A 58,396-nucleotide genomic window follows, 5' to 3' on the forward strand; every position below is an offset into this window, starting at 1 on the left:
TACAACACATGTATACATAATCACACCTTTCTGGATCAGTACAACCTACTCTAAAGTGTAAAATACAGCTCTTATTTCAGGGGGTATTGCTAGGAACAAATGAGCTGCTGTGCATGGAGTCAAGAGGCTGTGTTTTATAATGTATTTTTTTCTTGCTTGCAAGTATAGGAAAAGTTTAATATTACTGGCCTCTGAAGGCATGTTTGCTGTTCTGATATTGGAATACAGATCTAAAGCACTAATGTGCATCCTCTTATATAAGACGAGTTACTGCAATTCTTTATTAAGAAAGTAGGTCTTTATCAGAATTGGGAAGTGTGTTGCCCAGTGTTCAGACATCTACTCTTAGCCATATGGATTCCTGTAATTATTTCTTGTAGTTTGCAGGATCCACCTGGGACTCTCTTCTAAACTTCAGATCCCGAGTCATGTATCATTCAGATTAAAACACTGTGCAAAAGCATATAGCCCTCAGGTGTTTTAGTGCAAGATGTTTAGCAAACATCAGCTGCGAGCAGACAATCTCTTTTTGGAATGCGGGTTTCTAGAAGTTTAGCCAGGGGTAAAAAATATTAGGTTGAGGGGAGCTTAAGTGAAAAGTTATTGAAAGCTGTTTGCCTAGAAGCATTATTCATGGTTTTCTGGTGCCTGGAACTTACTGTCAAAGGGGTTTACATAAGCCCTATTCAGCTGTCTTACGTGATTACAATTCCAAAAGGGCAGAAAGCAGGAATGTGCTTCCTGATTCTGCTCCTTCCATCTCATCATATTTGGCAGTGGGGAGCTGTTGTAAGGTAAGTTTGTGCAAGTTACAGACATAAATGTATGCAGAGTTCACATACAGCAGTTACCCAAACTACATGAAAGGTGTGTAGACGGAGCCAGGAACTGAAATCGTGCTCCATTTCCATGTGTAACTGTGAGCTGGATAATGCTACAAAGCAGGTGACCAAGAACTACCACAAACAGTTTACAATAGATTTGAAGAGCACTTTAAATTAAATGCTGCCATCAAACTTTTTAAAGGTATAATAGGCTTCTGGGTCTAGGAGAGGCACATACTGAGAATAATTGTTTCTGTATATTACATCACCAATGAGGATTACTGGTATTTATTTTTTTTCCATTTAGGGTAGACACACCACACCTATGAAAAGTACAATTTTGGTATAGTGTATTAAACTACCCTGAGTTAATCTCAAAAAACTTAATTCAATAGGTATAGAATAAACTTGTACCAAAAAACTCTTACAGCAGTAAGAAAAATCCATTTTACAGTGTGAGAAGAATCTCATAAGGAGAACTGTCTCCCCACCACCTGAAGAGCATGGCCAGAAAAGAGCACTGAGGGATTGTGTCTTGGCCCCATGGTCCTTGTACTTTGGTGTGCTGCAGGACACAATTATGTTGCCAGTGCTGTTTAATAGCTATGCTAGGAGCAGTCATTCACAGCTTGGAGCAAAATGTCATATGTTGATGATACCCAGCTCTAGATTTCTTCATTATCATGAGTCAGGAAAGGCAGAGCCTACTCTGGAATGCTGTCCAGAGGCATTTGTGGAATGGATGGGTAATAATCCAAGCTTAGACCCAGGGTAGTTCCAGGAGATGGATTGGCCACCTGCCTGTCCAGGATGGGGTTACTCTCCTTTTGTCAGAACAGGTGCATAGGTTGGGGGTGCTCCTGGATCCATCTTTGCTGCTGAGGTTTAGTGGCTAGGAATGCCTTTTACCTGCTATGGTTAGTGTTCCAATCACAGCCCTTCTTGGACAGGGATAACCTGGCTACGATGATTTATACATTGATAACCTTGACTTTTACTATTGCAATATGCTCTTATGTGCCCAGCCCAGAAGCTCCAACTGGTACAAAATACTGGCTAGACTGTTAAAAGTTAAGCTACTTAAATGGCGCTTAAATGTTTTCACTGGCTGCCCGTTACTAGGACAAGGTCAAGGTTCCTATGTTTTTGCAATATCCTTAACCCTGATAGTCTAGCCTGATCACTGAGATCTTTGGGGGAGTCTCTTTTGGTGGCTCAGATGAACAGCTCACAACTACTACAAACTGCATTCAACTGAGATCCTTGCTGAACTCTGGTTCTAATCTTTTTTGCTTCATCAGTCGTTTTACGACTGTGTTGGCTTTATGATAATTGTTCTTGTTTTCCTGACTCCTTTTCTGTGAACTATTTTTATGCACATCGCCGAGCAGTACAAATAATCACTTCTATTTCTTTACAAGTAAATACGAAGAAGAGACCATACAGAGCAGATTGGTTACTGGAGCTGGTTGCTGTAGAAGGAAAAGAATGGCCATTATTCAGTCACAAGACATTTGAGAGCTAACACAGTTTAAAGAGCTTCTCCCTCATCCAATCACACTATTTGCAACCCTCTTCCCACCAAAAGACAGGATCTGCTAAGAGTACAATCAGCTACAGTAATTGTCGGGATAGCTTTTATATGTTCCCCAACCTCAAGAGCTATATGCAAGTTTATTTTGGAAAATAAACAAATAATAATCACAAATAAGGTAAACATTTTCTGCTATAATCAGAGCTGTAGGTGTGGTACAACACAACTGCATTCAGCATCCTTGGAGTGCCAGAGGGAGTGCTAGCTTGGTGTGGCTGTAGTCTTAGGGCTACACAATTATGCTTTAATGGATGGATTATACCTGCTGAAGACTGCAAATCAGAGAAACTAGACATTTATTGTGATTAGGGATATGGCTTCAACAAGCTGCTCAGCTCTTACCTCCCTCTCCATGAACAATTTGCATAAAGTAGTAAAAGTGAATTACACAGTGGAATAATTTATTCTCGTCTCACAATCTAGACTTTGTTTTTACAAAACACCCACATCTTTGACTTCGGAGGTTAATATATACCACTGTTGAACATTTAAAAAACCTCAAGCCCTGCAGTTCTTTAAAAACAAAACTCTAAACTTCTAAAAAGAGTTATTTTGGCAGGCTACTTACCCATCAGTGTTCGAAACTCCCATTGTTCTCGGCACATTAGTGGCAGGGAAATTCATTAGCATGAGCAGTTTCTGAGCTCTGGGCGCCTAAGATTTCAGATTAAAACTGCAGAGAGGAAGGAAAGGAGGACCTTTTTCTGCCTCCACACTTCCAGCTACTCTCTGAAGACTCTAAGGGGATTGGGCAAGGAAAGGACTAGACCATGTGGGAAATGAATATAATATCTTAGCTGCAGTTCATTTGGTTTTCAGTTTTGTATTCTTGTTATAAAAAGCGTGCCTAGACATTCCGTTGTTGCAACCATAACCTAGCTATAAGGTGCCATTTATCTCCTAGCTTTCATATCTTAATTCCTAACACTGCTACTCATGAACTTTCAGTTGATAATGTTCATTTCCAAAGGCCAGAAAACAGCCAGGAATAATAATCTGTCAATAAATTTGTCTTGGATGGAAAGGTTATCATCTGGACACTGATTTTTTTCAGCAATTGAGAAAAACCTAAATGTAACTGAGATCAATTGTTGATGGTTTTAAACAAGACTCTAAAATTTATGTCTCTTGTGAATTACAACAGAGCAGGGGTAGCCAACACAGTGCCCTTCAGAATTAATGAATAGACTTTATTTGCGTAGCCGATTATATACAGGGCTGTATTTTAGCCCCGGCCTTATTCAACTTATATATAAATGACATGGTCAAATACCTAACATCCCCGGAGTTTCATGCCCCCAAATTGGCCGAAAAATCAATTTCAGCACTCCTCTATGCGGACGACGCGGTTCTCTTAGCACGAACTAAAGTAGGCCTCAAAAGGCTACTAAGAGAATTTTCAGCCTACTACAGGAGAGATCAACTGGTGGTTAATCACCAAAAAACCAAAGTCATGGTCTTCGCTAGGAGACACAGACATCACAGATGGGAGATGGACAATCAGCCAATAGAACAGGTCAAAATTTTCAAATACCTCGGAGTAGTTTTCCAGTCAACAGGGGTCTGGGAGGCCCATCATAAATATGCTAGGGAAAAGCATCTCAAAGCGCCAAAATACTGTCTCGCTTTTACTTCATGAAGGGGGGCAGACATATCCCAGCAGCTCTGGAGGTCTTTCAAGCAAAACCCTTGGCACAATTACTCTACGGGGCCCAAATCTGGATGGGAAATCATTGCCGCACACTTGAAATGGTCCAGTCTAAATTTCTAAGACAGATTCTAGCCGTTCCACCATGTGCACCAAATGCGGCCCTACGGCTGGAGACTGGCCTCCTCTCCGTCGAAACCCGGATCTGGTTAAGAACATTCAACTATTGGCTTCGCTTAAATTTAAACCCATCCGGACTACTACCTATAGTAGCACGAGATGTTCATAGAAGTCGGTGGTCCAAAGTAGTGCATCAAAAACTACTTACATGTGGCCTCCAAGCACAGCATCTTCTGAAAATGGGTCTCCCAAGGCAAAAACCTTTATTGACCAGCGCATGAAGGATATTGAGCAGCAGAATAATCTGGCCTATATTAAGAAATTTAGTGCTTGGCACGCTTATCTGCTCCCCTCCCACTTTGATTTTCGGGCACCTTATTTGTCTACCTTAACCATTCCAAAACTCAGGCAGGCCTTTACACTGGCCAGACTAAATATGTTACCCTCAGCTGTTCTTGAAGGTAGATATCAAAAAATTTCATTCGAGAACCGGCTCTGCCCCTGTGGAGCTGGCTACATAGAGTGCCCTTCGGATGTTGCTGGACTACAACTCCCATCATCCCTGTCCACTGGCCAAGTTGGCTGAGGCTAATGGGAGTCCTTACAATATCTGGAAGGCACCACAATGGCTACCCCTGCAATAGAGTACCACAATACTAATTCTGAAATAATGGAAAAACACCTTATATAGAATATTGTTATAGGCCTGCAAGAATACATGGTGACCTAAGGAATGATACGACCTGAGGAATGATACTTTTGTTTAAAAACTGAAATGTCTTTTGTTAAAGGTAAATAAGTAGATATTTGGTGCTTCTGTGAGGGGTAGGATTGTAAAAATGAAAAAAATCCCAGCTGTATATGAACTGTATATGACTGATTTGCAAGTAAGTAAAGAAAAAAACACAAAAGAAAAAAGAAAAACGCCTTATAAACTAAGATGTGCTACAGAACAAAGTTTTGTTTCTATAAATTGTGTTCTAATACTTCCACTGACTGGATGTCTATGTTTTTAAACATGGACAACTGGTTAAACAAACAAACAAACAAAACTCCTGAAAAACACAAAGTACTTTTTCTTAGAAAAAAATGTTGTATATTGTCATGATATGCTTGCTGTTAAAAAAACCCTCTACTGCACTACAAGTGCTATATTTAACTGTCAAGAAAAAGATTAAAATTCTTAACCGTAAAAGGAAACAAATTACTTCTGCAAGTTTCTGAACAGACAGACGTAGCAATGGAGTAAAAATGAACATTTATTACAACTCAACTGGTGTGATACTAAGACAGTGTCCACACAGCTTATGTCACAGTCACAACAAAGCTTCCAACCAAGCACATACAAAGCAACATTGTAAACCTTAAACATGGTTTGAATACACATTAAAAAAATTGCTTTCGACTTTTTAAAATGTCAAGTAATTCGATCACTTCAACATCACACAGAGGGCCACTCTAATGTTTCTTGAAACTCATTCCAGATTTTCTGTGAGGGTTCCTGGATATCTTATGCAAACATGATATTTTCATAACTTCTCCTTTGTGATTATGGCAAGAAGCCATGATCTTTCAAATGCCTGGCACAGCTTATAAAGTATTTGGATGCTTTGGAACACAGTAATCACAGCAAATAGACCCACAGGAGGGGAACTTGATAGTCATATTATTGGAAAGGCGTGCAGTAACACACACAAACACACTGTGCAGGAAGTCACACTGCTTTCAACAGCAGGTGTTCTGTACTGGGGTTCTGCACTATGTGAAGTGTAGGACATGCAGGAAAATGCAAGACAGAGTAAAACAGAGTTAGACTTTGTGAAGTTTGTGTTGCCTGATCCTATGCATGTTTATATGGTAGTAAATCCTGCTTTGTTCAATAGGACTTAATGTTTTATTCTGTTTTTAATCTGTTGGGAGCTGCCCAGAGTGGTTGGGGAAACCCAGCCGGACAGGCGAGGTATAAATAATAAATTATTATTATTATTGTTTTATTATTATTATTACTTACTGCCAAATAAAGTGTGCATAGCTTTGCAGCCTTTTGAAAAACTAGCTGAGGTAAGGTATGCCAATGACTTAAAGAGTTTGTGTGTAATGTTTGCTTCTAGTGTGCTCAGATTTGAACACACTAGAAGTGTTCAAAGATAGGTTTAGGGAGTAAACCTATCCTTGCAAAGTAGAATGAAAAATGAAAAACAATGATTAACACAGAGATTGTCAGATTATCAAAATAGCTACTTGAGCTCTGGTTTAAGTATAGTTGATATACTTGGAGAAAGGTAGACAGATGTGTTGTAGCGTTCTCTTCTTACATTTTTCCCTTTGAGATTATGTCAACTATCTCAATGACTTCTGGTTTAATACTGCTTTACACTTTTGAAAGGATTACATGAGCAATCAAGAAAGCATTTAAGCTAATAAAAAAATAAGTTTTTTAACAAAGAAAATTCCATGTAGCCTCAGCTAGTGTTCCCTTTGTACATTAACTCAGTTTTCTGGCTGAATTTCACACTATACAATTTCATTCTGATACAAGTTCTGTTTACAACCGTGTTGCTAGAAAGAAAGCAACAAACATCTCACAACAGATCTTGGACTTGCAGATCTCAACAGAATTCTTTGGTATTATGAACAGCTGCAAAACAGTTGTTTCTCCCCAATCTAACAACCTAAACTGAGTATAACAAATGGTGACTTTATAGTAAAAGTCTTTGGTTACACAAAACCAAATTAACACATTTCGACTGGCTGCCATATGGAATTGTTTCTTTTTAGTGTATGACATAATGTACAGTACTTGATACATTATGTATGGCATTTTACAAAATATATTTACTAAAATTGCCATTTATGACTCATCAATGCTTGTAAATTACTGTGGCTTAAATCACTGTAATATCCCTTTTCTCCCAGAAAAATGTTTTTAAATCTTTCATTCCCTTGTTTTTAAATTTTACAGTAAATGGATTTTTTCTTGTAGGTCTAAAAGATGTAGCTCAGCAGAACAGTAATACTGACAAATAGCATCATAACACCATTAGCTAACAATAAATGAAGGCAGTGAACATTTAGTTATGCGGAAACATCACACAAGACATCAGCAAAGAAGGAAGTTTATGTCAGTCCAATTTCTTCGAGTACACTACGAGGGGTTTCCGCTTCCTGTGGAGGGAAAATTAGAGAATGAACAGATTTTGTGCTCCTGCCAAACCATATGTGCTATGTTAATAGGGAATTGATGAAATTCAGGATATGCACCAAGCAGTCGCTAGTTATGCAGAACAGTCTCAATGTTTAAGCATTTTATAATAGTATTCATCGCACACACCCATCCCTTTTCTTTTGTCGTCAAACAGAGGAAGCAAATTATTTTCTGTTTTCAAAGCAGAGATAGGGGATATTGCTATTAAAATTCCCACCCCAGCAGGCATGGCCAGTGGTCAGGAATAACGGGAACTGTAATCCAACAACAAGTGGAGGACCACAGATTCCCCATCCTATGCTATGATACCACTAAAACTTTTTAGAATCAACATATCTAGTTTCAATAAGTTAGATTTCTATACTTTATATGTGAAGTTTGTATGGTACTTCTTGAAGTGATTTGATAGCAACTGTAATGTTAGCTGAACATCAGATGTTTCTAAGACTACCTTAAGAAAAGCACACCATGTTGTTTTTCCTGTTAAAAGCATAACTTGCAATTTTTGTATAAACACAGAGAGTTTACACTTACTTTAGCATCCTAAACAAGGCACAGCACCAAAAAGAGAGAGTCAGAGTTAGGCAACAATTTTCAGAAAAGGTAGCATTGAAAATGTGAAAGAATATAGTTAAAGATGCATTTTGAATTTCTGGATGTTCAACTAAAGGAACAGAAATGGGCCACGAAACTTACCAGATTAAAGACAAACACATTAAAAAGAATTTCTACTTCATGATTTTAAAACTGGAAATTTTGAAAAAGCTATTGTCAGGGGACTGAAACCACAAGACACTTACCTTTATTATTCATTTACACATCATAGAAATAAACGATGCTTCTAAATATTCGTGGATATAAGGATAAAAGAGATGGACTATCACAAGTGGGGCGGGATGTTCCTAGAACCTCTAGATTAGCATAGATGGTACATACAATCACCAGTATGATCACTTGCCACCATTCTGCATTGATAGAAAGACATGCTAGTGTATAGAACTGAAGGGCAGGATATGAGATAGCACTGCAGTTAAGTTTTAGCCTAATCTGCTCTGTGTAAAGAAGGTGTTTCCTGACAAATAGATCTATTGGCAGTGAAAGGCACCATTCTTCCCATTTGTGAGGCAGACTACAGCTCCTTGCCACACAAGAACTACTTGGGAATGGGCACGTTCCATCAGCAGCTGCAGATCAAGACGACAGTATTTTCTTCTCCCTTTCACTGATTTGTGAGGTAGGTTAGAGCCACTGTATGCCATGTGAAGCATAGGCTGGACTTCCATGCTAGTTGGAGCTATCCACATAAATGTTCATATTCTCCTATCAGGACAGGACCTAAAGGAAGTAGTGCTTATGGACTCTAAACTCTGGGCAATATGCAAATACTATCAGACTATTGTTGTGTGTATTTTCATATACTGGGTAAAAAATTAAAAGTTAATTTGCACCTTAATGAACAATGTTTTATGAGTAAATGAAGCAAGCACACCCTCAACTAGTTAACATCCCAGATGCAATCTGGGAGCATTTAAACTACATAGTAGCTGTGAATATCAATCAAACAAATGTTAACAGCTGTTTGAAAATGTGTAACTGAGTAATGCTTGAGAATCAATTTAAATAATGCAAATGCATTGAAGTTTGAATCATTTATCAAACATGTTTTCACATATTTTATGCCTGTCGATTAGAATTACCAAAGGCCAACTGCACAAACATGAAATATATCATAGCAAAGAGATGGAGGAAAAAAGAAGCCATTCACGTCAGGAGTGCATGCAATACTTTATTATAGACATGCCATGAAAACTAATTCACAGAAATTTACAAGCATGCAGCTGTATAAAGCTATAACATAACACAGCACCTCATTAGCACTCCATGCACAGCACTTTAAAGATTCAGGCATGAGGAGAATGCAAGCAGCATTTACCATATACATTCACAGAAGCAATACAACAAAAAAGGAAAGTTTTGTAATGGGAAAACATCCTAAGATTTGATACTAATACATCCCAGACTGTTGTAAATTCAGAATGTTAAACCCCCTTGTGAACTATAACTGACATTTTTGTTCAAGTAAAACACGTATATCTGGAATTTTCTATTACTTATAGTTCATTTGGCTAATCCTGCCCCTTTCCTATTTTTGCAATCACTATTTTATAGCAGCCTCCTGAGCAATGTAAACAGAATTAGTCTACCACTGCTCACACTTGGAATGTTCACATTTCTGAATAGAAATTGCAGAGTGGCTCAGAATATCTGTGGATGTTTCTGTATGATTACCTGCAGGCACAGATTCTGCCTGTTGCAGCAATGTTTGGGTCAGCTCCATTAGTGCACTGAAGTATAGTCATATAAACAATTTTTTCTATGGCCTACGAAGTTTTTCTCATTATCTATTAAACGAACATTTAACGGGTCCAACAATAATTCACTATCAATGGATTTCTTGTAATATACGCACAAATACCAATTCATACTTAGTTTGAAAAATACAGTCACCATGGTGTTTGCGTATTTAAACTGCAATGTTGGGCTCAACGTATTCCAGCTTGAATACTACATGCTATGACAAGTGCTACTGGTAAGATTTAACATGGAAGTTATGGCATGCTGACAAGACACATGAAAAGAAAAAGCACAGACATCACAAATGGTAGGAAAAGAAAATATACAACAGCAAAACAAATGTGATAAACTAATTTGTTCAAGATGACTGGATTCGTCCAGCTGAGGATAAGTATTCAGCCATGAGTAAATCGGCTCTATCACGTCTCTGTATGCATGGTGAATGAAGTCATTTAGTATACTGGGACATTAAAGTATTCATGACGTGGCTACAAAAGAAATGTGCACATTCTTTATAAATAGTACAAAAGTTTGCATGCATACAATAATGCAAATGTTTTTTATTTAACACTACTTTTAATGCTATTACACTATTTCTACACCAATCTTCTCAATCACATGCATTATTAAACAACATGCTATTCAGGGTTTGAAAAGCACACCACTGTAGTATGTTTAACAAACTATATGCAATTAGACATCAATGAATCATTTGTTTAAAAAATGTTGCTGTGTGTGTGTGTGTGCACGCATGCTTCCATATTTCACAACAAGCTTGTGGTGACTCGTCTGTACCACGCATGGCTATAGTCAAACATTATTTGTTTGCATATGATTACATTTAAGTAGAAAAGGCAGAACTTTGCCTGCGTACTGCTGAATAGAATTGTCATTTTTCCTTTTTATTGGAGGCACAGAAAGAGGTGTGGAAATTAAAGTACGCAAATTGTTCAGTTTTGATAATGCCTCTAACTACATCAAATTCTATCCCCGCTCCACCCGATGTGTTTTTCAGCATGGCAATTTGCAAGCAAGGGATTGTTAGAATATCCCCCCCATCAGCAAAAAAATAAAGTGTAGTCTTGCAAATTATCTATAAGCACAATGACCACATTCTGTCTAATCCATTTTTAAAACCACTTGTATTAACATTCCAAGCCAGCTAACCGTTAATCCAACTACTCAGATGGAGACTTGGCTTTTGGGATTTCCTGCCAACCAAGGCCAATTTAACAGGATCTTAAATTCTCTCACACAGAGCTTCTGTACAATCAGACTATTCATATAACTGTTTCAGGACCAGTTCTAAGAAGACTAATCCAAAGACCCTTCTGAGAATTCTCATTTAAATAGGAATGCCCAAATTCTCATGCACAATAACCAGGCATAAGAATAGCCTGCGGACATTCCCATAGCACTGTGTTTATGTATGAAAAATATGGGCTTTCCAGAAAATGTTAAACTGGAAAGTCTCCCCCCCCCAAAAAAAATTCTTCTGCTCTAATATCAACTGGGATCCATGTTAGCCTTGTATTTAGTTAACATTTAATATCTTAATGAGAAGAAAATGAACTTTCTCAACTAATGTGAAGTGTTCCTGTTCAGATAAGATTTCCAGCCACTCCATTCCAGTTTCCTTCCAGTTTTCAATCTCCGTCCCCCTGCAACACTGTCTGCATTCTATGCTTACTAAACATGTTCTGTTCTCATTAGATCATTTTTGCACACAACTCATGATGCTGCATAAGATTGCAAAGAAACAATAGTTAACTTCTCAGGCAACAAAGCAAGAGCTATATCAGCTTTAACCTTGACTAGCATTCCCTCCTACAGTGTCTTTGAACAAGTTCTTAAAAATACAAAAATAATTAGTCAATAACCTAGAATCAGTGTTCCCGTAAATTTAATATGTTGTTTCCAAATCTTTTCCCACTCTTCAAAGTATATATTATGACCGAAGTCCCTAGCCCAGTGTATCATTGCCGGCTTAACTTCTTCGTCTATTAAATTCCAATCTAGTAACATACTGTACATTTTGGATAGGGTTTTGTAATTATTGTTTAGTATCTCAGTCTGAAATCTGGAGGCTTTATCCATATATCCTTTATCTTTAATGTCTTTTCTAAACATGTCATTTAACTGAAAGTAATGCAGCCAGTCATAGACTTGTTCTTTAACCTGCTCGTACGGCTTCATTGTCCACTTTCCTTCTTCTTTTCTTAGCAATTGTTCGTAGGTGGCCCAATTGGCCCTCATATTTATCTTTTTGACACCCATAACTTCTAGTGGCGACAGCCAGTGCGGTGTTTTGGGCTCTAGCATGTCTCTGTACCTCTCCCATACCTCAATCAGTGGACCCTTAAAGATATGATTTCCAAAGTCTTTATGTACTTTCCTGCGCCCATGCCATAGGTAGGCATGCCAACCAAACCGGTTGTCATGGAAACAACATATTAAATTTACGGCTTGCGTGATACTGAAGGAGAACCTAATGAAAATGTTCTACCGCTGGTACCTAACTCCCGTAAAATTAGCCAAAATGTATGGTTCCTGTAAAAAGTGCTGGAAGTGTAAGAAAGGGGAGGGGTCTTTCTACCATATGTGGTGGGAATGCCAAAAGGTTAAAGGATTCTGGGAGAGCGTCTATAACGAAATGAAGAAAATTTTAAGATACACCTTTGTTAAAAAACCCGAGGCCTTCTTGCTGGGTATGTTAGGAAGGGAGATAAAAAGGAAAGACCATAAGCTGTTCCAGTACGCAACAACGGCGGCAAGAGTATTATTAGCCCAAAGCTGGAAATCAGAGGGTATACCAACAATTGAGGAATGGAGAGCGAAGCTGTTAGAATATGTGGAGATGGACAAAATGACAGGGAAAATCAGATACTTAAGGGATCAGAGGTTTATTAAGGACTGGGAAAGCTTTACGAACTACCTGGAAAATTTAAGTGAGGGACAAATAACATTGGTGGGCTTTAAGGGAGCTCTGTAAAAAAAGCAAAGGGTATTGTCTAAAGAGGAATGGAAGAATCAGATAGATCAACGACATTACAAAATAACAAACGCGAAATTGTATAAAAAAGATTAGTACGGATGATTTGTGGAAAGGTTGAAGGAAGTCACATTCTAGATTGGTGAAAATGAGCATTTAACTTTGTGTATTATGTTCTTGTATTTTTCTTTTATTATGGAAATCAATAAAAAGCATGTTGGAAACTAGAATCAGTGTTCCCATCCGCATCAGATTTTGCTCCTTCTGTTTCACTTTGCCCCATGTGAGCATGCATTGTGTAGCATTGAAAACCACTGCCAGTCAGTGTAGACAGCTTCCTAATTGTCTGATTCAAAATAAGGCAACTTCCTATGTTCTTGTTTCTTCACCTGTGGCGTGGGATCTAGCAACAACTGCTATCTACACTAGGGGTCCACACCAGCTATCAAGCAGATCAGCAACAACTCTAGGACATCCAATTCATTATTGGCTGTGGCCAGGTGCATTTCTGTTCAGCTTAATCTTATGTGCCAGCTACATCCATTCCTGGAGTCTGCAGATCTGGTCAGGTGATGTAATACCTTAGTTACACCATGCCTGGATTGCTGCAATGTGCTGTAAATGGGGCTACCTTTGAAAACTGTCTCAAAACTATCAGTTGTCAAGAATGTGGCAGATTACTGGGGGCCATATGACTTTCCTATTAAACACAGGAAAATGCAGACAATTGGTCTTTCTAACTTAGTATTGTCTACACTCACTGGCAGCAGCTCCTCAGGGTTTCAAACAGGGGTCATTCTAAACACTACATGGAGATGCCAGGAATTGAACCTGGATCTCCTGCATATAAAGCAGATGCCCTATCACAAAGCTATGGTCCATTCACAACTACTGTTCAGGTTTCCAATTCATTTCCAGGCTCAATTCAAAGTGCTAGTGATAACCTTTAAAAGTCATTCAGTTTAGGACAGGGTTTTCTGAAGGACTCCCTTCTGTAAATGCCTGCACATGACTGAGTCTTCAACGGATCACTCTTGTGTGTCCCAACAACTTTGAAAGGATGCCTGGGAACAGAGACAAGGTCTTCTCAGTGCCCATGCGCAAGCTCTAGAATTCCCTCCCAAGGAAGGGTCATCCTGCCTCCTCTTTAATGGCCTTCTGCAGAGTTGTTAAAAACTTTTAAAAGAAGGCTTCTGAGTCATTGATATTTCTATGCTCATTTACTGACCTAATTTGCTAAAAGGTATATTGAGAAAACTGCTATTAACAGCTGCTGGGAATTAAACAAAGAAGGGGAGAACCATGTATGTCACACTGAGCACCTTCGGGGAAAAGGCAAGATATAAATGCAATAGAAATAAAATAAAATAAAATAAAATAAAATAAAATAAAACAGAAGTTTTTTAATGGGTCTTTGATTATTATTTAAATATAGATCATTTATTCACCCTGATTTGTACTGTCCCAAGCTTACTGGGGTAAGGCAGGATTAATAAGTGTGATAAGTTTTAACTTGTTTTACATGTAATTCCATTACTCTATTGAAAGAAATTCAGCTTTTTTAAAAAAACTGGAAGATGTAATTAACTTTTTTCTTTAAAAATGATACCAGGCTTTTAAACTACAGTGGTACCTCTGGATGCAAATGGGATCCGTTCCGGAGCCCCATTCGCATCCTGAAGCGAATGTAACACGCGTCTGCGGGTCACGCTTCTGCGCATGATGTCATTTTGAACGTCTGCACATGTGCGAGCGGCGAAACCCAGAAGTAACGCGTTCTGTTACTTCTGGGTTGCCACGGAGCGCAACCCGAAAACGCTCAACCTGAAGCGTATTCATCCCGAGGTATGACAGTACTTCTGCTACTCTGTATATAATTAAGCTCTGGAAAGTTTTCAGTTTATCCATTTGAATGTTCACTGGGATTTCTTTAAAATACACTTACCTTTTTGTGTAACATATTCCTCTAAAATACTCAACAAAAATGTTGCAATGCACTATAGATGTAAATTAGGCTTGTCCTATGAAATTGACTAGTAAAGCATAAATAAATAGTTCTGCAGCAAGGCCTATGGTAATTTCATGGCCCTTCCAGGTAATGTTTCAATGCATAATTAGGTCCTACCTAGCAAAAAACTTTGTGAACCTTCCAACTTCTATTAACACCTAAAGATTAACAACACCAGAACAAAACCACACACCACACACTTCAAACCGATGCTGTTAGTATGAAAGGAAAATAAGACAAGAGCACCCAAAGCATATTTCAATACTTTCATGCAAGTGTTGCACAAGGTTAAGTTCATCACTGGCCACTTTTCTGTTCTTCTTTTTACTTATCAGGCAAGAGTTCCATTACACGTGCAAAACTCTGCAAAGCACCCATGTAAACCATGCCACCAAAACGGTAAATTTGGTAGTTACCAATCGTATGGATGGGATCAAAACGCTAAGGCTTTAGACTGCTCTTAATCATAAGATATCCTCAGACAAACCTCCCCAGTCTTCATTCTGGCTCTACAAACAAAATCAAGCACAATTGAAAATTTGGCAAGTCTGAAGTTTAAACATTTTTTTAAAAAAATGTAGCAGAACTATCTGAAAAAATATCCACTATTACACACACTTGTACATATGAGGACCGCTAAGGTTCTCAGGTAAATGGCTTCTTTGCATTGCTTAAAAAGTCAGTGTTATCAAGGACAAAGCTAATGAAAATGTGACAAAGACAACAACTCCAATGAACTCCACATAAAAAACATGAGAACTCAACACAACAAGATGTTTCTTTTTCAACAGCTAATCAAGCTTCAGGTTGGGGAAGTTATTCTGAACACAATGAGAGCATTTGTTAAGAGTCAAGCTATATTTGACAGTAGAAGATACTTCCTACTTGTCAGCTCCATTCCCATATAAAATGGGGGTGGGACTCAGGTCTTGCAGCAAGAACACTGCACCCTTAACATCCTCCTGTGCCTTATTTCCTCTCAGTTCATTTTGCCAACCATTTTTTCCCATTCCTGATCCACTTCTGGTACTGGAGCTAGAAATAGGGAAGTGTTTGAAGCAACTGAATACAGGGAGGTGAGGTACTGTACATGAGAAAGTCAGTTAGCCGGTCAGTCTCACATGGACGCCATTTATTGTTAAGGACCCTCAACTTTATATGACAGTGGGGTAGACACATAAATTATAGTTCCCACTGTGTCTGATTTGGTCCCCAAATAGATCACATTAATTCAGATCTCCTCCTTACTAATAGCTTTGAAAACTCTTAGCAAGATGTAACTGAACTATTGGATTCATTTTTAATGGGTTTTTAAAAGACAGTATCTCAGAGAATGCTAGCCTCTTTGAAGTTTTCTTCTGAAGAGTACAACATAAAACCTAAAAAGCTGAAGTTAAGCCTTTCTTAAAGTTAGCATATAATTTTCAATAGTGGAGTTATGCCATTCCCAAACTATTTAGTACTATGTAATATACATTAATTCCCTCATGCTACAAAGGACTACGATGTAAGACATCGATGAAGAAACAATAGAGAACAAGGCAGAGTTCTCATTCAATATTCCTGCCTCTACCAAATACTTTAAAGACTACTTCTGTGCTGAGGTCAAAGTACCAAACATTCAAATAGGGCGATGACAGTTATCTAATTCAAAGCACAATCTCTTTAAGGGAGATTAAACAGCTTTACCACACAGAAAGGTGCTTGCTTCATAACTTATGCAAGCAGTTCAGAAACACACATCTCTCAGAGGCAAAGCATAGGTACTGATTCTTTCAGTGCTAAGTATTACAAAAACCCAATAACTACATTAGGTGTGCAATGTGTTTGTTATTTCCCTATGTCACTCCAATATTACAAGAAGTCAAAAACCACGTAGAAGGGACAGAATGATTATGTGCATATAGGCACACAGTACACAATTCATTTTTTAACCATGGCATCCCCTCACTTCTCCATGTGATCTTCGTCCTCCCATGTAAAGTTTAAAGCCTTGCATTCCTCTGACAGCTCTAGACAGAGCTACAGGATTGCTGCCATACCTATAAGTCAGGCCAAGTATGTAACATGGAGAACACTTTAGATGTAAACACTGTCCCAAGTCCTCTCCATATTTTCAGCAAGCTAACTGAAAGTTTGAAATCATATGGAAATACTCTGAACAAAAAAAAGTTATCACTGCAAGAATCTTGACTGCCTTGTATTTAGGAGCTGAACTAATGTTTGGCAGCTGGCACAGATCTGAGTCACTACCAATACCTGGGCCATAACAGGGAATGTGGGGCTTAGCACATCTATTGCTCACTGCTTTTTGCCATAATAAATGTGTCTGCAAATCTTGGGGAGGCAAACATATGGAGTGTGGTTGAGGGAAAGCATCTTGCAATTGAAGAGTGAAGCATTTATTCCCATTTTTCCCCACTCCATATCACACTGCCTCCTATGGCTTTTTAGCTCTGATTATCTTTGTTCTCAAGTTCCCACTTTGTTCCGGAATAGGCATCTCTAGGTCTTAAAATCTTTTCTTCTTGTGCCACGTCCAGGGCGATTTAAATGGGTTGCATGGAGCTCAGTTCTGCAATCACTTAAGTATTTATTTCACCAGAACTTAAGCTTAAGTAGTAGATGCATTCTTGTGAGATCTTTTTTGTTATCTGCAAGTGAACATGCTCACTGTCCACTCACAGAACATGAAATGAAGAACTTTGAAGCAATGATGCACTAATTTATCAAATCACAGTTCTAGTGAACAGAGTACTTAATTTCCAAAAATAATGGAAATGTACTACTAATGTAACCCTCCCCGTGAACTATGTGCTTGATAATAAAGTAATTCTAAAATACACAATTAAATAAGAGCATTTGCAATCTGTCCTGGAAGGACTGATTGTCCTTCTTTTGTCCTTGTGCTTCAGCTTGTCAAACTGATTTTTAAAAATCCTTCAGTGTTAGGGTATGAAGGAAGTATTATGGTATTAGCTACAAAGGCAGGATAAATGACTCTTCCTTGTCTAGCTTTTGTACAGAGTCCCAAGTGAAAAGCTACTTATTATGTTTACATTTGTTTTATCAAACAGATTGTTACATACATATAAGGCAGCACTGATTCCAACCAAAGCGAAGGAACGGAATGACACACACACCACCCATTACAAATAGGTTAACTTCCAAAAAGACACTAACCAATGTAAAGGAAACACAAAATTCCACAAAATTTTAAAATGTTTAGTTTTTTGTAACTTTATGTAAACACAAAGTCTAACACAGGCACTGCAGTAACAAATTCTGAAAAGATAAAGTAAATAACACACTGTTGAAAAGATAAACTATCAATTATACAAACCCTGAAAGTCTATGTGAATTAAATGATGATGGGAAAGAGTAAAACTGATAAGGGGAAAATATTATTTTATTTCCTTTTAACATTTAGATGTCACACATTCAACAACTTCCGCTGGGCAGCTGTACCTCCCTTGCAATTTCTTAAACAAGATTTGTTCTGGCAAAACTATGATTTTAAAGGGGATTTGTATGGAAGAGAAATCTATGGATTTTGTTCTGCAATTTAATATTGGACTTTTTTTCTTGAAGAGATTCCAAAAGGAACTGCATTTTATATTGTTTTTACTATGGTTCATTAGCCACCTCAGACACTTTTAATCGAAAGGTAGGTTAGAATTACTCTGTAAAACAGAAGTGCAAAATTTTGTTCACAACAGCTAGTGTGCCACTGCACTCTGCCAAGCAAAACAAATAGCCAATCTTGCTCCCAAACTTGGGAGCTATAGAGCTAGCTGCAAATTACTCTAGCAGCTGTGTAATGATCCCGTCCTTTCTCAAAGCTGGGGGGTGTTTTACCACTATGACAGATACCCTGGGGGCCATAGTTCACCAAGCTTCTCACCATACTTTCCTGCTGGGAAAACCTCCTTGGTTGCTTCAAGCCCAATAGCAACTTGACTTGGAGTAGTCAAACCAGTGAATTACCCACAATCCTGTCCTGCAGGGAAGCATAGTGAGTCACTGGAGCACATGGCTAAGAAAAGTCTGAGCAACCACTATTTTTGGCTTGCCTAGCGAGGACAAGCCAAAATTCTGTTAATAAACAAATCCACCATAAAATTATGTGAACAGAGTATGCCAATATTTTGTACTAGTACTATGGAGCCAGATAAATTCTGGACTGTAATGCCAACCAGATAATAGACATGACATTTGCCACATGGTTTGTCTTTGTATCATTACCTTTTCTTTAACATATAGCCAGCACTTTGAAGAATCCCTAGAGGAGACCATGGCATGCAGTAGTTCACAAAGTGGATAGACTCAACAAAAATACATTACCAAGAGGAGGAGGAGGAGGAGGTTCACACACCCCTGACTCGCCTTTTTTCTTTCTCTTTTACCCTGGCCACAGAGGCATTGCTATGTCTGACTTGCAGCCCCAGAGTGCTCGGAGAGCTGCCCTGCCAGACCCTTCAGTGAGCCAGTGTGGTGTAGTGGTTAAGAGTGGTGGACTCGTAATCTGGTGAACCGGGTTCGATTCCCCGCTCCGCCACATGCAGCTGCTGGGTGACCTTGGGCTAGTTACACTTCTTTGAAGTCTCTCAGCCCCACTCACCTCACAGTGTGTTTGTTGTGGGGGAGGAAGGGAAATGAGAATGTTAGCCGCTTTGAGACTCCTTCTGGTAGTGATAAAGCAGGATATCAAATCCAAACTCTTCTTCTTATGGGGTCCACTTTTCTGCTTGCCTTTCTTCCTGGCAGCGGCCCTCAACTCTCTCCCCAGAACCCCATGAGGTATGTATAGCTATGTGTGTACAAGCGGCTGTCACCTGTCTAATCTTTCTGTTCTCATTTCCTCTGTTTTATAATACTTAAAAATCTGTTAGGGGAGGGAAATCCTCCTCCCTTCAACTTCCACTCCAACCTCTGTAAAATCATATTTATGAAACAAACCTGTTAAAAGTGCGGTGTTGTAGCTGTAAAAAAAATAAAATTAAAAAATCTTCCCCCACCCCTTTAATTCATATTCCTTCCTCCCTAATCTCCAATATCACATTTTCTTCCTGTGGATAGGTTAACAGAGAAAAATAATCTCAGCTGTGTTTGAGGTTGCAAGCCTAACCATGTACGGTATATTCAGGAGTAAATTCTACTTAATTCAGCAGGGCTTACCCCCAGGTAAGGATTAAGTTTGGAGGTTTAGTGACCAAAGCCCACCCATCTACTCATTGCCTTTTTCTGCCTTCCTATGCCATCTGTCTTACCATCCGTATTTGCACAAGCTTGACTTGCTGCATCCAACACCTCGGCTCATAGGCACTTCAGCAATGCAGACTGTTGCCCCTATGGCCAACTTTGCAGACATGCACTGCACACATGCACTTTAAATAAGCATGAGCAGGTTACACCTCATGGAAGGAATAAAGAATCAAACATTTTAAGAAAATGGAAAAATATATACTGAAAGACCCTGTATGCAATCACAACAGTCTTGATGGCTGTTGTATTAATCACAGTATTCTGTTTGCCACCTGCTCCTTCTGCAACTTTTTCTAAAGCTTCCTATATAATATGAACAAGCCAGAGTATTTGTGGGAATTCAGAATCACTACACTGTCAACATCCGTACGAAAACTTCTACTCAGTTGAGCCTTCTCCTTAGTACTGTATACCAGTATTTTAAAGGCAGTGAATTTTTAATGAAGAATGCTTTTAAACAAGTAGTCCCAGTGTATATATTCTGAAGTGGCAAAACCCAAGAAGTTAATATATATTTGGATGGGATGGCCACTTAATTACCAGGATAAATTTATGGTTTATTATTTTAAAAGTCTCACTAATGAGTGGATACAGGAGGACTGAAAGATGGGACTTCAACAAAACACATATCAAAGCAAAGCAAATACACATCTCAAAACACCACCCATGTTTGCAATACAAAGCCACAAATGTTCACATTTGCATAACTGTACAAGCACGCAGGCTAAATCCATGTTCCTTTATGTAGAAACAGACTTGCTGTATTTATAACATGTCTCTGAACCATCATTCAAAACATCTGTAGTGCCAGTTCCATGCTATCACCATTTAGGAATTTTATGTAGCCTAACAAAAAATGAGTTCTTCCAACTACTGTGTTGAAACCCTAATTCTAAATCAGTGCACTAAAGGCAACAGAGTTCGCTAACATTTATGCAGCTGCTATCTGTATACCAATGAGGCTAGGTAAAGGGAAATGGGGTGGGAACAACAAGGCCAGAAGCAGGACCCTTACTATTGAATTAATTCTTATGTATTTCAAAGATTTATGGCTTTGACATATTTCATATTTTGATATATGCTATGCTTTGTTATATTGATTATTCTGATGCTGTGTTAATTGAATTGTTTTCTGTTAGTCTCTTCGGGCTTCTCTCAGGAAGTAAAAACAGAATGTAATACAGGAAATGCATTTTGTAAGCAGCTGAGGTGCAAAGTTTCAACCCAAAAGTCTACTTTATTTGCTACCGTTCTAAGACTAGTGTTATAACTATTTTCTAAATGCACAGTGTACATCTACTTAAGTTAGCTATGGCACTGTTACTTGTTTTTAAAACAGTTAATGTTAACTATACCTTAGCGTCTCAAAGAAGAGAGTCTAGCTTCTGGATTTCAGCAATGAAAGAGGCATACATGCATCAGGTATGACAAAAATTAGTTATAATCATTCAGTTAATTAAATAAAAAGAAACGGATATAAATTAATTGAATAAAAACAACAGAAATGCCTAGACAAGAAGACAAACATATGGAGACAGTAGCTGCATGTCTAGCAACACATACAACACCAAACACATTATGAAAGGAAACCTTAAAAAAAATAAAGCAGTATTACTATTCTTTATAGGTTATATACTGAATATAGTGATGCTAGCTAACAGAATAAGAAGTGGGTAAAGCAATATTGTACAGAAGACTATTAAGGAGAAGCTACATGCTAGACATGCTGAAAAGCTTTTTCAACAACTTCTGGAGAAATAAGATGCTTTTCTTAGAAAAGAGTAAAGCATGCTGGTGGAGCTTTGGCAAAAAAACAAATTTCTTACCTCTTGTAATAGATCTGCTTGTTCAATGGCTTTAAGAACATTTTTCTTTGAGGTCTCCTGTACTTCCCCTCCCAAAAGAAATTCATCCAAAATAAAATAAGCCTTCTCAAAATTGAAGATGATATCAAGTTCACATACCTAGAAAACATAGGAAAAAACATGTTGAGCTTTAATCCCTTCTTTAAGGTGCCAAGATCTTGTGGTTTTTAAAGAAACACACATTGTCATGATCTTCTGTGTGATCACCAAAGGCCAAGTCACGGATTTGGTAAGGAACAAACTTTTGAGAAAATATTAATATTGATTTAAATAGTAACATTAAAATATAAGGAACAGGCATTTAAATAAGTGTATCATTTGAGCTCATCAACTAGGCCTCATATATATACCACAGAGTTCTCTGAATTATGTAATAGCATTTGTAACAGCAGCAGCACACTACTGAATATCTTCAAAGAAGATTCAGTGAAGTTGCTGATGGAAGAAATACTAGTTTCTTGCTTGTTACATACAGTATTGGTATTTGACATGCAATCTGACAAATTCTTTACTTTCAGACTTCATTAACAGTTCCCATTAAGGAAACAGACCTATATAATGTAATGCAATAGATAAATTTTTTATTCTCATTCACAGTAATAATGCATACATGCTCTTAATATAAAATCAAAATACAAAATTTATTATTCTTTTACAGCACTTTTCAGAGTGCAGAATAATATTAAAATTCCCCAAAAGAACTGTGAGGGTGAAAACTAATGTAACATAAGCAAACTTCCACAGTGAAGCTTCCTCTTCTTTTCCTTATCCCTGCAACATGCCCACCCCGCTCCCAGGGCAAAGCTATTGTTAATCTAGATCTGGCAAACCTCATGAGTAAATTTTGACGGCTGCAGGGAGAGGAGAGGAAGAGAAAGCCCTCTTCAGAAATCTGTTCCACTCATGTACAGACAGCACTAGTTGTTATTTCTTATGTGTATTAAAACATTTTTTTTATTTTCTTCAGGAAAAATAAGTCATCTTAATTTGTGTATTACATAAATAAAAAACTTCATTACAGAAATTTATAATATAGGATGAGACCCAATGGAGCTTGAGTGAGCATCTACTTAGGCAGTGAGGCTTCTGCTTTCTCCCCCCCCCCCCATATACCCCCCAAATCTGTTCTGGAGGTTGCAAAGAAATTCTGGAGCAGATTTTGGGAATATGTGGCAGCAGGGAGAACATGGGGAGAAGAGAAACCCAAGCCCCATTACACAAGTGGATTTCCACTGCCCAAACAGGCAGACATCCTTGGATGTCACCTACAGAGACCAGAAAAACCAATTAATAACTTACACTTCCAAAGTATTTATCAAGCAATTCCACATAACGGTGAATTATTTCCAGGGTTATTAGCTCGTTATCCTGATCTTCAATGGCACAGCAAAAGTAGAGACTTGCATATCTGAAAGAAACATGTTACTCTAATTATGAAACTGCCAGATTGTTTTAAGAATTATACATACCCATTACATATTTCACAGAAATTAACTGTGCCAACTTCCTCAGAGTAATGCATTAACTTTCAAAATTAACCTGAATTCACTAACTTTACAAACTGGCTTGAAAATAGCTTTATTATGGCTTTTTCCAAGTACCTCATTGTAGTTGCCAGTTTGTGGACATTTTCATATTTGAGTGTGTTATCAACAGTTATTCAATCAATAGCTATAGGAAAGAATAATCATAATAGCAGTTATTGTTTTTATGAAAACAAACTTTCAAGATGGCTGTGGAAGCACTACCCCCAGCAATCTTTTCCATCTCAAGGGCCACATGCCAGTAGTGAGTGGGGTGTAGAATGAGATACTTAACCTTGTACAGTAAGCTATATTCTGCCAAATAAAAGCCAGAGGTTCCTAAATACACACACACCTTTTATCCTCCACCCAGGCAAGGAAGGTGCATTAATACATTTCAAGAACACATTACAGCCAGGCAAATCACTTTAGGCGGATCCAGAGTGAAGGGTGTGGCCTGAATGGAGATAGAGGCCTGTAAGGGTGTTGGAAGTGCTACAGCAGTTTGTAATTTAAGGGTAACCTTTGTTATCCATAAGTCACCCAGCCAGTAAGGGTAGAGGAGTTGCTTAGCAACCAGTAAAGGTAAAATGGTGTTTCCTGAAGCAGCATGTGCCTATTTATACATTGCTTTTGTTCATTTTCCTCAGCACAGTGTTATCAGGATTTCTTTTATTTCTGCCTACATTGGCATTATTTAAGTGATTTTGCTAAGAGAGGGGCTCCTAAGGTTCCCCACCCTACTCTAGAACACAATTATCATCCTAGGTACTTTTATGTGGGCCTCTTTCATGGAAGGTTTGAAGAGTGACAACACAAGATCAAGCCTTTTCAATGATGGCTTTCCACTTGTTGAATGCTCTCTCCAGGGGGGCATGCCTGAAACAACCTTTTATCTGCCAGGCAAAGACTTTTCTCTTTGTCCCTTAATTTGAAGTGTGGCATTGTGGCTTGTTTCAGTGAGATGCAATCAGTAAGTCCTCATTTGTATTATCAGTTTAACAATATTTTTAATTTTTGATTGCATTTTCTCAGCTGTAGAAAATCGGCAAATAAAATGAATAAATAAAGTTTTAAGTAGTTTTGCAGGGCATGACACTTCCAACTGTGAGAGATTTATGAATGCACTGAAGCACAGGTAGTACTTGATCTGTTTACCTATTGAAACAAAGATTGAAATAATTTCACTGTGGTATCAAGAACAATTTTCCTTCACGGCATTAAGCAGACAGTACATTTCATAGCTCTTAAATTTACAGTTGAACAGGCGAGAAGAATAAGATAGTGTAATTGTGCAACCTTTCTATATTTGAGCAAAATCAAGTCCTAGCTTATATAAAATAAAATGATGTAACATTTTTACATTCAAGTACATTAAATAGCCTTTAAAACATAATTTTCAAATATGTATGCCTCATTTAATGAAAAATCTGAGTGCATAACTATTTTATTAAGTGTAAAATTATCTCATTTTTACAACACAGAAAAAGTACTGCAGACATGAATCATTCCTACAATGCTATTGAATTATATTTGAGGAAAGTTGAATATGTTTTTCACACATAAGAGACGAAATCCTTATTTCTACTATTCAATATATCTTTTGTTGGATAGAACTTGTAAGTGTAAGGATGGAAAACCACCTTTTGTAGACAATCTTCAGGTCCCTCCACTCCAGAAAACTGCACATTTTCGGTTTACGGGCCAAGACTGTTTGAACAAGTTCTCTTGTGATTTTCTTCTTTTCTTTGTCAGATAATGGGACATACCATTTCTGAAGTCTCAGCTTCCCTTGACGACTAAAAAGCAACATAAACTGCATCTGTTGAGTTAAATAAAACACAGTTTCATGTCAATCCTTCAGTCCTGTTGCATAGTGTGTGCTATACATTTGAGAAAGCGTTTGAACATTAAGATCACCAGCATTTTTCTTTCCAATTAAGCTCTAAAAGCAGGCTGTGGGAAAGGACATCAAGGAATCTCAAAAGATAGACAGTGGCTCATATTTTTAAATAATTATTTTGAAAAATCTGGATAAGATAAACACAGTAGTGAGTTTTATCAAGTTATCTAAATTGTATACAACTGTATACAAGTGAAGTTTAAATGCAAAACATATTTACAGCAATTAATCATAATTTACTAACATCTTCCCATTGAAGACAAATGTAGCATAATGCCCTAGGTTAAAATTGCTGCTGTTTTTATAAACATTTCTAGAACTCATTGCACAGCAATAGAAATTCTCAACTCTGAAAAGCTATAAATTTCATATTAAACAGATCTCTAGTAGCAAGATCCTTGTTATCTGGGTCAGTATTCTTCAACTCTGGGTTCCCAAACATTGTTGGATTTCAACTCCCACCATCCCCAGCCATTTTAGGGCTTAGGCAATGGTCAGGGATGATGGAAGTTTTAGTCCTATAACTTCTGGGGACCAAAGACTATTGATCTAGTTATGCTGTTGCAGGTGCACAATATACTTTATTAAAAACCAGCCCATTCTTCTACACTGACTCTTCTACTGTACACAAAAGATATGACATAAAATAACAATGCTGAAAATATAATGCTGTTGGTCAGACTAGCCTTAGCCTTCTTCCAATATCTATGTCTACTTCTTTCTGCAAGCAAGCTATACAGAAATTGTAAACAAATTTTGCACTCAACTTGAAAGACATCATCCTGCAAACATTTATGCAAGCATTACACATAATCCACCATACAGATTGTGGAAGGTTTACTTATGTGAGCAAATTTAGGTAACAGATAAATGAGTATTGTTTTGTGGTTCATTATGGCCAGGCTTCCATTTTTTTTAAAAAAAAAAAAGCGAAGAAAAGAACATATAATGCAACAACCTGGGAGAAGCAGCTAAAAACAAGCAAAATATACTAAAGAACCAACTTATAAACTTTAAAATGCCTTGATAACTGTGCCTGAACGATATGTGGTGAGGAGGCAGGTCAAAGAGGAAGTGATGGCATCCACACTAAATGGTATTAAAAAAGCAGGAACGTTGATGCTTCAAACATGAGATGTGATTCACATATTGCAAGCCATACTTGAAGATAGGTCTTTGGTTTCAGAAGGTGGAAAATACTGAAGAAAATTATGTAGCATCACACTATATTTTGAGTTCAACAAAGTGCATCTGGGATGAACAGCTCTTATCACCAACTATACATATTGTTCCAGTTACAGATAGGTAGCCGTGTTGGTCTGCCATAGTCAAAACAAAAAAAATTCCTTCCAGTAGCACCTTAAAGACCAATTAAGTTAGTTCTTTGTATGAGCTTTCGTGTGCATGCACACTTCTTCAGATACACTGAACAGGCTCATCACAGCTATCTGCCAATCACCCATTCCCACCACCCTTCTGAGTAATACCCCTCCCCACCTTCTCACTATATAGAAGGGTCTGGAAACTTCTGTTTCAGTGTATCTGAAGAAGTGTGCATGCACACGAAAGCTCATACCAAGAACTAACTTAGTTGGTCTTTAAGGTGCTACTGGAAGGAATTTTTTTTGTTTATACGTATTGTGGTCAAGTAAATTTGTACTAAAGAATATCCACACACACCAAATATGCATGCAGTTCTTTCTTAAGATCAAGTGAATTTCGGAGTTGAAATCTTTTTGAAGGAACTACCTAGACCTTTTTGGCCACACACAAATATAAAACTTGCCCCTCTTACAAGTAGCTACAGCCATGACAGGTCCATTCCTACTTAGGGTATTATCTTCAAAATGGAGTTAGAACATGAAAATACCAAGTTCATGAGGTGTGTAGCTGTGAGCCAAAGATTTTGACTAAGCCTTGCTTGCAGAAGTTGTTTTTCTGTAAGCTCTCCTCACTATGTAGAAGACCTCAGTGAAAGTTACAAGAGAGTTACTTTGAACTTTAAAGGCATTTGTCTCTTTAAAAATACAAGTTAAAAAGCAATTTGTATTCTTGAGCCAGAGCAGTCTGGACAGTTAAATATGGAAATTTAGTACCACACAAACCACACATTTCTCAATCTGAATATAGTGATGTATCTCTCACTTTATCACATGAGATACAGGAAGAGGAGCAAAGAATAAACAAAAGGAAGTCCTCCCAGAGAACTTCAGAGCAATATAGATTTGTTCTATTTTACAAATCCCAGAACATTAGGCATAATCTAATCCGATCTATGAAGTGTCCTTAAATGGGTTATTTGTATGGAGAATCAAAACTGCAATAATACCATGGGGCAAAAAGCTTACCTTATTTATAATACATTTCTAGTGGCTAATCTCCTTAGTGGAAAGCAGCTCACCTGCAATCCCCAATATTTGTCCAGAAGGCTAAAGCACTCATGCTCAAAAAATGATCTCTGTCCCTCCTTCTCCCAGGGTCTCTCAGCATACATATGCAAGACCACACTAAGGACAAGCACCATTCTGCTTTTAGGCTTTAAGCGCTTCAAATTCGCATGTAAGCATGTGCAGGGAAGGGATGGAGGGGAGAGGGGAGCCACCTTTGTTCATCCAGGCTGCGTGTGGATTACATCCCCCTCCTCAAAAATGAGAGAGAAGCGCATGTTAGGAGCTGGTTACCCCACTCATACATCCACTTCCTTCCAGCATCCCATCTATGAGGAATCGCGCACGGGTCCAACTACAACCACGGCCACCAGAAGCAAAATCCACAATAAAATGCTACAAGAAGTGAATAGTCTTTTTTCTTTAGGGGGTGTTGTTGTGTTTGTGTTTGTCGAAGGCAAGCAGCCTGCCAAGCCAGCGTGGCATCAGGGGCCACGAGAACGACCGAGGGCAGCGCCAAGGGGCCAGGCAGGAGACTCTTGATCTCAGCGAGGTCGTGGGTTCGAGCCCCGCGTTGGGCAAACGAGTCGTGCATTGCAAGGGGTCGGACTAGATGACCCTCGCGTTCCCTTCCGACTCCTACCATCTCCTTCAGAATAGGGCCTAACACTGACGGGTCACGAACAGCTCGACCGACGCATCTACCCCGCCAAGACCTCGAGGAAAAATACTCTTTTTTGTCAGCACGTAGAGCCCGCGCGGCTTGTATACAAATGCACGCGCTGTGTATTCCTGTACCTGGGCGCACATTTTTATATATGCACACGACGACGGCGGAGAACAAGAGGCAGCGGGAGAGTCTTTACAGCCGGTATTTTCAGCCTCCCCCCGCCTCCCACCCGTTGGCGTATTAAAAAAAAAAAGGGGGCTCCGTGAGGAGACGCCTCTGACCGTTATAAGGAGGCACAGGTGCGCGCGCCCGCGCGAGGCCAGGCTCGCCGCATCACTTACCGTTAGTCAGGAGCGTTCGAAGCGCGCGCCCCGGTGTCTCTGCGCGAGTGTGTGCGTGTGCGCGTGTGGAGGGTGTCTGCTCAGCGCTCTCTCAAACTACGCAGGGAGCAACCGCCGCCACGCTCCCCACCAGAGCGAGGGAAGGGAGGGGCTCCTGACGGCGAGCAGGCCGTGCCAACTGTGGCGGGGCCAGGAGGCGGGGCCAGGAGCTCTTCGCAGGGGGCGGGCGGGCAGCCCCACTTCTTCTCTTCAGCCACCAAACTTCATTCGCCCCCTCGCAGCGGACACCAGGGTGTACCCAAGGGGCGGGGTGTGCGTGGGAGCGCGGCGGGGCGGGGTTGGTGAAAGGAGGAGGAAGGATTTCCCGGGCAGCCAATCCCTGAGGCCGAACCGCACGACAGAAGGTTGGGGAGCGGGTAGTAACCGGTGCGCAGGCAACAGCCATCCGGACACGGCGGGTTGTGACAAGAGCGAGGCGGACCAATCAGAAAGCCGGGTAGACGCAATATTTGTGTTTCCCCCGCCTCTACTCGCATCTCGCCAATCAAAAGCACAAGGGGAAAGCAGATCAGCCAATCAGACGGGGACGCCCTCATCTTGCCCACCCACCCAGGCACACAAGGCGGTATATGAAGCCTCGACAGAATTGCACCGATTGCACATGCGCAGGGTCGTTCACCCCCCCCCCACCGGTAATTGGGTTCCAGCTTGTCATCGTTAAGCTATGTCTTCTCTGTAACTCTCCTTCTAGTCTTACACACACACTTTTGCATTGCTTCTAGCCGCTTAGTTGGGCTATTAAGCTTCTTAGAAAGCTAGTAACGTGTGAGTAGAATGTAGGAACATAGGAAGCTGCTTTGCACTGAGTCAGACCACAGCATCGTCTGCATCAACGGGCAGGCTTAGTCCCGCAACCGAGTAATATGCAAGCCTAAAAGCGGACACGGAAGCATTTTCATTTCTGCAACGGCTGCAGTCCTGAACTCATTCACTTGGAGAAAAGTCCCACTCCACTCAGAAGGATTTGCTGCTGGTGTTAGCATTAACTTTCCCAGGATATTCCAGTTGGCCAATTAGTGCTTCACTTTCAGGTTTTCTCTGTTATATGTGAAGTGTCAGAATTTTCTCAAGTTCTATAGGTTCTTCTGCCCAGGATTCAAAAATTGCTTGTAACAATATAGTAGTGCAGTTATGAGTGTAGCCTTTTTTTTCCACTACCAGTCACTTTGCACAACTCTCAAGCCTCGCTAGTAAACGCAAGGAAGTGCACTACAGTACCTTATTTAAGGTCCAGGAATCCCAGAATGACGGGAAATGACTCTTCATGCAATTGTGTCTGCATTAGACTGTTGGTTTAAGACTGGAGAGACCCAGGCTCAAATTCTTTGTCTTGAAGCTCCCGGGTGACCAGGGGCCATCATTCTCAGCTTCACAGGAGGATAAATTGCAGGAGGTAGAATCAAGTAATACTTTAAGATCAGGGAAAGGCTGGATATAAATGTAATTGATAAATACTCAAATTTAACAGATGAAATGCCATAAAGGACATGTAGGAATGGCAACACATCATGTTTTAGGATCTGTGACAGCCTTTAATTTTGAGAGCAATATAGTTTTCTGGAAATGAGCTTAGTTGAGGCAGATGTGATGCCATGATTATCTATTTATGGCATTTTAAGATTAATGGAACATATAAGCAATATGATACCCAGCCATACCCACAGGCAAGCCAAAATGTGCTGATTTTAAGCCAAATTGCATCCAATCCTTTGTCAGGAAGATTGTGAACGGAACAGGATTGTGCCTAAGAGTTTATATATCGGGACCCACTGTGAGTTGAATCCAGACTTAGTGATGTTTAGAGTTGACCCACTGAAATCAATGGAATTTAAGTTGATTGCGATTCTCCTCTAAGCGTGATCACCTTCCACTGCTGCTGTGCATAACCAGCATTTCATCTGTGTTGCTGGAACTACATGCCACAGGGTATTCCATGTTTAGGAAATGAGAGAAAAAGAAGAAGCCTGACATGGGAGGAACTGCAACTCTAAAATAGCTGCCAAAAAGGGGGTTCAAATTGCCCAAAGGAAATGTTAAAATCAGGGTTGTCCCTAATATTAGGTAAAGGGAAGCGATCACTTTGGGCAGCTCACTGGTGGTGGGGAGCAGCAAGGGCAGCCCTTTGGCTATCTCCCAGCTGCATATGTTTCATTGTCCTGGCTATCATACACAGTCCTGTTGCCCTCAGATGCTGTGGAAGATTGAAAACCATCCCATCAACACTGCTGAAGTAAGATTCAAGTGCTAGTCCACTTGGCTTCTGCACATGGTATGGACAGAGGAGGGGTGCCATGGGAAATGGATTGTGTTGCAGAACCATTTCTCTTTGTGTTGTGTGCTGCAATATATATTGTCAGCTGCCATGAGCCCTGGAGATGTGGTAGGATATAAATCCAATCGGGGTTCCCAAACTGTTCTGCAGACCACCAGTGGCCCACAGGCTTTATTCAGGCTCATCACATCGAATTTAGCACAGCGCATTACAATTGCTACAACAGGCAGAAAAATAATTAAGTTGTTCAAACAAATCCCTCAGCAATTTTCAAGTGGTCCATGGCAGGGAACATTTGGTCACTACTGATCTAAACTGTAAAAAATGCAAGCATTTGGAAAAGAGTACTGGCAGGGCAAGGTGAGGCAACCACCTCCGGATCCAGCCTCCAAGGAATGCATTGCCTGCTGTCACTGCCACTTCCACAGTGGTGCAGGATCTGCCTCTCCAGCAGCACCCCTAATGCCATCTCTACAACAGTCTATTGAGGAGTAGGAGGGATTGCTGGCTTCCTTGTTCTCAATGTAGATCTTTATTCCCCTGTTGTTCCCAATGTAGATCTTTAGTCTCCCCTTGTTCCTGATGTAGATTTTGTGGTTTGCCTCAGGTGCCAACCTGTCTTGGGCCAGCTCTGGGAACTGGATTGGATGGAGAATCAAATTTCTACTACCAGAGTGTTTTGAGAAGGGAGGGGAAGTCACTCTCAGTTTGATTCCCATCAGGGTTAAAGGAATTAGCTCCAGTGTAGTAATTTCAACATTAAAATCAAGATTTCTTTTGAAATTATTTATCTGATCCTCAAGGGTGTCTTGAACATTAGACACATATTAGTTAATTTATACTCCATAAAGCTTAACATCCTCATTTTGTACAGTTTTTCTAATCACATTACTCATCTCCCGATATTTATAGTCTTTTACAAGATAATTTTAGGAAGATAAGAATCAAAATCTCTAGTGCTTTTTAGGATCTTATTTAATCTCATTTATGAATGCATGCAGTTTCCCCCCCAGTCCTTAATCAACATACAGTAATGTGTTAGAAGAAGTATTTTCAGTAAAGCTTCCACAGTTACATTTTAATTGTTCACTGGTAAATAGAAATTAGACTTAAGACATTTATGGTAATTACGAAGAAATACCCTTTCTGTCACCTATCTATGTAGACTGTTAGTAGGGAGTGTTTTGAGTGCACTGCGAGGTTATCTAGGAATCAGCATAACTGAGCTTACTTCTGAGTAGATGTGTATATAATTGTTCTGATAGTTGTTTCTGACCTACTATTATTAGTTTCATATATGAACTGCTTCCCAGGATGCATCTTGATCTCAAAGTGACTTTACAATAATATATATATATATATATATATATATATATCTACGAAAAGCAAATATATATATATATTTATATATATATATATATATATATTTATTTATTTCCCGAGGACACCAAAACCTGCATATATATATATATATATATATATGTATGTATATATGTATATGTATATATATACCTACCAACTGCATTTATGGAAAAAGTTGCATATAAAAACAATTGCATATATAAAAACAATTTCAAATCTAATAAAGATAGCAATTGGGATAAAAATTTCCACTTAGAAGGCTTGTTGAAAGAGAATAGTCTTTAGCAGGTGCTAAAAAGACAATAGAGATGGTGCCTGTCTGATAGACCAAAGGCCTGATTCTGGCACAGTTCCGAACAGACATCCTGATAAGATGGTATCTGTAGGACGCCCTCCTGCAAAGCACAGTGATCAGCTGAATATGCATTTCTTGACACCCCACCCAGGGCCAGGGATTATTGACCCATTCCCTGCTACTTTAGGACTCAGAGATAGTTGGAGGACTGTGATTGAAGTGCACAGCACACCTTCCTGTTAACAAGCAGATTTAATGAACATTGATTAGAACACATGCCAAGTCAATAGTGGTCAGATCTGATTGTGCTCAATTAAAAGGGGGAGGGGAGAAAACAGATCAAATAAGAAATGCCCAAAGTTTTAAGCACCTATTCTTGCAAACCACGAAGGGCCAGCCAATCCAAATTATGAATACCACTACTCCATGTTCTTGGTTCTGCAGTGTGTACATTCACACTTGCATTTGAATATCGTTTATTCTACAAGTTAACGAGGCACCTTGCCCTTTGTTTGCCATTCAAATTCTAGGTCTAATAGCTTTTTGTTTGCATTTTGCAGGGGACGGCATAATCTTTGGGTATGACTAGTAATTTTAACATGCTGTTTATAAGAAAAGAAGACAGAGTGCCTAGCATAATCTGTAACCTGCCTCTGTTTGTGCTCCGCTTCCAGATTTCCTTTGAAGAATCTCGTGCTTCTTTTGACCTGTGTCAAAGTCTCAGATTATTGCTGTTTCTGGCTGTTGCTCACCCACCTCTTCCCCTGTCAAGAAGTCTTACTGCCAAGGTAAATTTGTGCTTCCTCCTGCCAGACACTTTACCTAATTTGGTCTCAGAGCCTTGGCTACTTCACAACCCTGGCTCACAACCCCATACCCCTTCAGCACACTACATCAACTTTATTGTGGGTGGGTATTGATGCACAGATGCAATTGCCCAAATTCATCGATGGTTAAGAAAATCAAAGACCCCGAACCTGCAATTCCGCCACTCCTGCTACTCAAGAACACATGGAAATATTCCATTGAATGTCCCATTTAGGTGGAAATAATCTAAAATTCAATCTATTCTACACCTCCACAGCAGACAGGAAATCGGTCTGTCTACATTTTCTGTTCCTGCATTTCAGCATTGTCCCATGTGGACACACCACCACCCTTATATGCACAAAAAGTGTTTGAGCAACGACAATGGAGACGTGCTGATCTAAAATTATAACAAGGACGGCTTTATCAAGAATCATCTTTGTGCTCCCTTCAGTCCCATTTCAACAACTTAAATAACTGCTCTGTTTTGTAATTGGTGCTGTTAAAATGTCATGAACTGATCAGACCTAATCGTGTTGCCTAGTAGCTTTCAGAAGACGGAGTGCTGATTGGAATCTTTCTGTGTGGTTTTGAAGGAAGTCACTCCTGGTTAAAGAGAGAGTTCTATGAAAGCTTCCTTAGGAACCAGGAGAACAGAACTAAGGGGCATATAATATTGATTTCAGGTAAGTAATGCAGATGCAAAGATGTGCCTCGTTACATTAACAAACTGCAACAACTAAAAGCCATCCGCATGCAGTCAGACGATCTCCTTTCTCAAATTTTGACTTCTGCCTTGTGGATAGATTGACCAGCAGTCTACAGATGACACACTAAAGATTAAAATGCAAACTAAAAGCTAGTTCTCATCGCCTTTTGTCATAACGTAACAGGACGCGGGTGGCGCTGTGGGTAAAAGCCTCAGCGCCTAGGGCTTGCCGATCGAAAGGTCGGCGGTTCAAATCCCCGCAGCGGGGTGCGCTCCCGTTGCTCGGTCCCAGCGCCTGCCAACCTAGCAGTTCGAAAGCACCCTCGGGTGCAAGTAGATAAATAGGGACCGCTTTCTAGCGGGAAGGTAAACGGCGTTTCCGTGTGCAGCTCTGGCTCGCCAGAGCAGCGATGTCACGCTGGCCACGTGACCCGGAAGTGTCTTCGGACAGCGCTGGCCCCTGGCCTCTTGAGTGAGATGGGCGCACAACCCCAGAGTCTGGCAAGACTGGCCCGTATGGGCAGGGGTACCTTTACCTTTAACAGGTGCAGCACTAAACGTGTGCTTCACTTTTGAGGGTAGAAAAAGAGACGTGGAATTTCTGCCGTGCAAGACTGAACATGCTGCGATGCTAGCAGAAATGGCACTGAAAGGGAACACAAACATTAAGGTCAAAATGGCTTGTTCTGAAAGGGTTGCCTTATGTTAATACAGTAGTTTAAAAATGAAATTACATGCATTAGGCTGGCACAAAAATGTGGCTGTTGTCTAATATGTAAGAGTAGCAATTAATAACAGAACACCTGGCACCTTGACTATTATTCTGCTGCCAGCTCTGACATTTCTAATAGCATTATGTGGCTGCTGGGGTGTTTGGTTGCTTTAAAACATTGCTGTATCCTTTGTCAGAATTTCAGCCATGTCCTTTTCCGAAATGCTGAATTCCTTTTCCCTTTCCTAGTTTTTCTTTTCCCTCATCAATAGTTGGTCAGCATTTTGTGGCCATTGAGAATGCTCAGTTCCTATTAGGATGGGGTTTTTTTTGGGGGGGAGGGTTTCTTTCCCGTATGTTTTTTGCCCCCATGTAGGATGTTTTGTACTGCCATCTTGGGGTTTCTCTGACACAGTGATACCTGCCTCTTGTGTGTGGATGATGCCATTTTAATTACAAAATGATCCACGCCAATTCAAGAGTGGAAACCAGAGGATGGTTACGATGTAGTCACCCAGTGAAACTGATTGGTGGATTAGGGATAGACAAGTGAAAGTACATTTTAAAAACCACCCACAATTTCTCCTCCCAATTTCCCCTCTCTCCGCCTTTGAGAGGCAGATCTAAACCATCCTCCCAGGTACCATATGATCACAGCTTTAGTTGGTCACTTCTGCAAGCAGATTGCTGGTCTGGATTTGGTAAAGTCATGTGATATGACTTTGTGTTTGCTTCTGACATGTGACCCATGTCATTTTTATGAAGACGGAAACTACCAAGCCAAACAGATCCAAGTCGTGTCGGGCCTGAGTTATTATAACATCACACAAGAATAATAGAATCATAGAACCATATAATTTTACATTTGGAATGGACCCTGATTACCATCTAATGCAGGAGTCAGCAAACTTTTTCAGCAGGGGGCCGGTCCACTGTCCCTCAGACCTTGTGGGGGGCCACAAGGGTCCCCCACATATGGGGTGTGTGTGTGAATGAATGAATACCTATGCCCCACAAAATAACCCAGAGATGCATTTTAATTAAAAGCACACATTCTACTCATGTAAAAACACACTGATTCCTGGACCGTCCGCTGGCCAGATTGAGAAGGCGATTGGGCCGGATCCGGCCCCCAGGCCTTAATTTGCCTACCCATGATTTAATTATACAACCCCCTGTCATAGTATGACAAATCTCCTATTCTCTTTTGTATAGGCAAGCAACATACTAAAAGTGATCTGCATCTTTGCTGAGAGTAAAAAAATTAACCTTGATGAGACGTAATGCATATAGACTTCCTTGCCATTAGGAGATTTTAAAGGACTGAAGCGTACTAAGCAGTTCCTCCCATTTTCCCACATGCCCCTTGCCAAGTCCAGGGCTTTTATTTCATTTGTATCTATGATGTAGTCTAGCTGCAAACCCCATTAAGGAAACGATATTGCCTATTCAACAGCATGAATCTTCCCTGTGTCACTAGACCTTGACCAGCTCATTATTAGTGGAATGGAGCCAGGGAGAGAGACAGAGTGTTTTCTCAAACATGTGAGGCGAGTGCGTCAGAGCTGTGGAGCAGGCTATTAACAGGGGTTTGTCCTTTGGTGAGGACCTCTTTTCCTCTCCGGCAGCTTTCTGAGCTGAACTTAAGACCCTTATTACAGATTCATGAATGAATGATTTTGATTTATTTTGGCAGCGTCTGGAAGCATCGCAGTCCCGTGGAAGCAAGAACAACCAGCCATTTGTGCAAGATAAGAATGTCATTAGAATGCACCTTTTAGCATGTCAGCATTAAGCAGTAGAGAAAAACAGCAACCAAGGCCCAGAAGATCGCTTTTTGTGTCTTTGTTATGTGTAAACAGATCAGGTCTTAGCTTAGCATTCCTTGAAATGGTTACCTATATCATGTGGTAAATTCAAATTTACTCAAATATACAGTGGTACCTTGGGTTACAGACGCTTCAGGTTACAGACTCTGCTAACCCAGAAATAGTACCTCGGGTAAGAACTTTGCTTCTGGATGAGAACAGAAATTGTGCGGTGGCAGTGCAGCAGCAGCGGGAGGCCCCATTAGCTAAAGTAGTACCTCAGGTTAAGAGCAGTTTCAGGTTAAGAATGGACCTCTGGAATGAATTAAGTTCTTAACCCGAGCTACCACTGTATTAGCATTTCTGTGAGAAACATCCACCTTCACATCAGCAGGCGTCTCCTTCCTTCCCTTCCCTTCCCTCCCCCTGCATTTTTTATGCCCTTCGAATCCTCTCCAGAGGGTCCCGTAACCCTCTGAAGCACATTTTGAAGGTATACAGGAGGGGAAATTCATTCTTCCGATTGTGTCTATTCTGTTACTGGATGGGCACCATTGGATTTCACCCAGTGGTTTGGGATTAGGCTGTTTGAAGCCCTACCTTTTCTCGCGTTCCTGCCAGTGCCCAAACACAGTGGAAGCATCTCAGATGCCTTGTTTTACATCCCATTGCTACAAGAGGCTTGGTTGATTGGGAGCCAGGACAAGGCCTTTTCAGCTGATGTTGCCAGAGCTTTGAATTTGAAAATGTATTGGCGAAGCACTCTGTTTGTTGGCTGCTAAGACAACTTGGGTTGCAGTTGCCTACAAAATGGGGGTCCCTCCTTTAACACTTACAAAGAATCATAATGCAATTTCTCCTCCATTCCCTTATCAGATATCTGAAGCATTTATCTGTGCTTTCACACCTTTATATCTGCAACTTTTACAAAAACTCAAAAGTAATAAGAAACATAAATGTCTCGAGTAATAAAAACCCAGGACCTCCATACACACAGCCCAGACTTACGCTCCAGGGAGGTCATTCTGGAGCTGCAAACGCTGTGGTTTGACTTCACCCCTGGGGGCAGACTCCATTGCATCTCAAGACAGATGCATGCCAACAACAACAACAAAGCCTACACATAAAATAAGGTGAAAACAAAAATCTACAATAATGGCAATTAAATTAGTATCATGCAGGCAAATAAAGCAAGTGGTGCAACATGGTGATGATGATTTTTTTGGACCATTTGACACGCTAGACTGGAAACAGGAAAAATGCTTTTCTTCTCTCTGTCACAAAAGTGTGTGTTGGTTTTTCTGTCTGCTATGACTTGAGCCCAAGGCGATGCTTTAGATTTAGAAAGGGGATTGCTCCATGTTACCTGACTAGGAAGAGTTCAATGTAAAAAGCCACCATGTGGCTCATCACATTTGCCAGTAGCATGGGGCAAAGGAAATGGCAGACACACCTTCTAGAATCAAGCCCTTGAATTGGATACCTTTCTAAACTAGAAGCCCTCCTATGGCCAGTGTGAAGATGTGTAAGGGGTCTTTTTTTATCCACAGCAACCTTAGACACAAAGGGTAGCGACATACATCATAAGTACTTTGTTGTTAGCTCTCCCACGTTGCACACTCCCGCCAGCATAAAATATGTATATGAGAATGAAACTGGTAGCCAAAACTCCGAGAATATTGTTATCTTTACCTCTCAACTTCCCACCATCTGTTCACCTGTTATAAAACATCCTGACAAACCGTGCCAGATGAAGCTGTTTTTCATCTCTGTGTGCAGCCAGCTGCCATTAGCGTTGCACAAATCTGGCCGGGCACAGAAAAATATTCATAGGATGATTGGCTTAAATCTCCGCTGTAGGAGAAAATGATTTTTTAATGCAGTGACAGATGTCTTGTGCTGGCAGGTGCTCAGTTTGACAGCGTATCTTGGACCTGGACTGTTGACTTTATCGTTGACTGTAGCATGACAAACAGAACCTTTTGATCTACATATAGGCACACAGATCACATAAAACGCGTTTCCCTCTGTTGAGATATCCCTTTGTAATCTGTAGGTGGAGGGTTTTCTGAAAGATAATTTATGCTTTCATGTGGCCCTTGTTTTCTTGAGGCATACAAATTAAAACCATGAGTATCTTGCAATAATGTCTTTCAGAATCCTACTTTAATTTAGAGCTCTGAGCTCTACTTACATATTAATTAACATTTCTTTGCTGAGAAAAGAAAAATCCCATGCTGGGTTTGTGGTAAGAATGTCAGAGAGGTCGGTTGAAAATGGGCTATCAGGCAGATTTCCTTCTGCCCATTCTGCTCCTGCTATGAATTATATTTATCTTAGTTCTCTACAACAAAATGGTTTTTTTTAAAAAAAACATATGCCCATTATACATACACCCATTGCTTTGTAATGTGTGCTATTTACATATTCATGGAAGTACAGTTGCTGGTGTTCTGAAAGGTGCTTTATTCTTTTTTCCGGAAGTGTTTGTTGACATGCAAGTTGTTTGTTTTGTAGATTGGTTGTTGCTGGGGCAGACTATAAATGCTAAAGCTGCACTCCCACTATACTCCAAAGCAAATCCTACTGAATTCAATGCAGCTTACTTCTAGGTATGTAGGGTGTAATCTGCTTTAACTGCAGCCTTAATTGGCTTCCTGCTGTGAATTTTAAAAACTAAAGGCATGCATGCATAGTTTCTTATTCTTTTCACATGGACATTAGCTTGAGCGGTTTGTTTCAGCACCCAGCTATGTTCTGAATAAAGTACACATTTAGGAATTAAAACACTACAGTACAATGAAAACATGGACTTATATGGTTAAGCGGCAGAAGTAAATCATACAATTCAGGACACAAGGAGCAAGATATCAACAGGGTGATAAACTGTTCCTCCCTGATGCCTGAGGAATGGAAAGAAGATGGGATAACAAGCTTGAACTGTAGTGAACTGTGAAATCAAGCTGGCAAAATGCGATGAAATTCTAATTCCACATTAGTAAGACCCATTGAATTCAATGGGCATGCAAAGGAACGTTGCTGAACTGTCTCCTGAGATAGGCAGGTGCCTACCTAGGTGCTTAGAATTTCAGCCATAAATGACTTTGTGATGGGTCATTAGCTGCTTCATTAACTTTGTATTTGAGATGCCATTGTCTTTGCTGCAAAAGATTTAAGAGCATCATCCCACTGTAAATGTATTAACTTTGAAAGGGAATATGCTAGGCCCATTGGCATACAGCTGTATGGGAAACACACAGGAAGATATATTATACATCAAAGTATAGTGACCTGCACGGGACGTGGGTGGCGCTGTGGGTAAAACCTCAGTGCCTAGGGCTTGCCGATCGCATGGTCGGCGGTTCGAATCCCCGCGGCGGGGTGAGCTCCTGTCTTTCGGTCCCAGCTCCTGCCCACCTAATAGTTTGAAAGCACAATTAAGTGCAAGTAGATAAATAGGTGCCGCTTTATAGCGGGAAGGTAAACAGCATTTCCATGTGCTGCACTGGTGCCGGCTCGCCAGAGCAGCTTCGTCACGCTGGCCACGTGACCCAGAAGTGTCTCCGGACAGTGCTGGCCCCCAGCCTCTTAAGTGAGATGGGCGCACAACCCTAGAGTTGGACACGACTGGCCCGTACGGGCAGGGGTACCTTTACCTTTATAGTGACCTGCTATGAATGGTCCTTCATGCCACCCATATGAGGACTTCACCGCTCTCCTAGGCAGTCGTTAGCCTTATTTTGCTAAAATAGTTACCTTGTCCACTTGCCACCTGAAATGCCTGCAAGAGATAGCATGCAGCTCTACGAAATTGGGAGGAGCCTAGCCTTAATATCTGCAAGAGATAGCGGCTACATTGGGAGAATCCCATGGGCGTTAGAGTTATTCTTTGCAGCTGTAGCCCAGATCATGTGGCCCACACCACGTGTGGGGAATTTAGCTACCGTAAGTCATCATGAGACAGGCAAACAAACTTTGGAGAACCTGGGAGCTGAGCGTCAGCAGACCTACAGGCCTGGGGTGCTGTGTGACCCAGTGGCTACAGTGGGGTTCTATCCACTGCTATCTCTTTGCGGCTCTCAGCAGTATACCTGAATGAGCGTCTTCACTCCCCTCGTTCAGCCCAGACACAGGTCCAGCTCCAAGGACCTTCTGGTGGATTCCTCCCTGCAAGAAGTGAGGTTACGGGGAACCAGGCAGAGGGCTTTCTTAGTAGTGGTGCCCACCCTGTGGAACGCCCTCCCATCAGATGTCAAGAAAATAAACAACTACAGTAGTCTAGTTACGAACTTAATTTGTTCCGGAGATCCGTTCTTAACCTGAAACTGTTCTTAACTAGAGGTGTGCTTTCGCTAATGGGGCCTCTTGCTGCTGCTGCGCCGCCGGCACACGATTTCCGTTCTCATCCTGGGGCAAAGTTCTCAACTCGAGATAACTCTTCCAGGTTAGCGGAGTTTGTAACCTGAAGCGTTTGTAACTTGAGGTACCACTGTATCTGACTTTCAGAAGACATCTGAAGGCAGCCCTGTTTAGGGAAGTTTTTAATGTTTAATGTTTTATTGTGTTTTTAATATTCTATGAGGAAACCCAGCCAGATGGGTGTGTTATAAATAATAAATTGTTGTTGTGAATGGAGGCGTTGCTTGCTTGGTATGGTATGTGTAATCTGCCTGCTGTTTAACTAAATCTTAAGGCTTCTTCACCACCTGTGTCTTGTACTGCTTCTGAATCCCAGATAAGGAACCCCACTTGCTTTTGACAAGATATCAACTCTGCGTTACAAAGATGTTTCCAATGTGACATGAAGGCTGGCAACATCAGCTTCAACTGGGGGGAATCTCTTGCAGACAATCATGCATCTGCAGCGGTGACCAGAGGAGGAATGACCGCTGGGAGGAGTGCATCTGCAGCAGCACAACAAGACGCCTACATCTGCTCCAGCTGCAACAAAACATGTCTCTCCTGTATCGATCACTATCAGCCACAGCAGGCTCTGCAACCTTCCAACAGTTTGACTTCCCCCACAAAGGCACACTCCTCCATTGTCTCCCAAAACAGATGGATGCCAACCAACCATCTGTTGATGGCTGAGATATACCTGGGTATCATGTGCTATGAGCTATGTAAAAACAAACAAACATATATTTCTGCATCACCGGATCATGAAATGGAAGGAAGGTTAGTGCAAAATAAAGCAATTGCAGCAGAATGGATAATAGCTGATGACTGTGTGAATGAACATTGGAATGGACTGGTTTCTCCACAAGTTGCCATGCTAATATGTCAGGCTAACATGGGGATGGGGCGTGGCAGGAATAAAAGCAACAATAACAAAAGAATGTCCCTTAAAAGCATTCCTGGTGGTTGCCAGTTTTATTTCCCGTAGTAACTACAGCAATGTTTTCAACGCGAGTTTAACAGGCATCCTGTGTGTTTAAATAATTTTTAATATAATTTTCTATTATTGTGCCAATCTGCTGGAATGCATATTTAGTAGATGGGAATAGCTAGCAACAATCACACAGTATTGTCTCCCAAGACAGACAGGCACCAACAACAGCAGCAATGTAGAACCCATGAGTTAATCAGAGGTAAGTTCTACATAATAATCACCTGTAATTAATAAGAATATATTGCTAGAACCCATGAGTTAATCAGAGGTAAGTTCTACATAATAATCACCTGTAATTAATAAGAATATATTGCTAGCTATGTAACATAGGGCAATAGTAAATATCACAGATCACAAGCTTAACTGTTATGTACTGAAGTTCTCACCCTGGGCCAGCAGGGGGATACTGTAGATAGTTATGCAAATGAAGGATCGAAAGTGATGTTCAGTGATTGGATAGTTTTAGAAAGTACGAGGTACTGGAGCTCTATATAAGCAGGCTGACTGACCCTTCAGTTCAGTTCTGTTTCAGCTTACAAATAAAGAGCTGCTTTGGAAGAATCGCTGTGTCTCTCTGTTCACCCACTACTTAACATTAACTATGAAACTCCAGATTTAGAAGCAGTCTACTTCTGATTATGCTGAAGTTGGGGAGACTAACAACAGAAAATGGCTAAAAAAATCTCCCTGTCTTTCTAAGCAACCCTTGCATTTCAACAGAAGTCCCCCTATCATTGCCAATATACACATCTTTTGGCCTAGGTGGGTGGTATTCTATGCTAGTCCGGCTCAGTTTGTAAACCCATTGAACTTAAAAGACATCACTGACTTAGGTTCATCAATGTCAATGGGTTTACTCTGAGTAGGACTAGCATAGAAGAAAATATTTTAAAAGGAATCTTTAAGGAAACCTCAAAGCAAATCTGTGGCCCTTGTCCTGTGCCTTGTGGTAAAAAAAACCCCTGAAATAAAAAGCAAATCCTTTCTCCTTTCCCCTGCAAGCTTGCTAGGGAGAAATTGAGGTTTTCAGACTTGAAAGAGCAAATAGTCACATTAAGAATGCATGGTTTTGATTGACTTAAATAGGGTGGGCAAACAAAGCCCGGTCCCCAGTTTACCTTTGTGCCTGGGGTCTTGTGTGGCCTCTGAGAGAGAGAAAGGGGCTTTTAAGAAGGAAAAAATGAAGGTTTTCCTGATTTAATTATTTGTTTGAAAAACATTGGGGTGGGTGGGTACAGCCCCCCCTGGGACCCCCAAGCCTGCTAGGAGGAAAGGCCTAGTTCCCTCCCAAGATTCAAATATATTTATCTTGCACCAGCAGCTTGTGATGCAAACATAGGATATAAATCTTGATAATTTATTTTATTGATATACAGATAGGAACAACATATTTTCTGAGCCCCATGAGACAGATATGTAGAATATAGCTTTTGGGAATCTGTGCCTTGGATAAGAATTGGACACAGGAATAGATAAGAGCATTATTGTACACTGCTTTTAATTATCAGCAAGCTTGAAAATCCTCAAAAATACAATAGCAGAATGTTCCGACAGTGTAATTTAATTTTTTAATTTTTTTATTGTAGCAGTTAAGAAAAAAGTGGCCTAATTTCAACAGGGCCAGCTTTGTTTTATTTCAATATTGATGACTGATTACTAGTCTTTTGTAACAAACCCGCTTCCCTTCCAAGTTGCTAAAAATGTGTTGTGATGATCTGATGCCACCTTGTGGCTAGATAGTCATATTGTTGGCACATGTCAAGTTCTTGCTGTCTGGATATGTAAGATCATAACTGCTAAAAGAAGCATATATTAATTCTAGTGGTGTTTGCCCACTTATGCACCCAAGGGGTTCTTAAAAAAGAAGAAGTCTGAGATGCTTTGTGACATAAGACACATATACACATCTTCAAATTTAAAATGCTGATCCATTAAATCATTTAGGCAGCCGTTATAAAATCTCAGTCCCGGCTTGTTCATTTCAGATTCACTTCCAGTGCCTTTTCAAAGGCAGATAACATTGTACATCTCTCAGTCTCCCGCCACAAAGTCTAATCTTACAGAGAAATTACATTGTAAGTGTTATGTACTGAAGTTCTCACCCTGAGCCAGCAGGGAGATACTGTAGTTTTCACTCAGGTCCACATATGCAAATAAGGGATCGAAAGTGACGTTCAGTGATTGGATAGTTACAGAAAATGGTTACTGTTGCATTCTAGTGGAGCTCTATATAAGCAGGTTGGCTGAACGCTTCTGTTCAGTTCTGTTCTGGCCTGTGAATAAACAAGAGCTGTTTGAAGAATCGCTGTGTTGTCTGATATGTTCACTTACAACTTAACAGTAAGGTCATTAGCACAACAGTATCTTATTTTACAAATTAGAAATACTGCAAAAAGCAAGTGAATTAGATGACTAAGCTCTTCATCACTTTACCCTTCTTCCAAATCCAAACTTAGCAGACTGCAAGCACTGGCAATAAATTCACTGCCCACCATCCTCTCTCTTCCTCCCTCCTTTGGGGTAACAAGAATGCAGTAACAGAAATGTCCTGGGCCCAAGGAGCCCTGGGAAATGTAGTTCTCAAGGCTTACTGTACCCAGGACACTGATGTTACAGGGGCCCCTCTGCAGTCAAGGCATAGCAATTCCCCCCCTTGATAATACATTTCTCTGTTATTTTTACACACGCATACATTTTTATGCTCACTTTTGCACAATATACGCATTTGGTCCACATTTTTTGGTCAAGGAGCCTCAGGGCAAAATCCAGAGAAGAGCAAATCAGAAGAATAGATGGCTTTTTTTGTCCGATACGGTTTTAGGAACTGCAAGTTCTCATTAAAAGTCAACGCACACTAAATTTATTCCCCATCCCTAGAGTTGGTGGCTCGTGTGGAGGGTCACCCTAGGGCATCTTACCCAGAGCGCTTCATAATCTGAAGCTGGCATTGGTTGTGTGATGCTGCATGTGTAAAATTTACTTTCTGAAGACTCTGCATTCTTAACTTTTTTAAAAAAACAGTTTTTCATGCCCTCTGTATGTATTTAACACTTTCCTTCCTGGTTTTTTCTTCCTTCTCCCAAACAGGCTGCAGAAACAGGTCGGGTCATAAAGCACCTGCACAGTTGCTGATCAAGACAGTTTTCGAAGAGCAAAATAATAGAGTTTCTTCCCCTCCCATATCCTGAATGGTATCGCTCCAGGCAATCTCTGCACCTTCTAGTACCAATGGGAGTGTAAAATCCATAACTGAGTGAGAATTGACCTGTACTGAAAATACTCTTCAGGACACAATATCCTAAAAACAAATGGTTGCATGTAGCATATGGAGCGGAACCAACTTGCATGGGAAACTTGCACAGGCTAAAATCTCTAAAAGTTTAGGTTTTAGAGGACAGTTGCGACTGATCTCCTTTTCATGTGACTTTTGTGATGGTAGTTGTTCATTGCCACTAGGAATATTATACCTGAGCAGGTATTCTGCAGGAAATGTCTGGTTTTACCATACCTCACAAATTTGCCTGCTAAAAATGCAGGCTGCTTTTCTCAGCCACTGATCAGAGCCTAATAAAGATGACTTTTAAGGCTTCCTGATCCATAAAATTGTTCTAAGAGTCAGTTTATGCAAGCAGCTGATAAGGGAGTAAAACTGTTCCTGGATTGGACTGTTTTTGACAAAAGATAGAGGAATTTTTTTGTCTGAGTGCTCCTCCTTTAAAAAATAACTCCAAACTTCCCTGATAATAGAAAACTGGACGTTAGGGGAAATAGCTGTAGTCTAGCATTGCTTATGGTACGTTATATTGGTATCTGTTATATCTTCTTTTTTAAAAAAGATGAGAAAGCATTAAAAGCTACTATGTGATTCTTCAGTGATTATTATTATTGCCCATCACCTGGTGTCAAAGCGTCTAAGTGTAGCTTACAGGTAACTAGAAAACTTATAAAAACACAGTTCATTGAACAGCAGTAAAACAGAAGCAGCAATAGAATCCTAAAATTCAGGTCTGCTGCAGAGAACAAAAATCACTCAAACTTGCAGTCTGTTGGTTTAGTTCTGCAGTTTGTGTTGACGCAGGCGAAGCTAAGGGGGAAAAATACACTGTACACCACCAGGCACTGTAACAAAATTCCTATGGGAGATGCTTGTGTCTTTTAGTTATGGTTCTATTTTAATATAAGGTTACCAGATTGTTTTCAATGAATCCAGGGACACTTTTCAACTTCCTACTAAATAGATGGACTTTGTCAAGGGACTGATCTGTAAATTTGGGGACTGTCCCTGGGAAACGGGGATGTCTGGTAACCTTATTTTAATATCAAAAGTAGACTCTGATGCATATTTATTTAAATAAATTTGTACTCCAGCTTTTTGCCCTCAAAAGGTGGTTTTCAGGTGGTTTCCAGATTAAAAGCAGAAAAATGAGAGGATCTCATTGAAATAGCCGCCCAAAAGGGCATAAAGGAACCACATTGGCTTGAAAATACATGTCTACAGGCAGATATTTAAGCAGAAGAATGTAAGGTGTATAAAAAGGAATGGCCACAAGAGGTCCAAAAAAGCTCAGAGTTATTCAACAGTAGAAAATGTATTATAAGTTTCATGAAACAGAAAAGTAAAAACAAAACATAACAACAACAAAAATCACCTGCCACAAAGGGTAAATAAAATCCTTAATAATAAAAGGATGATTGGTCATTGAAGACTATATCTATGTTGCCCCCCCCCGACTCTTATGTGAACAGATTTCAGGGACTGCGCTACATCAACACAAAACACTACATTGATAGAAAACTAAGCAGTGGCCTCTGTCACTAAAGGTCCATTGTGCAACTGAGTCCTTTTTACACCTTGCAACAACAAGTGACACCCAGAGATCATCTAAAAGCAAAGTTTGTTTCATACTTGAAAGTAAGAAAACAGTATCAGCAGTAAATACCACAAAATGGCTCTTGCCTTCAGTTGCTGTGGGGTAAAGTTGTGAGAATGGGCCTGTGATGTCATAGCAAGAAGGGCCATTATGAGATACCTTGTGGGTAAACAAATTCTTGAATTACCCTGATGATATCTCCAAGGAGGAGTTTGTTTATTTTCTGGTGCTTATAGGCATAGCTGTCAACCTTCCCTTTTTTTGCGGGAAATTTTCTTATTCCAGCGCCGTTTCCCGCTACTTTCCGCTGCTATCCCGGATTGTTAGATATCCCATAGACTGTCCCCAGGACAGATGAGGCTGCTGATCCCTTATTTTCGAGGCTGCTGATACCTTATTTTCAAATCGGAAAGTTGACAGCTATGGCTTATAGGTGGCTGTTTATGGTGGGATCATTGCTGCTCATGCATGCAGATTTTTTTATAGGATCCACACAGCCTCATTGTCATCAAAATGCCAGCCTCCCCCAGTTTAATCTGGATTGACTTTTTCCAGGGGAAATACAAGATTAAACACCTCTACCAGTGATACATTTGGGATAGCGCAACAACCTCTTTACAGTAACATCTGGGCTTCAGTAAAGCAAATAATTTAATTAGACAGCACCTATATGATATCGAGCGGCAGAATAATTTGGCCACAATAAGGAAATTTGTTGATGGTATGATTATTTTCCATCTAGTCATTTTGACACTTTGGCACCCTGTTTGCAAAATTTAACAATTCCAAATTGCGCTTTCACTTTCGCAAGGTTGCATATACTGCCTTCGGCTATACTTGAGGGTCAATGTCAAAAAAATCCACTGGAAAAACTGTTGTGTCCATGTAGAGATGGTAGTATTGAGTCAGTGGCTCATGTGCTTCTGGCTTGCACTCTTTATAAAGATTTGAGGAGTGATGTTATTATTCTTCTACTACTGTCCATGCCAGGTCGCTCAACCATTGCTACTGTGTCCTTTATTCTAGCAGTTCAAGATGATCAGGTGACAGCAAAAACTTCAAGGTTTTTTGCGGGAACAATTAGAATAAAAATCATTATTTGATTATTGATGTAAACCTCCAAAATGTATTTTGTATAGTTAAGATTTTACTTCTATCTTCAGTACATTTTACTTTATTTTATTGCTATGGCTAGTGGCTGATGCAAATAAAGATTCTTCTGATCTAACATCTGGAAGTAACTTTTCCAACTCTAAAGTTGTCCAACACAATAGCTGGAAATGCTGTTTAGCCAGTGGTATACCGTGGGTTGCCAGAGCCAGGCGCTGTGTGGAGGGGTGAGTGGGAAGGAGGGAAACAGACAGAGTAGGCATGTGCATTCAACTGCCTAACAGTGTTTGCGTCACCCAGGAGACTGCAGCCAAAGAGATAAGAAGAGTTGTTCTGTTGTCTGGAAAGGTCACTTCCTGGTTTGCATGGAGAAGTTGTTTTTAGTGGAGCCCAGCAATGGAAGCGTGCAGCTGTATTAAGGCAGCACCAGGTGTTGGATTTTGCGGCCCTAACAATTTTGTGCGCAGGTGGCGCTACGGGCTAAACCACAGAGCCTAGGACTTGCCGATCAGAAGGTCGGCTGTTCGAATCCCCGTGACGGGGTGAGCTCCCGTTGCTCGGTCCCTGCTCCTGCCAACCTAGTAGTTTGAAAGGATGTCAAAGTGCAAGTAGATAAATAGGTACCGCTCTGGCGGGAAGGTAAACGGCGTTTCTGTGCACTGCTCTGGTTCGCCAGAAGCGGCTTAGTCATGCTGGCCACATGACCCGGAAGTTGTACGCTGGCTCCCTTGGCCAATAAAGCGAGAAGAGCGCTGCAACCCCAGAGTCGGCCACGACTGGACCTAATGGTCAGGGGTCCCTTTACCTTTACCTTTAACAATTTTGTGCCCAGGGCAACTGCCCCTGTGGCGACCCCCCTCCCCCACTACTACAATGGTTTTACCAACAGGTAAATTTGAATTAAAAAATACAGTAGTCTTTAATGTGGAATTTCATTTATTCCAGTTAGCAATGCTCAACTTTGGCTGATTAAAAGTACAGCTAACTCTCAACTGCAATGCTGCAATAATACATTCAGTGTGGTGCTCGTTATTTTAGAAAAGTGACATGCCTAATTTGCTGCAGAAATGTTAGGCTGAAGAACTTCAGTGGTAATGCAAATGATCCACTAAAGGTCAAGAAATCATAGCTATAAAAACACACACTAAATGTACTAAAAACATTCATACAATTTGATGAAAATGTCAAACTTATTAAAAATGCCCCTTGTTTGGCTTGTCAAAGAGCATGATCCTAGAAATTGCTGAGTTTGGGTAGTATGCTCTAGAGATGTCACAAGAGGCACAAAACAATTTGTAAGCTGGTTAGGAGGTAAAACTTCATTATTTTAATGGTAATGCCAGGCTGTCTGGAAGTTAAAACTATTGTATAAAGAAAGCAAAGGACTTTGATAATCAGTAGTGGCCAGGATGAGCGGCATTCTAAGACATTTTTGTTGTAACATAAACAAGGGATTAATTCCTGGTTCTTGGCGAGATGATTCATCCTAGGTGTGGTCTTACATAATAGAATATATATTTATTTAAAACCCCATGTCCATAGAAAACTAAATGTGAGGTAGAAGGATAGACCAAAACTGTTTGTTTATCAATGCAGGGAGATCATTCTAGTTTTCTATGTACAGATCTCCCCTCTCTCTGTATAGAGGAGCATTCAGTCCTCTGAGCTCCCACTTGCAGTTTGAAGCAGGCCGGCTCTTATACAAGCCATCTCAATGAGAACTAACAAGCTATAGCAAGATCTTCATTGCCCGTTTAATAACGTACCGCTCTGGATACGTAACTTTCGGGTTACGAACATGGCAAACCTGGAAGTGTATACTTCTGGGTTTCACCCCGTGTGCATGCACAGAAGCACTCAATCGCGCCATGCGTGTGCCTATGGACTTTTCGGGTTGCGGACGGACCCCTGGAACAAATTTAATTCATATCCGGAGGGTCCACTGTATTCAATTCCTCACTAAGAAACCAAGATGCAGAGATATGTATGGCAGGGATGAGGAGCCTTAGACCAGTGGTTCCCAATTAGCTAATTAGTGAGTACCCCCTTATTTTTCAAAAGCCAAGCTGTGGACTTTTTTGAAAACCTTGATAACTCCATGGTAATGGCCTCTGCAAAGCAAATTTTTGAACAAAATGCGGGGTAGCCCCTACTAAGCAAAGAATTTTAGGTATACTAAAAACAGACTACGGTGGAGCAGTATCTGGTTTTTAACAATGTGATATATCAGGGGCTAAACATCGTGATATTCTGATATATCATGATTGTGCTGGGCCCAGGGGTAACTCGTGAAACGCGGTCCAGGACTGGTCCAGAATCCAAAGATTCTGCTGGGAGTCAGACAGACAGGGCCAAGGCAGGACATGACGCAGGAAACCAGGCAAGGACAGGTACAAGATCTCAGACAGGATCTAGCATACAGCAAAATTGCTCCCACAACCTGGGGCAGGGTCTGACAGCCTTTTATTTTTGTCGGGGTAGCGGCTGGTCCTGATCCCTCAGCGACTCACCTCCCTGTTTCACCCGAAGGTGAGTGCTCCTCCTGCGAGTACTCAGGTCTCTCCTTCTCTCAGACCTCAGCCTCTGCAGCTTGGGAGAGGTCAGTGGGTTACTAGACCCAGGGGCCGCCTCAGCCTCCCCTGACCCAACCAGTAGTGGAGCAGCTGTAAGTGATGGCCCAGAGCGGTGCCTTGAAACCAGCTGCCCTGCTCTCTCTTGTGCAAGGAGCGATGTATTGCTGTGTATTGCCAGGTCAATATTGTTATTGTGGTGTGATTTCAAAACTGATTTTGGCCGATATATTGAAAAACCATACAGCACTAAAACAGACCATAAAATTTGTGTTATTACCATGCAAAAATAGCAAAAATTTAGGGATGGGGCCGTGGACCCCCCTGGGTGTGTTCTGTGGACCCCCAAGGGTTGCTGGACCCCTAATTGGGAACCACTGCCTTAGACCATCCAGATGCTGTTCAATGCACATCAGCCCCAGCAGCACAGCCAATGGTCAGGGATTATGGCAATTGTAGTTCAACATCTGGAAGACCCCATCCCTTGCTGTCATCAGGATCAGCAAAAAACAACAACTATATAGAATGTTTGTGGCAGGAGGACTTGCATGTATAAAGTCATTGCATCAGATGTTCATGCATTAAAGCAGGTAATTGGCTTAAAATCAAACATAATGAATGCCGGATTGCCAGCAACGTATTTCTCACTGGGTAAGTAGAAGAGAATATAGTTCTGTTCCCAACTCTTCTTACTTTGGTGACCTTCTAGCAAAGCAAAGCTTAATGGATTCTCTTAGTTGCATTAATGTTGGGGCATTTACCATGAGTTCACGAGACATTTTAAGAAGTACATTGCTTACTGAAATAACTGAATGGATGCAAAGTAAAATAAATGGCTCGAAAATTATCTGCCTCTGACTTTATAGTGTGGACATTTACCTTGACTGGTATTCATGTGACCGTTTTAGAATAAGTAAAGAACAGATTAAGTAAATAAGTGGTTCTAAAGTGTATCCACCTGTGACTTTTATTGTATTCTTTTCATTCACCTTCAATAAAGGAACAAATGAAGCAGCCACATCCACAAATATATACAATTTTACACTGAAAAGTTCCTCTTGGTTACAGGCACTTGTGTAGACATCTAAGTGGCAGAAGCAAATGCTTGCAAAAGGGATTGCTTTGGGGTGGGATGCGCAACAGGAATGTGAATATGCCTTCTGAAAGGAGAGGGGTTATGTTCACTGGCAATGTTTGGCCATCTCTGTACTCATTGTGATGTGGATTGTGTATGTATGTGGATTGGGACACAGGTGGCGCTGTGGTCTAAACCACTGAGCCTCTTGGGCTTGCCAATCAGAAGGTCGGCGGTTCGAATCCTTGCTCTGGGGTGAGCTCCCGTTGCTCTGTCCCAGCTCTTGTCAACCTAGCAGTTCGAAAGCAGACCAGTGCAGATAGATAAATAGGTACCCCTGTGACAGGAAGGTAAATGGCATTTCCGTGTGCTCTGGTTTCTGTCATGGTGTTCTGTTGCACCAGAAGCGGTTTAGTCATGCTGGCCACATGACCCAGAAAGCTGTCTGTGGACAAATGCTGGCTCCCTCAGCCTGAAAGCGAGATGAGCGCCACAACCCCATAGTCGCCTTTGACTGAATGTCAAAGGGGTCCTTTACCTTATGCATTACCAGCTTCAAATGCAGCTAGGCTGTTTTGTCTCGCTGTGTTTCAAGATGAAATTGCCAGTGGATATACAATTTCAGCACAAGGTGATGTGTACTGAAATCCCCTACTGTGTGTCCATCCCAGTGGGCAGAGACTGGATGGCAATGTCTTCGCCTGACAGAATTGCTGGTTGGTTTCTCTGTCCTCAGAAATCTGGACAAAAAGGAAAGCTTTCTGAAACCAGGGTTTCAATGCAACTCGAATAAGGAAAAAGTACTCAAGTTGGAGTGAAGGTGACTTGAGGGAAACTGCATTGAAATGCAGGATAGCCCTGGATACTGGGTAACATCTTTGGTAAATGAATTAGAAAAAGAAGAAGACTTATAGGAAAGTGAATTTCAGGTCTGAATTCCAAAAGTGTTTTTTTTAAAAAAACCATTTATTACTCCTCCCTTTTATAGAAATTATTCAAAATAATTGAAAAAGAAAAACTATTATTACAAATCATACGTCTATGAATTGTGGTTGCCTAGCTATCAGTTACCCCCAGAAAACGAAAACGAAAAACCTCTATTGGATACAGAGAAGTGTATTTGCTTTTAGAAGGTGATCTTCTCCTTCTTTTCTAATGTATTTATATCCTGCCTTTCCCCCAAGTTGGGTGATGTAATGTAACATAATGTAATGATTGCAAACCAAAATGTTTAAGGGGTGTGTGGAGAAAAGGATTTTGGGGGAGTGCCAAACTGAAATCTAGATCGGCATTTTTATACTATTTGTAATAAGAGTTCTACAGTAGCACCAAGTAAAGTTAGTTGTTTGTTCCACACTTTAGTCTTCTCAGACATCATTTTACAGAACTTTGCAAAAGCGAAAATTACAAAGACAAAGCTTCATTCTGCATCACTGACAATCACAGTTCTCCCTCCTCCATTGTTCATTAATAACTTCGTGGTTCCTCTGTTGTGTTTGACCTTGAACATATTTTAAGTTTATTATCTAGTATGCTCTGCGGAGGAGGATGTTTTATAGAATCCCAGTGTTCAAAGCTGAAAAACGCATTTGTAACTGTTGGGGCAGTCACTTACTGAATATGTTCCCTAGAGGATTTTTACACTCCATATAATAAGCATTAAAATATCATTTAACGGGGTCCTTAGCTATTCCTCATTAGTTGCACCAATCACTTAAATGTACCATGAATTTCCTTTAGGGGATACATTACTGATATGAAAAACAATTAGGAGTTGCTCAACTAAAAAAAGTTTGCACACTTCAAGAGCTAATTATGTTTCACAAAACATTGGAAGACAACACCAAACTAGTCCACAAGCTTGCATTAAGCAAGGGCACAATCCATGTGTGATTAAGTACCCTACCCGTATTTGAGAGATGAGGAAGATAAAGGTTTCTTGTGTTGCATTTTCCATACTTCTCTTCCTCTTTGTTATACTTCACCAAAGCCATAGGGAATTCAGGCAGTTTTGAATGTTGTATTTCTGTATTCAAGACTCAAATGCTTAATACTGAAAGGAAAATTTGAATGCACATATTTTTGTGTTTCCTCAATGACTGAAGACTCTAGCCCTCTCATATAGAGTAGGGGAATGTAACAGTGAAAGCTGCAAAGTTAGGGTGAGGGGCATTTCAGCTCAGCTCTAACTTAAATTTAAATACACTGCTGAATAAAATCACACCATATTTGGTAAGTAGGATCATATTATATCACTGCTCCATGGTCCAGTTCAAAGTGCTGGTTTTAACCTTTAAAAGCCCTGAATGTCTTGGGTCTAGGCTACCAGGAGATTCTTCTTCTCCCTAACTTACCTCCCTAGATTTTGAGATCTTCAGAGGTCATTCTCCAACTTTCCACATCTAATGTAGTTGCCTGGGTGGCTATTCGGCACTGGCGGAGGAAGGGGAGTGCGGGGGGAGCGCACCGCTCCTGGCAGCGCGATCCCGGTGGGGTGCCATCATGGCTGCCCCTCCGCCTGTGCTGGGCACCACACACTTGCGGGCGCCGTGGCACTCCCCTGGGACACGCGCCAGCCCCACCTGCTCTCCACCCCCCAGTGCCGGAGCATGAAGCTCCACCACTGCTATTAGGGAGAGGTTCTTTTTAGTGGTGACATCCTGCATATGAAAGGCTCTCAGAAGAGCTCATCTGGCATCCAATCAGGCATTCAGCACCAGCTAAAGACCTTATTCTTTTTGGCCTCTTAATTACAATATTTTCAGTACTTAAGCTTTTTTGTACCAACTATGCCTTTGCGGAGTTTTATGCTGGTTTTAAATTGTGTAAATTGTGTTTTAGGTGCTCTGCTTTATGCTGATTTTAGTAGAGTTTTGTTTTGTGGTGCTTGCTTGGCTGTTTATTGTTGTTGGGAGTTATTTTATCTTCTATTGTTCTTTAGGGTGCTATTGTTGTTTTAATACAAGCTGTATTTTTATATTTTATTGTGTGTGTGTAAACCAACCAGAGAACTAGGTTGGATGGGTGGTATATGAATGTAATGAATAATAAAACAATATATTTAGTCCTGGACTCCAAAACACAATTTTAATTCCATCTTCAGTTAAATGAGAAAAAGCAGTGCCTTCACCAGTTTAGGTCTGAAAGGGACCATGGAGAAAAACATATGGTACCATGTTGGTTTAGGGATGAGATAAGGCTTGGATTTACATTTCATCTGAATCTGCTTGGCAATCTTTTGTGGACTATTGTTCATTGTCCTGACTGCGTCTCTACACTTTTGGTCTGCCGCTAGATGCGCGAAACCACAGGAGAATAAACTCACAGTAATGCATGACTTTGAATTGCTGGTGGCAGACCAGCTTCCAGCCATTTCAATCTTCAGTTCCAAAGCTCTGACTCAGGCGAACAATTTAAACAGAGGACAAGAAGAATGGCAGTTTTCTAATGATGCCTTCCAGCAGTAAAATTCTATAGGGTTCTCTCCCCCCCACACACTATTTTTCTTTTTAAAAGTTGCCCTCTGTTGCAGTATTTGAGGACACAGATCTAGGAAATGTGTATGAAACAATAATTCTGCACTACAGGATGTTCTTCATCAAGTAGTTCTCCAATAATGCTCTGCCCTATGATATACAATTTAAAAAGGTTTCAGCCTGAAAAGCAATGTTAAACTGACAAAATGTTTGAAATTGTATTCTGAGAGTGGGGAAATAAAATAGAGATGAGAAAAGGGAAATAATTACCCATACCCATGGCTATGCTGTGCTGCCATGGTGAAGGCAGCAGTTCTCCTGAATACCAGTTGCTGGAAGGCACAGGAGGGGAGAGAGCTCTTGTGCTCAGATCCTGCTTCCTGGTTTCCCACAGGGCCACTGTGAGAACTGTTAGAATTCCTACTCCATGATTGCAGTCATAGGATTGTTGTCTTTCACATGACGGTATGTGTTTTGACTCCCCAGAGTGGGAGGTGACAAAGACAGGATGTTTGTGTTACTGTGTTCCGTGAAGTGGGACTATTGTCCTTTGTCCTTTTTCTCTTTTCTGTCTGATGCTAGAGAGAGAGGGAGCCATGTTGCAGTGTATGTAAATAAAGTAGATTAGCCAACATGCTGAGTTGCTGGGGTTCTGTCACGCAAGTTGCGCAAACTCTGCAGATCTCTAAGTGTGCCGGTGTCGGTTGGCATCAGTCGCTGTGATGTTCGGGCTGAAGAAAGCTTTTAAAGCTCCCAAACCAGCAGGGAGAGAACATGCCAGTCGGGCATGTGTCTCTGCCAGGGTCCTACTCAAGTGTAGGCTGAACTCCTAACAAGAACAGGGTCATACCCTCCAACATTTTTACCTAAGTATCTGGGACGTGGCCCTGCTCTCATGAGTCCCGTGACCCGTGTGAGACCACGAAGCCTCAAAAGGCCCTGGATTGTACCCTCACACTTTCATTCTGTTAAGGTTCATAAAGAAGACCAGTTCTAGGCTTAATGAAGTATGTTGTCCAAGTTTCATCAGTCATTTGCTGGATTGATGCATGTGAAGGTTCCGTTCTGAGGAATTCTTTTTTTTTAAAAAAAAAAAAAAGATCACTTTGACAAATTCTTCTGCTTTTCTGCCACACAGTGAAGCGGTGATAACTTAGGAGGCGGGAAAGGTTGAACAGCTTATCAGACTGCTTTTATTGTACAAAACTCGCTGTTAGATAAATCAGAGAAAATGCCTGATTTAATGGCCTTGAATATCACCAGCAGCAACAACAGGACATGATTTGTGTGAAGGGCATTTTATATTCACAAACGAGTAGATTGAACACAAAATTAGCAATTTATCCTGAGGAGCAAACTGAAGTAGTGCTTCAGAGCCAGTGAACACTTGGCACTGAATGGAATGGAAGACCTAAGAATGTGGGAGGCAAATCCTAGGTTGCCAGCTTAACAAAGTAGTGCCATTATAAGTGCTTCTATTTATTTCTAAGTTTTGGACCAAACCAGGAGACAGGTTGAGGGGACAAACTAGAAGTGGAACTGAAGAATAACCAAGGAACATGCCAGAGCTGTTTGTGATTTGTGTGTGCATATATATACACCAGTGGAGGAAGGGGGTGCGGGAGGTATGGTCCACTCCGGGTGCCACACACACACCCCACACTCACTGTGCCCCCGACCGCTCGCCGTGGGTGGCGGGAAGCTAGTGGCGCCCTTCTCTGAAGCTCACCATGTGGGCAATGGGATGCTAGCAGCCCCTCCCCGTTGCGTAGGCGGCAGGCGGCTAGGGATGCGAGCAGTGTGAGCAGTTAGCCGCACCCCTGTGGGCCAGCTAGCCCTGTCCCCGTGCCACTCTGGGTGCCGGAGCAGGTAGCTCTGCCTCTGTATATATATGAATTCCTGGATGCCAAAATCCAAGTTTGGGGCAAGTACTCTTTGGTGAGAGAACTCCTAGTGGAGTCATAAAACATGCAGCATAATAAAGCATGGAAATATAGACTGTTAGACCTTTAAAAATGTGCCCCTCTAAGTGAGTTCCAAAATATTCCCTTTAAAAGTTTTACACTCCACTTATTCTTTTTCAGTATCTTGAGGGGGAAACCTCCCTTCATAATTTTCCTAAAGAGGTTTGTATTTCTGTACCGGTCTGAAAAGAACCTTGCTGCGATGCCTGTACAAAAGAAGAGCCATTTCAAACCTGAAATGTGTCACTTCTGATAGATTCACCACCGCCTTTTGATTTGAAACTGGCTACTGCATTCTGTTCTGCTATCTGGTGGTTTCACCCCCTTTCTAGACCCTTCCCCCTGGCACTGACTGACTGACTCCCCCAAGATCCCTACAAATGTGATTGCACTCTTTCCAGTTCGTTAGTATCGCCATGTACCGATCAATTTCAATTATTATTATTATTATTATTATTATTATTACTATTTGGTTTTTGTTTTTAGCTTTGGCATTTGCCGGTCTGTCCTTTGTCACATTCTCCATAAACAGTTGCCCTTCAGCAAATCTTTGCATGCATCAAAGCATTTCTCTGAGTAAGATATGATACTATTTAAGTTTGTCCCCAAAGCTGTGAGCATTGATTTCACACAAATACTGGGCTTCGGACAATCGCAGAGAACCTTCTGAAGCCTAGTCTAAAAAGCAATCAATTGCAGCTTTTATGACTATTGCCTGCACGCTGCTTGCTTTTGTTCTCTCAAGGGTGGAAACGTTTGACACTTTGGTAGACAGATGATGATGGTCTAAGGTACTGCATATACGCTCATATTGTCTAGTGTATTTCCATTCAGGCTTTCCTATTCATAGAAGGAATTATTAGATTAAAATCCCCTACTAAGAGACCACCCCAGGGTTTCTGTAGACACACTGACAATATATTGCCATGGCAGCTAAGATATACCAGGGGAAAGAGGAGGAAAATAACTCACGGGATTGTCACGAGTTGTCAACCACGGAGAGAGGGAGAAGGAAAGAGAATGAGAAAGAGAGAGAGAGAGAGAGAGAGAGAGAGAGAGAACAACTGTGTTGCTGAAACAGTGAGGCATTAAAGCAGGCAGATATAACACAAGGAGAGGCCTGGGCATGATGCCTTCCTGAGGGTCATTTGACTTCCTGAGGGAGACACTCATTGTGGACAGTGTAATCTTGTTCTATTGGAGAGGGCAGAGA

General features: G+C 40.7%; 1 protein-coding gene and 1 long non-coding RNA gene across 7 annotated transcripts; one reads left to right on the plus strand and one right to left on the minus strand.

Moving 5' to 3' along the window:
- Nucleotides 1-5,427: 5,427 nt before the first annotated feature.
- On the minus strand, nt 5,428-29,100 carry AP1S2 (adaptor related protein complex 1 subunit sigma 2). Of its 6 annotated transcripts, XM_081907743.1 has the most exons (6): nt 28,488-28,651; nt 25,043-25,221; nt 23,176-23,284; nt 21,838-21,975; nt 15,163-15,255; nt 5,428-7,351 (listed from the first exon to the last, which is right to left on the minus strand). In XM_081907743.1, the coding sequence occupies exons 1-5, from the start codon at nt 28,497-28,499 to the stop codon at nt 15,211-15,213; spliced, it is 483 nt and encodes a 160-aa protein (XP_081763869.1). In that variant the 5' UTR covers nt 28,500-28,651; the 3' UTR covers nt 5,428-7,351; nt 15,163-15,210. The 6 variants fall into 6 exon arrangements, with proteins under 6 accessions (XP_081763869.1, XP_081763871.1, XP_081763868.1 ...); XM_081907745.1 differs by lacking the exons at nt 15,163-15,255; nt 28,488-28,651 and adding an exon at nt 28,701-29,100; XM_081907742.1 differs by lacking the exon at nt 15,163-15,255.
- A 321-nt stretch (nt 29,101-29,421) lies between these two features.
- Nucleotides 29,422-36,914, plus strand: LOC309367974. The gene is made up of 3 exons (XR_014167430.1): nt 29,422-31,029; nt 33,364-34,182; nt 36,614-36,914. It is a non-coding gene; the product is annotated as an uncharacterized lncRNA (long non-coding RNA).
- Nucleotides 36,915-58,396: the final 21,482 nt, after the last annotated feature.

The sequence above is a fragment of the Podarcis melisellensis genome (genome assembly GCF_964234715.1).
Source record: "Podarcis melisellensis genome assembly, chromosome: 4".
NCBI lineage: Eukaryota > Metazoa > Chordata > Lepidosauria > Squamata > Lacertidae > Podarcis > Podarcis melisellensis.

Bases quoted from the DNA above. Each gene is read 5' to 3' on its own strand.
- AP1S2 (XM_081907742.1), bottom strand. The intron at 23,285-25,042 runs GTGGTTTTCCAT...TGTTTCTTTCAG, and splicing joins CTGAAGATTGTCTACAAAAG to ATATGCAAGTCTCTACTTTT. The intron at 7,352-21,837 runs GTAAGAAATTTG...TTCCCTCCACAG, and splicing joins AAGCAGATCTATTACAAGAG to GAAGCGGAAACCCCTCGTAG.